Consider the following 72089-nt stretch of genomic DNA (forward strand, 5'->3'; position numbering starts at 1 on the left):
AGAGACTAAAATCAAAGAGAGTAATTAAAAAGGTTGAATTAAAAAGGGGAGATGAAGATGAAGTGTTTAATGAAAGAGTTAAGAAAAATAGTATAATCAAAAATAAAAAATATAAAATGACATGTGGCACGTTGAGTTGAAGAAGAAGATAGGGAAGTGTAATAAAATGATGACACATGTTTTTTTTGGTTTGCTTTTTTAAATACTAAGTATAGATAGGATCCATATATGAATAAATAGTTGTTAATTTATAGATTTTTTTGACATTTGCTACCACTAAAAACGCCTCTCTTTAGATTCGGTATCAATTTTAAAATATTTTTTACTTTGCAACCACCTAAATCAGAGTTTGTTAAAAATCACTACAACAGATTCTGTTAATTTTATTAAAAAAAATAAAAAAAGTTAAAAATAATTAATTAAAAAAGTAAAAAGTAAAAGTAAAAAAAATAAAAATCATCCACCTAAAAAACCCTAGCCCTCCCCATCAGCCACCCTCCTCCCTCCCCATGCCGGCGGCCAGCGCCCAAAAGCTGCAGCCATTGCCGGCGATTTGGGTCGGAATCGAACCCCTCCTCTTCCCTACCCAAAACCGACAACCCTAACCCTAAACCCCTTGCCCAAAACCACCCTAAGCGAGTTTTAAGGTTTCGCTTAGGGTGGTTTTGGGTGGCAGGGAATTCCTTCGCCGCGGCCAGAAAAGGGAACGGGGGACGAGGAGGGGCTGGATCGGGTTTCGAGGGGAGAGGGGCTGGGTCGGGTTTGGAGGGGAGAGAGGGGCTGAGATCGTGGCTGATCGGGTTTTCGAGGGGAGAGAGGGGCTGAGATCGTGGCTGATCGGGTTTTCGAGGGGGCTGGGAATGCGACGCCGGCGCCGACAAGCTGGGTGGTCGGAGTCGCGGGCAGCAGGGGATTGGGCTCAAGCGACTATGGCGGTGGCTTGGTGGCTGTGGAAGGACTGGTGGCTGGACGATGAGTGGTGGTTGCGGCGGAATGGTAGCTGGTGGGTGGGAAGGAGTGGTGGCTGGACGGTGGTTGGGTGGTGGTAAAGGAAATACTAACGGTGTAAGATAATTGGTAGTAATTTTTAACAAACTCTGTTTTGGCTGGTAGCAAAGTAAAAAAAAAATTTAAAATTGGTACCGAATATGAAGATAGACGTTTTTAGTGGTAGCAAATGTCAAAAAATTCTTAATTTATTTACATTTTTACCATTTTGTCTAATTATCATGGCATTTTGGTAAATAAATCAAAAATTGTGCAAAAGTTTTTACATGCCCCCGGTTTACATTAACTTTAATGTAAATCCGATTTTGGCCCATGTGAACAGTAAAGATAAGTTAAAAAATTCGAACAGACCACAAAGCTGAGGAAAGAGAGGGCTCGAAACCCAGCAACAGTTGAGGAGAATATGGAAAAATCCACCATTATTGATAGAGGAAAACAAATTATGATCTACGAGTTTCAATCAACCATGGCGAAAAAAATTACAAATTATCAAACAACAAGCGTGCGTACGATTTCTCGAATTGTAAAAAATCGATACAACGATTTTTACATTGGCAAGTGGCAACGACATATTCAATCTCCAATATTGGGAAATCAATTGAAAAATGGAGTGGAAATCGATTTAAACAATGCAATTGAAGAAGATTGCTACGAATTGGAGGATTGATGATAAAGACAGAAATTCGAGTTCACAATTTGGGTGAAATCAAAACCTAGGTAATATACTCTTCATTTTTTGTTTATGATTGAATTTCTTATGCTAATTTGTTAATCTAGGTAATTTATTTTTCATATTTTGTTTACTAAGGTGTCGTTTGGTTGCTATGGGAATTTACTTCCCATAGGAATTTGTATTTCATGGGAATTAAATTCCTACATCAAAATCATGGGAATTGTATAAAGTTGTTTGGTTGGCATGAGAGAAGTTGCAAATTATGGGAAATTTGACTTACCTAGGGGGGGTTAGGTAATTAACTTCCCATGTTTTGTGGGAAGTCACAAATCCCATGAATTTGCAATTGCCTCATTTACAAATTCCCATGATTTTCCACTTCCCTCATTTTCTTTGTGTAACCAAACAACCCCTAACATTCAAAATGATTATTCCTCTTGCAACTGAAGAAATACAAGAGAAAACAAGTAATTCAAGTACATCAATAGGTAACTTTTTCATAATCAATCTTTTGATAAAATGAAACTAGTAATGTATTTGATGTAATATGTGTGTAGAAGTACCTAAATTCAGGAGTTTGAGAATCTGAAATTAATGAATATACCATTATTAACATAGTGCCATAATGGTTAGGTGTTAATTGTGACTCTTTATTAACTATAATCTACTACGTATATGAAATTGTGAGCTCATAATTGAAGGCTTGCTTAAAGGATTGTTTGTATATGGCTGGTTGAATAAATTAGCAACTAGTGTCTTTGAACAGGGGTGGGATTGAAGTGACCCTAACCAAGGACAAAAGTTACACTAACAAGAACAAAAGTGACGTTAAGGGTGAAAGTGACTCTAATTAAGGCAAAAGTGATCCTAACTTAGAACAAAAATTACCCTAACAAATATAAAAGTGATCTTAAGGGCAAAAGTGACCCTGATAAGAACAGAAGAGACCTTACTTAATTGTGAAAATGACCCTAACTAAGGCAAAATTGACCCTAACTGTAGACACCTAAAAATGTCTCCCCAAAATCAAACCCAATAATGAACAACCTTTTACCGCCATTATTGGTCGGGTTGAGAATTTAATCTTTGGAGTACTTAAGTCCATGTTCCATTCAATACATTTCATAAACAAACCCAATTCATAGCCCACTTTCCCAAACCATAGCTTATTTTCCTCTTTTCGTGCCTTTAAACCCAAAATAATTCATTTCGTGTCCATTATTAAAATCATTCATTTCGTGTCCTTTTTATAAAACGTTTAGATCAGTTTATTTTGGTCCATAATATGGGTCCAATTATTGATTATTTGGATGGGGCTTGAAAAAAGATTTCCAACGGTATATTATAAGCCCAAATCCGAGCTATAACGAATAATTATAAGTTATGGCCCAATTAGTATTACATGCACCATGGTGCACCTAGCTCTAGGTGCACCAGGCCCAATCTGCTGCCCAGCCCAATTAAATTCACACCTAGTAGAAATAAGCCCGCGTCCAACAGATTGAAGCCCAACCTTTTTTTTTTGTCTTCACCATTGAATTTTGATATTCTCCTTTTTTTCTACCTCTAATTTCTTTGAAAACCTAAATTAAAATTTTCAACAACCATTTTCGATTTTTCTCTCTCCTCTTTTTTTTTTTTTTTTTTTTTTTAAAGATTATTTTTTTCCCTCATTGTTTTAATTTTGATTCTCCTTTAGTAGAAGCTCAATAGAGAAAAATCTACTTTTGTATTTACTTTAACATAAAGTTTCTTGTATTTTGTTAGAAAAATATGGAGATTTGCTGATTTTTTTTTTTTGAGCTTTTTGATCAAATTTGGTGGATTGTGCAATAAAATTAGCAAATTTGATGTTAATTGTTCCATATCCATTACATTCATTTTTTTGTTCATAAATTTCCTGTTTGATATCCATGTATGTTGTCTTTGATGTCCATATATATGTGATGTATGAAATAATAATTTGTGTATAACTTTTATCAAGGATTTTGGTATGAAATAACAATTTATTTGGATGTTGTGTATTTCCTTCTTTTGTTGCTTAATATTTAATTATAGACCAACTAATGAACATTTCTAAACATCCTATAGAAACTTCTGATAAGAAACCAGAAGCAACACAAAAGCCCCCATAAACGTATAATAAGCCCCTAGAATTTTCTAATAATCCACTAGAAGACACTGAACCACCTCAAAAACTTTTGACCCCCCTATAAAAACTTCTGAACCCCAATTACAAATCACTGAACACCCTTCGAAAACATTTTAACCACCTTCAAAAACCACTGAACCCCAACCACAAACTATATTGAACACCTTACCAAAACTTATGAACCCCGTACAAAAACATCTGAACCCCGTACAAAAACTTCTGAACCCCAACCACAAACCACTGAAACCCTATAAAAACTTCCGAACCCCAACCATTGAACCACTGAACACCCAACCAAAACTTATGAACCCTCTACAAAAACTTTTGAACACTAATCACAAACCACTGAACATCCTACAAAAACTCTGAAACCCCTACAAAAATTTTTGAAGCCCAACCACTGAACACCTTACATAAACGTCTGAACCCCAACCACAAACCACTAAACACCCTTCAAATATTCTTGACCCGAAGACACTGCTCGAAATGCTGCTCAGCCTTCAGACTTTCCTTATAAGCAACTTCATACGTTCTAACTGCAATAAACAAACACAGTTCATAATAATCATTACTGGAGTTCAAAAATATAACAACAAAGTTCAAATACTGGAAAAAAATGTTCATAATTACTTTAACAATTATTTTCTAAAAAGCATATATAAATACTCAGAGAATTAAGTAAAACGGAAAGATTCATGAAAGTAACCTAAATGTTCATAAAAATAGAAACAATGTTCATAATATGATACTACTAATAAAATTTTTGATAATAAATACAATGAAAAGTGCTTACTCAAATTATATGAACAAAATATTCAAATATATGATATAAACAAGTTATATTCATAAATAACAAATTAAAGCATCATTCAACAATTAAATTATAATGAAAGTAAAAATCATCAAAAAAAAAAAAAATAGCAATTAAAATCAAAAATAAAATTCAACACACTTTCAACAGCTTAAATAACATTAAATATATGAATATCTTTCAAATAATCAATCTAAGTCTATTGTTCATAAAAAGAAACATATACATGTTCAAATATATAACATAATAGGTTCATAATTACAAAACATATAAAGGTTTTAAAAATTCATAATCCAATAAAACAAAATAAATTTTCATATGCAAAGAATCAAATGTTCAATTATATAAATTATAAAGTATAGAATACAAATTTTTTTTTAAAACGATTACAAAATAAATAGATCTAAAAAAAAGTTCATAAGAAATGTATCACAGGTTCAAAATTATAATTAGATGTTCATAAATCCAAAAATATATGTCAGTAAAAATACATATTTATAGGAAACGTATCATATGTTCATACTTTTAACTTAAAATGTTCAAAATAACAAAATATAACAAAAAACAGATATGTTAATAATAGAATACACAAATATTACTAACAAAAAAAAAATCAAAATAATATGAAAGCTACCTATTTCGAAATTCAAACCTAGCCATAGGGATTTAGACAATGGAATCTCATTGGAAAATAATCATCTCCGTCGCCTTAAACACCTTCTCCTCGTCAAATCCGCCATTTTAAACTTCACTTCTTTGCAAAAACTCCATTAACAAAGCTTCAAATTGAAGGTTGAAGAAAACGAATTTTAAAATTAATATATGGTGATGAAGGAATTAAATCAACAACAATGAATGAATTTAAGAAAAAGAAAAATAGAGGTGAGAGAAATTAGCTAGAAATTATGAATTGTAAGATGAAGAGATGAAGGATCTTGATCTATGGTGATGAAAAATAGTGATGAAGAAATTAAATCCAAAAAAATAATGAATGAATTTAGGAGAGAGAAAAACAGAGGAGAGAGAAGATAGAGGAGTGAGAAATCAGAAATTAAGAAAGTGTGAGGGAAGAGAAGAGAGGAGAGAGAAAATACCGAGAGATAAATGTTGGTAGTGATGAGTTGATGACAAATTGTAAAATACGTGGCATCTTATTACTGGTGGTGCACACAGTTTAACATGCACCATGGTGCATGTTATAATTTGCGGTTATGGCCAAAATACTAAACTGAGTCCAAATCGAACCTAAGCCCAACTTACCTACGACCCAATGATCATGTGGAGGGTCCAAAGGCTTTAATCCCACTCTTAATCCAATTAGAATTAATTGGAAGCTTCTATAAGTTTCTAAAATATCTTAATTATCCTTTTTAAAAAGACAAGATTAAAGAGTTTGAAATTGAATAAAACTTTTCTTATTGAAAGTCCTAATTCTATTCGAATTGAAAGACGTTCAAAGATGGTCAGATATTATTTTCGTGATACATAGTTTTTATCTAAATCATACATGGTTGGATAGCCCTTAAAATTATCTTTCCAATGATATATTATAATATTAATTCCGAGCTATAACGAAAAAGATATAAAAGAAATACCAAGCTCTATCCAAAACTGACACCGTCTCTCTATTTCGGTCATATCTTTTATTCTAAAAATATTTTAATCTGATTTTAATTGGGTTAGAAAGTAGAATTCAAGAGATTTCCAACTACATATCATTTATCTTATTCCAATTTCTAGACCAAAAGATATGATAAAAACAAAAACCGCAAAAACTGCTATCTATCGCAAGAGTTTTTCCGATTCGAACTCGATCTTTTCTTTATTCTTCGACCCTTTTTTATCCCTATAAATAGAGGTCATATCACCCCTTTTTCAATCATCAACAAGCTTGATCACCAAAACAAAAAAATCATTCTCTCTCTCCGTACACCAAAAATCATTCTCTTCTCCCTCTTTAGCCTAAATTCTAGCCACCCTATTTTCTCCATAATACTTCCCTTAAGCACTCCAAGGAGTCCATACTTAACCCGAGGTTCCGTCCTTAAACCAAGGTGTGAAAGGTACAAATAACTGAGGGTTTGGACCAAATCAACTCTATTTTTTTTATTTAATATAATTTCCATTTGATTTATATTTTTATTGAAGCTACTAACAATTTATTCATGATGTAGCAATTTAAAGAAACGTGCGGAATGTGAGTAAGTAATTAATTTAATTACTTACTATTAATTCTTATTACTAATATCATGATTAGGATTATTAGTTGATTTGACTAACAATTTATTGTTAAATTGCTTCCAATATTATTGTTGATTCTATTAATATTTATGATCACCATATTGCATGTTAAAGGGAATATGTAATTGAATATCACGCCGAATAAGATAATTTGGACAACCAGTTTAGGTTCCTTTTTAATCTTGTTATTAAATCGAAGTGATCACAATATTATAGAATTATGTGTTGCATTAATATTCAACCAATTTAGCATAATAATAGTTTGGAGCGAATTGAATATTATTTGTATGCCTTTAAGATTACAGGAATACTTTTCACCATAAGAATCGAGTAGAGGCCAATACGGGCGAATGTGACTCCATGACTCACTTCGTACCATCATCCCCGATCCTCTTTTCGTAAAACCATATGAAATTATTAATCTCATGGATTATGAATGGATTATGAATGGGGTGTAACCTTCACGGGTCAATCGTTGTCCCTTAATCGTGGTTGTCTTTTATGATTCGTGAATGGTTTACAAGTTCCTTCAAAACTTGTTGGCGGCTCCCTACTTTCCTTGTCCCCCAATCGTATTATGTCAATTCCCACTTCCTATGAGTACCAAGCATATTCACAACATGCTTTTAACGTAGGCGCACTTCGAACGACGCCTACACTAACCAAGGATAAAAGTTACCCTAACGAGAACAAAAATGACCTTACTTAAGTCTAAAAGTGACCATAATTAAGGACCAAAGTTACCCTATTATGAACCGAAGTGACCCTAAGGATGAAAGTGGAGTTTGGTAGCTTCCTATGCTTGAAGGAATCCACCGGATGACGTGACGTTGAGATACCTTCCATGCCTAAGGAAAGTCAACTGATGAGTTTGGTAGCTTTCTATGCTTGTAGAAATCTACCGAATGATACTTTCCATGCTTGAGGAAAGTCGACGTATGAATTTGGCGGGTTTCTATGCTTGAAGAAATCCACCGGATGATACTTTCCATGCTTGAGGAAAGATTTGTCGGATGATGAGATTGCAAGTCTCTGTGTATCGAGAACCTTGCGCCGGGAAATGATGGTGGTTCGATTGTCCCCGAACGTGGGCTGTAGATGGTCCGCTTATCCCTGGACGTGGGCTGTAGATGGTCCGCTTGTCCTCGAACGTCGAACGTGGGCTGTAGTTGGTCCGCTTGTCCCCGAACGTGGGCTGTAGTTAGTCCGCTTGTCCCCGAACGTGGGCTGTAGATGGTCCGCTTGTCCCCGAACGTGAGCTGTAGATGGTCCGCTTGTCCCCGAACGTGGGCTATAGATGGTCCGCTTGTCCCCGGACGTGGGATATATATGGTCAGCTTGTCCCCGGACGTGGGCTGTAGATGGTCCGCTTGTCCCCGGATGTGGGCTGCAGATGGTCCGCTTGTCCCCGGACGTGGGCTGTAGATGGTCCGCTTGTCCCCGGATGTAGGCTGTAATTAAGACCTGCAAAATTGAAAGGAATGGTGTCCTTCGAACAAGTGTATTATTCTGATAGCGGGTTCATAATTATTAGAAAGCTAATATTTTCAGCAAGGTCAAGTGATCGGAATGCCTGGGTGGAGGCCGCTTCCGATCAGTAATATTAATATAATTAATATTACAGCTTAATCTTGACTGAACCCTTCGGGTCACACCCAAGCAAAATATACGAACCAACTCGACGAATTAAATCGAAAGAAATTAATTCGTCGCCCGAGTGTTAAATATTTAGACGTCGATAATTCGAGCTTAAAGCGTCGAAACCGAGCGTCGGAAGTCGAGTCGAAAAATAGTGAAAGACGAGACGAGAAATAGTAATAAATCAACAAAAGACCAAAATACCCTAGCATCGGAATGCCCAAGCAAACCGAGTGCTAAGGGTGTATGGCCTAGCATGGTGGCTAGCATGCGCACCAAGCCGAGCCTAGGCTGGCTGGTGCGTGCTAGCGCACCCATGCTAGCATCGCAAGGCTAGGCGCTGCCTAGTGCGTGCTAGCATGCTAGGCACAGCCTTGTGCGCGCAATGGCTAGCAAGCCATGCCGCAATAAGCTGCAGCAGCTAGCACGCTAGGCGCGCCAGCTCGCAACAGCTAGCAGCAGCATGGGTAGGCCATTGCTTGCTGCCTAGCAGCGCTGGCCAAGGCACAAAGCCACAGCAGCCCGCACAAGCATGCTGGGCTTGCTGGCCAGCAGCGCCTGGCAGCCCGCATGCGAGTGCTGGGCCTGCTGGGCTTGCTGGGCGTGGCTGCCGCGGACAGTAGCACATGGCAGCCCACCTTGGCTGCCTTGGTGTCCAAGGGTGGGTGCCATGTGGCTTGTGGTCCTTGAGTGTGTGTGTAGTGAGGTGGACGGTTATGGGAGAGGGAGTGGGGAGCAAGTTTGGTCCCCCCTTCTCCAAGTGGTCCTCACCTAACCACTCACATGAGCTTGCCACTTGTTGATTTATTACTAGCTTGATTATTAATTTTATTTTAGCTTTAAAATAAAATGGAAAAATCATACTATCCCACATTGATGGGAGAGTAAATGATACTCCCATCATTTTCTATAAATACCCAAGTATGGGCATTGGGAATGATGCTTGAGTGGGAGTTAGAAAGAGCATTCTATAATTTTGGGAAAACTCTTAAACTCATATAACACTCGGGATTTGGTCGGACCTTGCTAACTCCAAGGTAGCGGACCTTAAAGTTGTGTTCGCCTTTTTGTGGGTGGATACCGTCGGAGGCACGGCGCTTGACGTGCTCGTGGCTTTCAAGTAAGAGCCCCGGTTTTTGGGCGAAGCTCGCTTTGAGGGTAAGATTCGTTCTCCTTTCCTTGTGATTATTTATTTATGCTTTATGATTTTATTAATTGCGAGTGGTTCCTCGGGTCGGGGTTGTTTCCGCGGTGAGTCGGACTCACCAAACCCCAACAAAAATAAAATTTGCCAAGGGACTCGTATAGACTATGATTGACTCGACCAACTGACTTGACCAAGTTTGACTTGACACGACATGACATGACATGTGTATGACTTGTGATTGTGTGTGTATAAGTATGAGCAAACACAAGCAATCAACAATGCAAAAAGCAAAACTTTTTCGTCATTTTTGTCATGAGACGAGTGGAGGGTACCGACTTTCTCCCGAAAAAGAAAGACGTGGAAAAAGAAATTTTATTTTCGAACTTCCCTCAATAAAAAAATTTGAAAAAGTTTTTGAATTTCCCCAAAAGAAAAGTTATGAAAAAGGGAAAAAGTTTTGAACTTCTTCGTTGAGCAAGACGGAATGAATCGCATGGATTAAATTACTTGTCTTGAAAATAGTGTATGCATGATGCATGTTCTTAGGCCAGGAGGCTAAGGACAATTACATCATGTGACATGATAGATGAATGAACTTAGGTCACGGAGCTAAGCATCATATATATGGTATAAAGAAGCGATCTTGAGCGTTACTTAGGTCTAGAAGCTAAGCACGTATATAGATGAAGTGATTATTGCATAATGAACGTTGCTTAGGTCAAGGAGCTAAGCACGATATGCTTTGTATGATTAAAAATCATTGACATATAAATGTTACTCAGCACATTATGCGATGCGTGAAACAATGAACATTGCTCAGGCCAGGAAGCTAGGCAAGTATACAATGTTTCTTCTAATAAATGTTGTCTTGAAAGATGATGACATGCACAGTGTTGAAATAAGATTTCATGATAAAGGGTTCTTAAAGGGAAGGATGATATGGCTATGTATGTGTGAGTGAAGTGTGTGAAAGTGATACTAAGGTTGGCTCCAAAGGTTGTGGTGATGGAAATAAATGTGAGAAGAGTCAAAGATGATGACTCTTGTTGGGCTGGGTAAGCTAAGTGATGTGGGTTCAAGCCCCCAAGTCTAGCTCTAAATGGGTAGGGGTAAGTATTGGATATTCTTTGACTCGATCATGCATGGATATGAATATGAATGTGGCCGCACCTTGATGTGAGGTTGCCTACGTATCCATTAGGAATCAGGCCGAACGTAGCTCTAACCGAACTTTGCACAAGTGTATGTACACCTCAAAGAGGTCTTTCAAGGGTTATAACGTGGTTAAGTTGGTGGTTTAAAGAAGAAAAGGGTAAAAGGCTCAAGACCCAAGGAATCCCTAAGATGTGTAATTGTGAATTTGAAAATCTTGAATTTTTTTTTTTTTGTTTAGAATTTCTTTTTTTCTTCTTTGTTTTTCATTCTTTTGAATCAATGTAGGCAATCTCAGATCATGCGGTCCATCACTCACTTAGCATTCATGTTTCTCAGGCACGGTACCAAGCACTTGATGAGAGACGCAATTTAAGACGTGTACATATCGAAGACATTGGAACACTTGCCTTTAGACATTGTTTTTATTTACCTTTTTCCTTTATTATTTTTTTTCGTTTTATTTGAACTTGCTTTCTTAATGTTACACAAATTGCACACCTTCCCATCCCAGGGTTAAGTGAATGTGGGTTGAATAAATAAGGTCAATCGTTAGACGAGGCTCAAAGTGGTTCACGAAGAAATGGAATGAGTGTTTGAAAATGGTTTAAAGGGAATGAATGGGGTTCAAAGGTGCCTCAAATCATTGGTTTACCTTGTGTTTAGTTCGGCAATTTATTTTTATTTTTTGTTTTTTTGAATGAAAATTGCTATGATCGAGATATAAAGGAATAATGCTCATATTATTGATGGAAATGGTGAATAAGCTAACAAAATTATCAAATAACATGAAAAGGAAATCTAAATACTAAACATAGGAAGGGAAATCTATGTTAGACTTAAAAGGGGAAAGGGAAAAAAAGATCATGAAATCTTGCACGAAGATCTCGCTGCACGCCTTGTCTTCACTGCTGCTTGTCACTTTACCAACTGGAGGGACTGGAATATTGTTGGCATCAACAAGATCCTGAATAGCATCCTTCAAATTCCAGCATTGTTCGGTAGAGTGACCCCTTCCTTGATGGAACTTGCAATGGGCGTTAGGGTTCCACCTGGCGCTCCTTTCTTCAGGTTTAGGCTCTGGAAATGGCCCAATAGGTGTGATCAAGTCTTGACCGTAAAGGCGATCAAAGGCCGCATTATAAGTCATTCCTAAAGGAGTGTAAGTTCTCCTTTTTTTTAGGCAATGGAGCATCAAGAGCTAACACTTCATTGAGATCAACTTGGCTTATATTGTTGGTAGTATTTTCGTGCTTAGAAGACGAAGAAGAAGGATGGTCGTTCTTCTTGTTTTTCCAAGTGTTATTATTGTTACTACCAGCAGTCTTTATTAGCTCATCCTCGATATTGATGTCGATGTCGTATATAGCTTTGAAAGTGTTCAGTGGAAGAAATTTGAGATGTTGCTTGTACTTGTGAGTCAAATTTTGGATGAAGAGGTGAATCATCTCTTTTTCTTTAGGAGGATCTACCAAGAGTGCAGCTGTTTCCCTCCACCTATTCAAATAAGCAGTGAAGCCTTCATTCTCTTTCTGTTTGAGAATGGAGAGTTCACGTTAAGAAGTTTTACTTTGAATGTTACACTTGTAATGGTTCATGAAACTGTCGGTGACATCTTGCCAAGTCGCAGTACGCTTGACATCTAGGGAATAAAATCATTGTTGGCAAGCATGTTCTAAGGAGAGAGGGAACACCGTAGGGAAGAGTGTTACGTCCAATCCCTTAAGAGCCATGGTTGCATAGAACGCCTTCAAATGGAATATTGGATTGTCAGTAGGCTTGAACTTTGGAATATCAGCAGTGGAGAACTTTTCAGGGAGTTTGTCCTTCACATCCAAAGGAGTGGGAGGCCGTTCCACATAGGTGAAATCCTCAGAAATCTTGCTCATTTGCTCTTTCATCTTGTCCATTGCAGCCGCGGTAACATTGTTTTGCTCTGCTGTGTTGACTCTGGTAGTGAGTGCTTGTAACATGTTAGACATTGTCTCAATGGACTTGCTAATGCTCTCAATATCTTCCTTATTGGCCATTGGGACAAATTGAAAGTAGTTTGAAGGTGATGAGTGATGTAGAGATGGTGAAGTTCTCTTTAAAGTCTAAGAGGTTGATGCAGTAATGACTCGTACCATACCAATCTACCCATGCTCCTTGACCAAGTACTGTGAAATGAAATAAATTCACTTAATTGTTTGACTCATTGCTCAAGATAGGAAAGGAAGGAAAAAAAAAAGACATTTGAAAACAGGTGAGAAAACTCCATTCATTTTTTTATATTATGACGAAAATGGGGGTGCATGAACCTAGTATACGATCATAAACGACATGGTGCACGACTCAAGTCGGAACATAAAGAAAGTGTGTGGACTATTCTTGACTCGTGAGTGATTAAGTGATGTCATAAGACTCGTGGTATGATCGTATGGCTAGACATGTGAACAGTAACCAAAATGACTGACGCGAGGACCAAATTAACACGGAAGACTAAAAGAAAACCGACTGGACTTATTTCCTAGGCACCGTGACACGGCAAACCGTACCATGTCACGGCACAAGCTACCGTGACGCGGTGACCATTTCCAAGTTTTTTTTTTTGCTGGAAATCCACCGTGCCACAGTGAACTCTGCCGTGACCCGGTGAGCTTTCCCGTGGCGCGGTGGAAGCTGACGTGGTACGACAAATTTTTTTTTTATTTGACCCGTGATGGTTACACCCCATTCATAATCCATGAGATTACTAACTCCATATGGTTCGGAACGACGAAAGGAGGATCGGGGATGATGGTACGATGTGAGTCATGGAGTCACGTTCACCCGTATTGGCCTCTACTCGATTCTTATTGTGAAAAGTATTCCTATGATCTCAAAGGCATGCAAACAAAATATTCAATTCGCTCCAAACTATTATTATGCTAAATTGGTTGAATATTAATGCAACATATCTATATCTATACTTAGTATTTAAAAACTCAAACCAAAAAGACATGTGTCCTCATCCTATTACACTTCTCCATCTTCTTTTTCAAGCCAATGTGCCACATGTCATCTTATATGTTTAATTTTTTTTTATTACAATATCTTTCTTCACTCTTTCATTAAACCCTTCATCTTCATCTCCCCTCTTCAATTCAACCTTTTCCTTTTCTTATTTAATTTTAGTTCCCTTCACCTTCTTTTTTACAAAGCTTCATTTTGAATCAAAGTCTAAAAAGATAAATTTCTTTAATCATGGTTTTTGTTACACATTACACCCATACTAATTTATTGATATTTCCTCACTCATCTCTCAATACAATTATCTATGAACAACCCGTGCATTGCACGGGACAGAAGGCTAGTTATTCTAAAATACTTGTGACCACTTGATTAAATGACAAGATTAAAAAAGGAACTAAACCAGTTGTCCAAATTATCTTATTAGTCGTGATTTTCAATTACATATTCCCTTTAAACATGCGGTATGGTGATCATAAATAATAATAATAATAGAATAAACATTTATATTGGAAGCAATATAGCAATAAATCCAACAATATAAAATCATTAGAAAAATAATATAAATAAAAGGAGCACAATTCCTTACTTTAATTTTGTTTGCTTGCTACTATAAAAACAATAAACGCGTTAGTAACTTCAAGGAAAATTAATAAAACAATAATTAAAATGAAATGAAATTAAATTAAATAGAATTGATTTGGGGCCAAACCCTCAAACAGTTCTACCTTTCACACCGTGGTTTAAGGACAGAACCTCAGCTCAGGTAAAGTACGGACTCCTTGGAGTGCTTAAGGAAGGTATTTTGAGAGAATAAGGTAAGCTAGTGTTTAGGCTAGAGCATAGAAGAGAGAATGAGAGAGTTAATTGATGCCCCGTACGTTAGAAATGAGGGGGTATTTATAGTGCTGAGGGAACACACGGAACCCTAAAAAGATAAAAACCCTAAAAATATACATCGCGACACGGTAGAGGGCATCGTGTCACGGGGAATCCCACTGTCAGACGGGACATGTTACCGTGACACGGTGGACCAGTGAGTGACGCGGGAGATATTTAGGGTACGGGGGAAGAAAACGCGTGAAGGGTTTACGCGGAAAGGACACAGAATTGCCCCGTGTCACAGCAGGGGCACCGTGTCACGGGGAATCCCACCGTCAGACGGGGAAAGTGTAGGAGATTATAATGCGGAAATAACATGAATCATATTCACATAGCACCAAACCAAGGATCTCATGCATAACACATAAAGAAGTAAGAATTATACCTTTGAAGCGTGATTCCACGGTGATCGAGCAAGAACAATGGGGAGATAAAGAACCTCAAACGTGATTCCTCTACTTGGTCCACGGGCACAGATTAAGACCTCCACTAATGCTAGTTAGTTGCGAAAGAACCCTTCTATCGACCTTCTACGGAGATGAACGAACGATCAACTAGCCAAGAACCACCGCGCAACACCACGTGGGCCACTAGGGGTGGCCGGCCGTGGGTGAGAGGGGAGAGTGAGGGGCGTGCGTGTGAGAGAGAGAGGGTGAGGGCCTTTTCGGATGTTGGTTGCTTAGATTCACAATTCATTGTATGTTAATTGTGACTTAATCATCAACCCTAGGCATAACTATTATTTATAGATCATATCTCTAAATAATAGTCCAAGTCCAAATCCAAGCCCAATTCCTAATCCCACTCAAACTACACTTAGCCCAATCATACTTATGACTAATTAATTGCTCATGAGGCCCATTAATGGGCCTCTAACTTGCTTAACCCATTACCCTTGTGTGTGACCAATATAGGATCCATTCTAAAGGGCTTTGGACCATTTGACTAGCCCAAAGATCATCTCTCATAGTCTAGCAACAGAGGATGACGCCCCAATAGAATGAACTTATTATCTCCATAATAGTGATCCTTGATATATCTAGTAATTGCACTTATCGAAGACACAATTCCTTCAGAAAGTTCCCGTGACACGGTGGACAAATCCCGTGACGCGGGATTCTGTAATCCAATTTTCCGTCTAAATTCACTTTTAACCCTAATTTCGATCAGCATTTTTAGTGTCGATTGATAATTTCGGGCCATTTCTGATTTATTATTATTAATTGGGCTAAAATAATAAATGAAATAAATATAATAAAAAGGTTTGGGCCAAAATAAAAAGAAATTATGCTTTGACTAAACATCAAGACTGATCCGTGGGTTATTTTATGAACTGAACTTGATCGAATATGAATTTTAAGCACTCCCAGAATTAAATACTCAACCCGACCAACGAATGGCGGTGAAAGGTTGTTCATCATCGGGTTTGGTTTTGGGGAGACATTTTTAGGTGTCTACACCTTCGCCTTTCAATGACCCTGTGATGATCCAATTATTACACTTGTATTATTGAGGAGCAGTATCGCACAGGTTAGCTTGATGATGTGAAGTTCGGGATTTGACATACGCATTGTTAAGGGATTGGTGTGATTGAGAGTATTCGACTCTGGTGTTGGTCTTATTTATACTTCACTATTCATTTATGTTTTGGATTTTGATTATTGGGTTGGTTTTGAATAAGGGCCTTTATGGTTACAATTTGTAAGCTTTGACTTATTTGTTTTCTAAACTATGTTATTTTAAAGACTTATGTTTGGTTTTCCCGTTGTGATACTTTGATAAAGCCTTAACGTTTTAACATGTGGTGGTAACATGCCAATGGTTTTCCACTATTTTATTTAAATCAAGTGGTTTGAGAAAGGGAGAGTTATTAGGGTGTTACAATGGATAACTAGGAATGGTCGAGTTGTTAGAGGGGAAGATCGTGATTCATCATATGGGTAAGGCTAGGGAGGAGCTAGGAATCTTCACATATAAGTAAAGTATGCATTCCCAGAGTACAAGTTCAGATAAGGAGGGAGTGGATGCTAGGCCTTCGGGGTTCCTTTAAGCTTCTTTGGGGATAGATGCTTATATGCCAAAACATACTCTTGTAGCAACATAGGGAGTTATGGTGTTGTTTGATGGAAATCATACATGCAATGCGAGTTTGGGATGGGCTTTCTCTATAGATAGTGGCGATTTTCAGGAAAAAGGTGGTCATTTTTGCAAGGTTGTTTCGACGATCCCCGCAAAGCCTCTTGCCTGTTTAATGATAGTTAGATGGGCAATCTCTAAAGGCTTTCATACGGTCTTTTTGTTTACATACTCTACTAATCTGGTTCAAATACTTGGTAATCGTCAAGCAACGGACATGAGTATACTTTGGACTATGTAGGACAATCATAGATCGATTGCTACTTTTAAGACTTGTGTTATTTGGAAAGTAAGTAGAGAACAAGTTGGACAAGCTCACATTCTGGAAAATTCGTGTAGGACTATTTTCTCTAGCTTTGTCACTTGACTTTATTTGTTTTTCTGTTTTAAAAAAAAAGTAAAAATAATAAAGCTTAATGGCGAAATTAAATAAACTTCATTGCCTAATTTAGTTTGGTCCTCGACTTACTTATATAGTCACTCCCACTATCATTTTCTAATAATGCATTTTGACCTTTTCAATAGCTCAAACCCTTTTGTTAAGCCCAAAATCCGTAAACCTTAACCTGATTTACATTTCTCATAATTGCATAATCGAGCTAATCTTGTTTCATATACTCATAATCCTTATGCAAATCCTACATGGATGGATAGCCTTGAAAAAATCTTTCAAATGAATGATATATCATAAGCCCAATCCCGATTTAAAGCGAATAAGATAAGAGCAAAATGGTAAACTCAATCCAAAACTCAGCGACACCGACGACCCTCTAATATTTTATGCTCTTCGAAACTCTTAATTAATAAAAATAAATCCTTCATACCTTTTTGGCTTGAATCTTGTTAAAGTTATTCCTACTTGATTAATTCAAAACGTTATCAAAAAGTATTGACCTTAATTTTTGTGACAAGGCAGTAATCAATTGCTTCTTTCGTTTGGAAACTTTATGTAATTGGTTGTTTTAATTTGATCTCTTGTAAAGTAGATTTTTCCCCCTCTAGTTTTGTTTCATTTTGACAGAATTTTGAGGCGTGTTTTTGAAGCCTTCTAATTTCTTTAAAATCCAAACTTGAAAAGTAGCTTGATCTGGTAAAATTCTACGTCATTTGTACAACTATTGACATCTGTTACTTGAAATTGGTAGTGACCAGTACATGTTACTTGAACTCAATTCCAAAAATTGTGGATATTTAGTAAAAGAAAATAAAATTAATTACTTCACATTTGAAAGAAAGAAATTACATTTATTTATTTTGTCATGTGATATGATTATATGATTAAATTGCATGTTAATTTCTTTCCAAAAATAAATTTGCAATTTCATTTTAGCATTCATACTAGTATGAAGAGAATTAATAACTTATAGTGACAATGTTCGCGAAGTGTAGAGTTACCACCAACAATAACAAGCAAAGGCAAGTGCTCTAAGATATGTAATCTAATCTTCTAATATTATTTTCATAGATTTGGTTTTAGTAATCCTCTCGAAAATACATTTGAAGTCACTAAGAATCCAAATTAAAACTCCTAACACTACCCCCTCCCCCGAATTTGACATAGTGCCTTCCTTGTTAGGTTTATAATAAGGATGCAGTGCTCCCCAATTTCAGTGATAAACCAATAATCCAGCTTAATTTATACATAATACAAACATCATATACATAAATTACAATGAATTATATTCATAAGCACCGACCCCAGCTTCATGTTAAAGGATAAATTATTTTATAGTAACCATAAGAAAAAATTGAGAATATATCAACATGAAAAATATTCCATATATCTCTACGGGAGAAGTTTGTCATTTTCAATCAATAAGTTGGATTAGTCGTGTAATTTTGTCTAATAAATCAATAAATATAAGTCAAAATAGAACAACTTCAATTAAAAACAAAAGAACTTCCATGGAGAAATCAAACATGGCATGGAGTTCTAATGGAGAAGGATGATACCCCCAACTCTTTGAGTTAAATTTCGCGATTCACAGTCAACTTTACTGAACCAGATTAACGTTAGGTTTAAATATGACCGGAAAACAAAATGAATCGATCCTCAATTGTGAATAACAATGTGAATTCCTCATTCCTTGGAGTGAGTCTGGGCGCATAGCACCTATGGGCGAGCTATGTAAATAGGAGGGTAAGGAAGTAATTTTCGCTGATTCAATTTTTGCTTCTAGAATTAGCTGACTCTCTAGTGGTACATTATAATGTACCATTATGCATGTATAATGTACCACTAAAATATAATTTGTTTGAATAGTATGTTTTGTGGACTATTTTGATAGTAGTGGTACTTTTTATCGTCCTAAAAGTTTCAACTTCTGAAAAAAGATGACTCTCTAATGGTACATAAAGTACCATTATGCATGTATAATGTACTACTAAAGTATAATTATTTAAATAGTACTTTTTAATTTGTAAAATTGTCATCCTATATGCGCTGAAATCAATAAATGCTATGCGCCAAGACTTAACCCATTCCTTGACAACAAATCCTTAACGGCTAGTACTATTGATAATAGTTGACCAAATCCAGCAAAACTGACACTCGCAAATATAGCAAGTGAAGTATTCTCTCTCCTTTTCTCCCTCCTACTCATACTAGTCATACATCAACTTTCATCACTCCAAAAAAAACCCTTTCTTCTACTCTTCTTCCTTGCTACAAATACAAACAAATAAATTATCCCCAAAACCTCTTTTTCCTCAAACCTAGCCCCACCACCTCACCGTCTCCGGTCACCGGACCACCGCCTACTCGTCGGCTCCTTCTTTCTCGACTTCCGGCGTCGGTGGTTCGGTTTGTCGGCTCCGACCGACGCTCAACGACTACGCCGTCGAGCCGACAAAGGTCGATATCTTTACCTTTTTCTGTGTGCTTATTGTTTTAGACCTTGAAAATTGATTTGAATTGGTTTAATTAAGCTGGATTTCAGTAGAATATGTTAATGTTGTTGTGTTTTGTTGTCTAATTGACTATTTCAGTATTCCTGGATATTGTGTTTGACCGATTTGAAATGGTCAACTTTCCGCTCCATTTGGTTGGTCGAAACGTATTTGTAAATTAGTTTTTGTTTGTTCGGAAATTTGAATTTAGTTTTTGTTAGTGATATTTGAATTGTTGTTGTTAGTTTTTGTTTGTTCGGAAATTTGAATTTAGTGTTTGTTGGACTTTGAGTATGATTAATGTTTGGCTTTAAAAGACCTTTCAGATGGGTATTTGGGGACTTGGGGTTAACCTATACATACCACTTACAACTTTTTAATTAGCCAAGGTACTCGAAACCGTGATTTGAAAGTTTCAAATTGATTATGGTGGAGGACTTCCATGACTATATGAAGAACTATGCCCTTATTATGAGTGTCATGAGGCTGTGAGTCTACTGGCCAGCTGATATTTAGGTTGTTCATATACAATTTATCGACCACAAGACTGTTTTGTTATATGAAAAAGAAAAAGAAAAGAAATTAGTGAGCACCTCAACCTTTGGATGGTTTTGGTTAGATGTTAAATTTCTTATACTCCGTACATGTTTTCTACTTCCTTCTTTTAGATACATAATTTTTTAATTCATGGACACCTAAACAATTTTCGGAGTAGAGAGAGATGTAGAGAATCTATTAATTAAAAGGAAAGTGATGCATCTAAATTGAAACTTCCATTTAAAAAGTGGTACATTTAAAAAATTAAAAGGAAATATTAAAATTTCTACTAAGACCCCATATTCAAAATCCGGGATCTTTCCCTCGATAATCTTAGTTTAAGCTGAAATTACTTTTAAGGATTGAATTTTAAATAGTCATTAATCGTTTGCTTCGATTGTTGAAATGTTACTAAAATTAGCTGCAGAAGTTTTGATGCGAGCTTTTTTAATTGCTTAGATTACTTTTTGGGGTGAACTTCTCTAAGGATCTTTTAAATTTTTACTTTGGCAGCTAATTTTCATCTATAGTGTTTTTCTCCTTTATTATTAAAGATAGGAAAATTTGTCAGAAAAAACCATTTATAACAACTATTTTGTCGGAAAAAACCTTATAAAAATTTTTTGGCAAAAAGAAACCAGATTGTAAAATATTTTTGTTTTGTTGAAGACAACCTGAGATCTCTAATCACTTAATTAAAAACTAATTTCCCCTTAATTTTTCTAATTACTCATAAATCTCATTAACCATTTAATAATTAAGTTGATTTATAAAATTAAAAAAAAAAAAACAAAAACCACCCTCACCAGTCACCACCACCAATCATCCACCCTCTCCTTCTCCCCCTCCCATGGCAGCAACTAAGCAGCCTCCTCCTCCTCCCCCATCTCCAGCCGGCGGCTGGATCCCCTCACCCCCTAACCAACCTCCACCACCGAAACCCCTCCCATTTCCCTTTTTCGAAAAACCACCCACCAACCTTCTCCAGAAAACCACCCAAAACCCCAACCAAAACGCTTCATACGCAACCACCCCTCCTCGACCTTCACCAATCCCTCCTTAAATGCCGCAATCTCTCTCATCCCATCTAATTTTAACTTTGAAATCCACAAATCCGTCCACAAATACAAAGAAGATCTAGTGTTGGTGGTTTCTTTTGGTAGAATTTTTGGGTTAGGGTTTAGGAGGGTGGTTGCGGTGAGTGTAAATGGGAAAGTGAAGGGGTCGGTTCGGCGGTGGAGGTTGATCGGTGGGGGTAAGGGGAGGGGGGAGGGGGCTGCTGCCATGGGAGGGGGAGAAGGAGAGGGTGGATGACCGGTGGTGGTGAGGGTGGGGTTTTTTTCTTTTTTTTTTTTTAATTTATAAATCAACTTAATTATTAAATATTTAGTGAGAGTTATGGGTAATTAGATGAATTAAGGGGCAATTAGTAGTTAATTGAGTGATTAGAAATCCTAGGTTGTCTTCAACAAAAATATTTTACAATTTGGTTTCTCCTTGCCAAAAAAATTTTATAAGGTTTTTTCCGACAAAATAGTTGTTATAAATGGTTTTTTTTGACAAATTTTCCTTAAAGATAATGGCTAAACAAGACTTTATATTTTTATATCTTCAGTGTTTTGAAATCCTGATAATCAAATTATAATTTAATTTTTTTATTAATATTTGTGGCAGGGGTTGTGTGATTTTTACTCTTACAGTAGGGTGAATTAGTGCTGTTCCCATTTTTTGAAATAAAGGCAGATGGAAAAGTTACATGCTAATGAGAATGGTGTAGTTTCATCAAATCACCTTGATTATTGCAGTGATGGGTCTTGCCAATCAGAAACATGCAATATTTGCGAAAGCAAGACTTTGGGTGATGATATCATTGATGATTTGGATTCTTATATGGAGGACATAAATGACCGTCTAACCATCTCAAGAATGGTAAGTGATTCAATTATCAGAGGCATGATTAATGCCGTATCACAAGAGGCTGCTGAGGTCGTCGGTGTTAAAGAATTAGAAGTAGCTAGGATGAAGGAAGTGCTCTGTCGAATTGGCTACAGTGAAATTGATGCATCCATTACCCTGAGTAAGCATGATGATATAGAGTTGCAGGAACGTGGTATAGAGTCTCTTGGCATGCTTAATCTGTCTATTAAAGAACAACTGGAAAGGCTTGGACAATGTATCGCAAAGGCTGGAAATTTTGAAAAGAGCTTAATAATGAAAAATGATATGGATGAAGCATTTTATTGTCTTAAAGCTACACTAAAAGCTTTGTGTCAACGTGTGAATGAAATTGTTTATCCACCAGAATCTTCTGTAGAAGAGTGGAAGGTGGAGTTGGATATCTGCCAAAAAGTAGAGGCAATGGTGTTCAGCTCTGTTGTTCAAGGTTTACAATGCGAATATGAAAAACAGATTTGGGATGTTAGTAATAATTTAGTGTTGAATGATAGGTTCAATGTAATTTCAAGCCTACGTCATGAACTAGACTCTATCCAAAAGTATTTTGTTGGTCCTGAAGTTGGGAACCTTAGCTCACAGGGGTCTGCTGAGATGGATCATTTTCATCGTAAGGTTTCAAGCAATCATGGTTTACCTTCTGCTCAGCTTTCGAATGGAAATGGTAAAGGTGAGGAGTCTAAAGTTTTTCTTCCCGAGAATTTTGAGACTTCTCCACTGAAACACATGACTAAACAAGATCTCTATCAGCACTTTAGGACCGTGATAACTGAGATGAAACGGGGACATGAGTCTACTGTACAACAAATGACAGATGTAAATTTTTCTTTGAGGCGTGAGCTTTTGAAAGAGCGGGAACTCATGAAGGAAAAAGGACCTTTTGCGGCATTTAAGAAGGATAAGGATTTCGAAAATTTAAAGAAAAAGATTCCAGAGGTTATTGCAAAGTTGGATGACATTGTTAGGGAGAATGAAAAATTTTCTGAGTTTTGTAATCATTCCAAGGACACAATGGATAGCTTGCTTACTGAAAATTTTCACCTCAAGAACTTACTCCGTGGGCAGATAATAGAACATTCTAGGGCTGAGGAGAATATTCAGAGAGATCTGAAGTCTGCTATTTCTGATGAACATATCAAAGCATCTATTAGTGAAGAGGTCTACAAATGCATAATTAGGGAGATGGCTGGACTGATCAACTGTACCTCTGAAGATGGTGATGTGAAGTCTAGAATCACACAAGATGTTTGTGGGACTCATGGAGTTCCTGTTGTAATTGCTAGTGAATCAGACTATGAAGAGTTTTCATGTTTGCAGTCTTCTATTATACAACAGATTAACGGAATAATTTACCAAGAAGCGTTAGAAGATATGTCAATGGAACTCACTGGGTTAAAGGACAGATGTCTAACAGACAGCAAAACTTTGGATTTTCTTCAAAGTAAAGTCTCAGAAATCGAGAACGAATTGGCAGTGAAGGTTGAAGAAAATAAAGATTTGAAGCATCAGATTCTTGTGCTTGAAAGTTCAGTCAAAGAAAAAGAGAAGTCATTGCTTGAAATTACAGCACTCCTTGAGAAAGATAAGATGCAGTTTACAGCAGAGCTTGATAAGTTATTACACTTGAGAGCAGAACAAGAGGCTCTTATATCTGACAAAAATGAAGAGTTAGTTTTGCTGAAGGGCAAAATGGAAGACTATCTGAAGCAAATAGACTCTTATACACTTGAAGTGGACAATTTGAATCAAGGGCTTAAATTGTCTGAAGAAAAGTTGAGGATCTCTGATGAAGAGAAGACCAACTTAATTTCAGTCTTAGAACTGAAGCAAATTGACATGGAATCAATGAAGGAGAAAGACAATGTACACATTAAGCATCTGCAATCTCTATGCCATGTTATCCAGTGTTTATCTAAGTCAGTTGGTGATTTTGAACTCAGAATAAAAGAAAGTATTGGCTGGCACAATGTGAGGTACACATGTTCTTCTTTCTTGTATTTCATATCTTGTATATCTATGTGTGTAATATGTATATATGTACTGTTGTAATTACTTGTACTACTAGAAATTTATTACCTAGTTAATAGGCTTATTCTTAATTTGATTAAGATTAGAATTGAATAATAGTGACTCTGAATTTTTGCATAAATCTTAGGGGTTGTTTAATCTTAAGGAGGTAGATGCAATCAATGAAATTTGATTCGATCACTATGATAGTTTGATTGACAATATATTTTGCTACTTTATGTGGAGGTCAATTTGATAGTTACTGATGTGTCTATCTTCTGATTCTTTTCATCTTTATCTGTCATGGCAATCCATGTGTTCCAATTTTGTACTACTTTGTTGTGTGATGGTATGATGAATTGCTTCAATTCCAAAAAAAATTCAAACCATCTTGAATTCCAAAAAGTATTAATGTGTAAAGATACTTTGTGAACAAGAAAGAAATCTTCTATCTTTAAATAACATATAAGAAGTATAATACTACTCATGACTTTCGAAAAATAATTGTCATTTTGTCCCATTGATCAAATTTAAGAAATTACCATGATTTTACCAAAACATGCAAAGATACTTGAACACAATACAACTAGTTTTGAACATATCAAAATAGTTTATGCCACTATTTCTCGAACATAGATATACTAATGCCCTCCCCCCCCCCCCCCCCCCCTTCCTTTTTTCCCTATCTTTTGACCATTTTTAGCTTACTTTATTCTTTTGGAAGGAAGATAGTGTACAATGGTTATTTTGGAAATTAATGGGAGCTTTTAGATGTTATTGTAGGTGTTGAGACATGATTATGTAATTCCTACTTTAATTTTGCATATTTTCAAATGTTTCTTTGGAGTTAGTTATCTCTAAAAAATAATGAATAATTTAATCTTTGTGTAGGCTGGAGAATTCAGCCTTTCAGTTACAATCTCTGATTCCCAAGGTTAATGTGCTCCGAAGGACGGGGTTCTTATACAAAGAAAGGCTGGAAAAGAAGTGTTCTGATCTTCAGAAAGCTGAATCTGAGGTATGTCCTACATTTTTTTTTCGCAATCTATTGTGACGGAGGTTAAAAGAGACCATGCATTCCCCATACTTTGCTATCCTCCTACATCTACTCCCTTGGGTTCTACATAACCATCACTTGTTTATGCACAAAGTTTTAGGTAAGTGATTCAAAGTGAGTATTTTAATATGCAACATGCAAGTGAGTGTATTAAACTGAGTATTAGGTAAGTGATTAAAGGTGAGTGGAAGAATATTTTATTCACGTAAAGGGAGTGCGTATGCATGAAGATCATGAAAAGAGAAATAAGAAATAAAAGATAGCAAGTGGGGTTACTGGGATGAGAAAGAAATAATAAAATAGATTGATATTTCCATTTAAGGATGTGATGCACTTATTTAGGGGGCGTTTGGTTCGCGGATTATAGGTATAAGGTATGGGTTTAGAACGACCAAAACCCATACCATATGTTTGGTTGTCAAAAATTTGATTTTTAAACCCATACCTCAAACCCATGAGGTATGGGGTTTGGAAACCTTGGGGGGGGGGGAGGTGGGTTTGGCTCATTCCATTCCCTTAGGTATCAAATACATGAAATTAAGGGGATGATATTTCATTCCAGAATTGAACCAAACACATGGTATTAAGTATCAAGTTCCAACCCGATACCACCTTAACCCTATTCTTGATTCTAAACCTATACCACTGTGCGAACCAAACGCCCCCTTAGTAATGACCAAATAAAGCAAGTGATGTACTTATTTAGAAACAAAGGGAGTGACACATAGCTCCATGCAAGTTTAAATTTTTCATTTTTTTTTTAAAAAAAAAGATGAATAATTTAGGAAATTCTTATGCTCTTCATATATGGAGATATAAGGATGCATTAACTGTCAAAGTCCTGATATAAGCGAATATTGGGAAATATGAGTCTAGGGAATGTGTGTAGTGCCAGAAAGTACTGCTGTAGATTATATTATGGAGTAGCTGATATTGGGAAATTTAGGTGTTATATTATCATTATTGCACTTTGACCAGAAAAGAGGAAGGTAGAGTGATGGTGGGGAAATATTGAATTAACTATGAGTTATATGTTTTGTTATAGCCTAAACCTTCACATGGGGTTCTCATAATTTTTTTGACCCGTTGTGTTCTAAAAGTCAGTCTCCCTTGTTGGAAATTTTATAGTCTATTAAGGCACACCTTTGCTCCTTAATATCTTTTAAGAGCTGCATAGAAAGATATAAAAGTGTGTATATTAAGTATGAATCGCATTAATAACAAAAATCCATGTATATATTGTCATACAATCTCAAATTAAAAAACGGAGGAAGTATAACTGTAAGGAACTATATGTAATGCTTAAATCATCCCTTATCAGTTATCACAATCATATCTTTCTTGCTATATTAATAAGTTTTATACAATTTGTTGTTTTGAAAAATCACATTGGAAAAAAAAGTAACAATATCCTACATGATAAAGGAGTAACCCCCCTCTCTCTTTCTCTCACATATAACTCCATAATAAGTAAAAAGGTCAATGTTAAATTATAACTGTTCAACTAGCTATTGGCCCAGGCGATGCCCCGGGTCATTATAAAATTTATTACTGTAATCAAAATATATATTTTTTGGCTTGTTTGTCACTAAGAGTTTAAGTGGTTTATAATTATTTTTTTTAAAAAAAAGGTGATAGTTTAAGTAATTTTTTGTTTGTATGAGCTGATTTGACTATAAAAACAATTTTTTTGCATTAATAAATATAGGGTAAATGATAAATCAATTAATTTGTTGTTAAAAAAATTGATAAATCAAATCTATAAATTTGATGTCAATATATACACTACGTACTTAGTAATGCACAAAAAAATATTACTCAATAATCACAATTGTAATATTTCTTTTTTTTAAAAAAAAAAATAATCACAATTGTAATATATGTATATATAAATCAACTCGTTTATTCTATAATTACAATTTTATTAATTAATGCACAAAAAATGGAATAATTTTTAATTTCTTACAATTTTTATTATTGTGCAATTATTTAGGAGTTACATTCAAAGGGAAATTTAAATAGGGTGTTATGCACATAAAGAGTTTTTCAATTAAACTAAACATTAATACTATTAATGCCTGGAGTTTTACAATCATTTATGGGCTCATATGATGTGGCGCCAAATGGCAAAATCGGTGACACATGGCAAAATAGCATGTTTTGCCATGAGTTTTAATATATATATATTGATTTCTTGCAGAACAAATTGACGAAAAAATCATGATTCAATTTAGGTCCTCTTTAACTTTTGGTTTATTTTCCATTTTATTTGTGATTTGGATGTAGGTGGATCTTTTAGGGGACGAGGTGGATGCTCTATTGAGCCTTCTTGAGAAGATATATGTAGCACTTGATCATTACTCCCCAATATTGCAACATTATCCCGGGGTAAGTTCTGCGCTTATTTTCTCTTGCTTGCCCATGCTTCTGAAATATTTAGTGTGGATCCCACCGTGATGCACCCTTGCCTTACTTCAAGAATATGTAACAAGTAAAAAAGACTGTTTTTGATATAACCCAAAAGGATTTTATATTGTAAAAAAAGTTAATTGTCTAAGGCAGCCATTTCTTTGGTATAGTTGAAATAATTGCTATAAACAAAGATTCTGTATGTATTAGTCCAGTACTATTATTAAAATTATAACTTTAATACCATAAAGAGGGTGTGCATATCAAACTCTGTAAAGGCTAGTAGAAGAGTTAGACAAACATTATTTTAGATATAAACAAGCGAAGGAGGAATAAGGTGGTTGGCTTGGCTTGGTCTTGTGGAAAATATTTGTTCTTGTAACCTAAGGTTATGGGATCATTTCTGTTATATCTTGAGATGTCCAAGGTCCTACAGGAAAAGGAAAGGTATATTAAGATTTATGTCTCTCCTAATTTTAGAAGCTTGAGCAAACTTTGTTGGTCATGGATTATTAACTTGAGGACGTATTTCATGATCTTATTCTTCCATCAGGAGTTGCTTTGTTTTTTTTTTTACTAGGCATCGGAGGACTAGGTTGTAACATTCGTCTATTCCCTTGATTTTCAATGTTCACACAATTTGATTTCTACTAACCCAACACCCAACTTTGACCATTAATATTTATTTAAATTTATACTAGTAAAAACTATTAGAAAGTTGAAATTGTCGAAGTATACATCAAACAAGTCTAACAAGATCTCACGTGAGTTGGAATTTCCAACTTTATATGTCACAAAAAAAAAAAGTCAAAGGGGATTACATGAATAATGTAAAAGTACATAGTGAATAAATTAGAAGATGGAGGAGTATTAACATTTCTAATATTTTTTTTTTTTAGCCATTTAGGAGCTAGGAAGTTTCTTATATATCAAGTTTTTTTTTATTATTAGTTTTAGCTTATAAATAGGGTCTGATTTTTATGCTTTCTGTCAATTGTATGTTATGGATTATTACGTAATTGAATTTTGTGGGAGATTCTTAACTCAATCTGAGGACTTACACTCCCCACCTAAAACCTAGACTAATAGGATAAAATTAGGCTTTTATTTGCGGTCAGCTAGATGGATCCTAGACTAAATGGATATAATTAGGCTTTTGTTTGCTGTCAGCTAGATGGATCATAGAGCACCAGATGCTATCTAGAGGGATTATACTGCCTAACTTATTAGTGTGTATGGTGTATGAACCCATTTTCTTTCTACTTTCCATAAAATTTCATCCTCATGAATTTGAAAAATTCTTATATAGCGCCTTATCCCTACTCCAGGCATTTCTATCTTTTTTATCTCTTCTTTTTATTTAACCTTTTTTTTTTTGGTAGTAAACTTTTCCCTTAACCTTGTCAACAACTGCATCCCATTTGTAACCTTTACTCCTCTGAAATGGGATTCCTGCTATGTCCTCAATCTTGTATTTCTGAATCAGTATTTGAAATGTTATCCGTGAGAAGATATTTCCTATTTATAAATTTCTAAATATTTTTAAAACAAATTCTTAGTAAATTTATAGATATTAGATTGATAACATGCCAAAATTATTATTGTATTTTTCTTAAACACGTATATATGTAGGATCATATGAAATAAAATATCAGTCAAAGTATGACTTGGAAGTTAGAATAATGAAAATTTTCCAATCCTATGGGCTATAGTTATGGACAGAATAATTTTCATATTGATTTCATTATTTCAGATTGATCCCTATTGATTTTTCAGCAGAGTTCTTGTTAAACCCTTTTTTTTATTTTGTGATCATAACTATTTTTCCAAAATGTGCAGATCATTGAGATTCTAAAGCTAGTTAAAAGAGAACTAAGTGGAGAGGCAGTAAAGGCTTGTTGACTGCCACTTGCTTAGATATCTTCGAGATGTTTCCATTGCCTAATGCTTGATCGGTTGTGTTTATACTCAAGTTGTTATGTCTCAAAAGTAGATAGAGAGAGAGAGAGAGAGAGAGAGAGACTCTTCATGGAACAGTTTTGAAACTCTAGGCCACCCCATAAGCGCATCCCTTTCTTCTTCCCCTCTTCTACTTGTTTCTCGGTCTTTCTTGGCTCTCCATGGATCGAAGCTCACTTTTCATGCCTGGATCTTGTCCATTTGCTCAGTTCTTGCCCAATTGGATGCAAGCTTCATTGTACAGTGGTGTGCCTTGGTTGGCATGGCACTGGGTGTCCTTGGCCAACTGTGCACATGATGATCTGCTTGGTTAGTTCTCTCATCTTGTCCATATTGTGTATAGTTTTCGTTTAACTTGGATTCATTAGCAGAGCTCCAATTGCAAATTAGGTATGATTTGTAAATTTACATTTTTGCCTTTTTTAGCTGTCATCTTCTTTTGCCTGAGCAATGCACTTCTAATTTTCAGTAGGGTAAAAAGTGGTAGTTTGCTGTTATTTTTCTGCTGTATTCCTCTGGACTTTTTATTAAGATCTGGTTCTTTCCTTTGGTATATGAGCTTTTTGTAACCATTTAGGTCGCCGGTAACTTTGTATTTGTTCTACTTTGTTGTTTATTGATTCTGAACTAGTTTTTCCTGATTTGCTCTTCTTGATTGGGTGTCAAATTTTGGTGAAACGTGTTTTCGAGGACCCCTGCCTATTGGTTCTGATTCTCTTTTGCTTCAAATAACTAATATTTAATATTTGCTTGTCTTGTTCCTACTCTTGCTCGTATTCTGGGGAAAAAAAATCTATCATGCTTTGCTCAATTGGATGATCCGGTTGAGCTTTAATTTTTCAGCTCCAAATGTTCATAAGGTCGCCCATTTCTCTGATTTCCACCGAAACTTCGCTGCTGAACACATCCTCCCTAATCTGTAATTTGTGGAATTCTGGTTGTTACTATGGATAATTGATTCTCACTCGCTGATTTCAAATCTGTTTAGTTGCACACTTTACTGTTGTAGTTGGCATGTAGATTATAGTGTGTCAATTGGTTTTCGATTATTCTTAAGGTGTGGGCGACTAGGCGTGTAGCATTTATTTTGTGATGCCCACTATCAATTCCTGTGGATTAGCCAGCCCTAGGTAGAAGAAAGATTATTGATTCCATCCTACTTTCCTGCTGACTTACCTACTCCTAGAGCATCATCGGATGGAAAAAAGAAATTTTTGCCATCTGCCTTGTATTTGACAGGATACTCAATTCTGTGTACCTTGCAGGCTGTTGCTGGGTTGTGGCAATTGCTAATAATTATTAATTACTTTCAATTGCAATTTCTTATTGCACCTTTGGCAAGGGTTTTACTACGCGTATGCTACTACTTACTGTACTGTGATTACTACTCTGTCATATCTTATTTGGGCATGGCACTTTGCCTTTGTTTGCATTGTTCGACTAGACGTTATACACTTGTACTTCCTCCTTTCACTATTACTTGCATCAGTTTGATTAAAACTGTGAGCTTTTTGGTTAAATTGTTGCAACTAAAAGTGAACGATGGGCTATTTTAACTATGGCCGTGTGAAGTACTTGTACTTTGCTATCCTTTTTCCTTGTGTCTTCCAGTTTCTTTGTTCGTATATTTCAGATACACTCAAGGCTGTAAAGATCCAGGTATATTCATATTTCAATGAAGATTACCAACTAGAACATTCAAGGGGCCATAATTCCTAAGCTTTTGGTGAAATTTTGTTTCTAAGAAAGTAAAACACCTCTGCACATTTCAATAACAGATTAGAATGACGTTAGGTTTTGACTGCGTTTAGAAACAATCAACATTCAATGACGCAGTGAGGGAGATAATCAACTAGAACGCCACTAATTGGCGCAACTACTTAGTTGTGATAACTATACCTGTAACAAATTCGTGGTTTCAAAGCCTGTTCGGATTTTGACAAACCCGTTCATTCGCAATAAACAGGTAGCCGAGGTAGGTACTATCCCACCAATCTAAATGCCAAAATTTTTAGTCCTTTGTTGCAAGTAACTTACGCGCAATGGATAGTTCTTTGTGTGAAGAACATTTTGAACCGTGTTCTCAGAATGAGTGCCTAAATTATTTCCCTTAGATAGGAGGTAGTGTTACTTATTATGAAAAAAGGTCATTATTAGTATTACCCAGAAAACTGGAACTGATGATTTGATGGTAATGACTAATGACATTGGATCCCCACTTGAGAGAAGACATGGACAAGGACATATTTTTTTTTTTTTTGGTGGCCTTTAAAGTGGCCCCTTAAATTGTTAGTCCATAAGACGAGGAAGTAATGTAATAAAGCTTAAATACTGAAATTATTTAATCGAACTGTTATTACTTGAATTATACTGCTTCGTTGATGATGGCTGATTGATATAAGTTTTAATCGGTAAAAATAATTTAAACTTAGTTAAAATAATTTACGTGCATAATTACTCTAATAATAAAAATAACACCACAAAAAAGTCACAATTTTGATTATAACACCACAAAAAATAAAACTTTTATTATAACACCTCACAAAAACACAAAATTTTGATTTCACCACCACTTAACAGATTCCATCCAAGAAATCGTTAGTGGGGCCCATAACAGACACATGTCGCTAACCTATTGGTTTAACAAAAATAAATAAATAATTAAAAAAAGAAAAATTAAAAAAAAAAAAGAAAAAAACCTAAACTACCAAACAGAGACCAATTCCACCACCGCCACCACCTGTGCCCCACCCCCGACAACCTAATCCAAGTCGCCGGGACCCCTGCCCACCAAAACCAGCGTAACCCTCCCTTTCCCCTCCCCGAAAACCACCCCAGCTCTGCCTTGCCGACAACCTAAACCCAATTCGCACCGAGCAACCCCCGCATCCACCACCGCCACTACAGACACCGAACTCCCACCCCTTCGAACCCCTTTCGACACCTCTCCAGCCACCGAAACCCTCTTCCAAAACAACCCCAGCCACCGAAAACCTCCTTCGACACACCCAAGCCACCGAAACGCTCCTCCTTTCCCCACTCAAAACCGACAGCCACCACCACATTTCTTCCACTCTAAAACAAATTTAGCTACTCGCGGTTGAGATCGGCCAATTTAGGGTCAAATTTGACCACTCAAGCCCTAAATCGGCCAATTTCAATCGTTTGTGGCTAGTTTTGGTGGTGGCTAGGGTTTGGGGGGTTGCGGGCTGGGGTCAATCGCGGCATCTGGGGGTCGATAGGGTTTGTTAAGGAGGGTGGGGGTGACCTGATGAACGTTGGTGTTGCTTGGCGAGTTGGCGGCAGTGGAGGGTCATGCCGGCGGTGAGATGTCGGTGCTGCTGGTGGTGTGGTTGGTGGCTGACTTAGGATTTAGTTTTTTTTTTTTCTTTTTTTTTAAATTTTTTTTAACCAATATATAAATGACACGTGTACTTGGTGGGGTCCACAAACGGTTTTTTGGACGGCATCCACTAGGTGGTGGTGAAATCAAATTTCTCGGTTTTTTGGTGGTGTTATAATCAAAGTTTTTTTTTTAGTGGTGTTATAATCAAAATCGTGACTTTTTTGTGGTGTTATTTTCTAAAAAATCCTAAAAATAATATAAGTTCAGTAAAATTGAAAAGTAGAGAGAATAAGGCTTTAAGCCTTTATCTAATTTCACTTTCACTTAACAAACACAAGAAGAAGATAGAGGGAAAGAGAGCTGTATAATAAGAGCCTTGAGAGGGTACAGATGAGTATAGAATTAAGCTATGTTAAATCACCTTATTGATCAGACTTTATTGTTTTATATGCGATTTTCTATTATTGTATATCATTAACATATGATGAAAGAATTATAAAAGTTACATATTTGAAAAATTATGGATGAAGTATATATAAGATTGATTTTAATATAATCAGATGTTCGATTAGATCAGAAAAAATAGACTTAAATCTAGTGTATGTTTCGGGTGGGATTACAAAGGTTAGGGATATGGCCATATGGGTAAAACACTCTCTTATCCCATAGGAAAGAGATGGTATAAAGGGGAAAAAACTATTCTTACATCAAGTTTACAGAATGAAAAGGAATGAGACATGAGACTATGAGAGAGCGAGAATTTTAGTAATTTTTCAGTCATTCTATTCTTATTATTAATTCGTACTAACAAAAGGTAAAACTATTTTATATTTAACATACTCTTTAATCTTTATCATTTATATAAAACGTCGTGTAAATTTCTTTTATCAAATCGTTTATCCTTATCCCTTTCTCCTTGTCTCCCATAAACAAACACCCGTAAGTGTTTATAAGATAGGTGTACAATGCAATTTAAAATTTTATGATTGGCTATCTCGATAATCTAAATTATTTAGCACATATCATGTTCAATCATCCTCATTTTAAGGGATGCTCTTTTTTGAGAATAGTCGCATAATAAACTAATATGAGTAATTATATTACACCAAGTTGGTAATGGAATGATACTTAAGCCAAATTAAAATATCATATCCCTTAATTAATTGCAACTAAAGCATTGTTACGACATTGAAGAAGTATGGTAAGACAAGTCTCTAGGAATAAAAATAATAATAATATGGTATTTGAAAGTAGAAAAGCCAAAAACAAAACTAAAACGTCGTCGGATGACGTTATATTATGTACTTCCATTGATAATTGATAACGATGGAAGTGTAAATTAAGAACTCCACCTATAATATTATACTTTTATTACTCCATTCACACTCATCATTGCAAATATAAACAAATAGATTATGCCATTTTTATGGATAAGAAATTAATTAGTGGGCCACTTTGTACAAAAATCATCTGAGGTAGGTGTTAAAAGTGCTCAAATTTGATGGATATAGGCTTTTTCACTTCATCATATTTTTTTTTTTTGAAAGACACTTCATCATATTTTCGATGAACTAAAATTAATTTTATTAAATTGAAATTATTTTCTCTGAATTTAAATTACTCAAATTATTTTATACTGATTCTCTTTATTTTATTTTTTTCTTTATAATATTGAATTGACTGAACTAAACTTATTTTTATTGAACTGAAATTATTTTTACTGAACATGAGTTTTTATAAGGTGAACTGAATAGGAACTTATACTATATTAATCTTAACAACTACATAATAAAGACGATTATATTTTCCTCAAAAAAAAAAAAAAAAAAAAAAAAGACGATTATATTAACCTTGATATTGTACTATATCAAAAATGATACTCTCTGTTTTCATTATTTGTCATATTTGGCAAATGGAATTTATACTTTAACCTGATACTTCAAAACATAATTATGAGAATATCTTGTTAAATTTTGTCTTGATTTTTAATTTACAAATATGTAATTTTAATTACAGAAAATAGCTTGATTTTTATATACCTACATTAAAGTAGATTTTTTTTTCTTGGGAATTTTCCCTCCTAAACTTAACTTTATCTTTTTTTTTTTTTTTTTTTTTTCCCTTTTAGATTTTTGCAAAATTATTAATTTGCCTGAGAACTTTATTATTTCATTATTGATTGTTATGGTTGACTTTTGACTTACTTAATTCTAAAGATTTCTATATTTAAATTTCAATTACCGTTATTTTTAAAATCGAGCGTAGCTCGAGAATCATGTACTCGTAGTATTTAGGGCCTGTTTTCTTTAGCTTATTTTCAGCTCAGTTCAGCTCCAATAAGTTCAGTTCAGTTCTTATCATAATTTCCTTCTCTCATAAAATATTTAGTTCAGTTCAGTTCAGCTCGAATAAGTTCAGTTCAGTCAGCTCAGTTCAGTTCAGTTCTTAATTTCCTTCTCTCATAAAATATTCAATTTAGTTCAATTCAGCTTCAATAAGTTCAGCTCAGTTCAGTCAATTAGAACAGACCGTTACTATGATAATATTGCATTGAAAGCTATGCAAAAAGCAAGTATGTGGATTTAAAAAAAAATGTGATTAACAAATAAATGGAATGTTAACAATTTGGAAATCAATCCGCTTGTAAAAGAATAAAGTAACCCCTATAACATTGATCGAGTAACCTGGTAATAATGATCGAGTAACCCCTATATCATTGCAAAATAATCCTTGTAATATTGACCAAAAGTAACCCTTATAACACTAACGAAGTAACCCTCATGATGGTTGAACTACTCTCAATGGTTTGTGTAGCCAGAAATTCGATTATATTCATTGAGATCTGTTGACTTTGTATACCATTCCGTTGTAAATAAATGATTTTATCATAGATCCATTGTGGTCTTAAAATTATATAATAATGGAAACAGCAACCCTAGTCGCCATCTTTATATCTGGTTTACTTGTAAGTTTTACCGGGTATGCCTTATATACCGCTTTTGGGCAACCCTCTCAACAGCTAAGAGATCCTTTCGAGGAACACGGAGATTAGCCGAAGTAATGAGCCTTCCAATATTGAAATGATTTTTCATCATATATTTCATATTTTAGTTGAAATTTTAGGAAGTTCCCGAAAAAAAATAGCGAGGCCACACCATGTGACCAACCACATAAAAGAATTTGTGTTTGTAAATAATTTGCTTGTACCAATCGTGATTAACAAGTGTCCTCATGCATTAGTCGTGATCGTCCCAATTTCATAAAATTCAACTTCATCATAAGTTAAGTGAATTGAGGAATACATGTTATATATAAGCATCTTACAATAGATACCATGTATAAGTATGGAGTAGTAGTATTGAGTATTATTTTTGGGTTCAGAGAGCCACAAGGGTAGTGATAAGAATCAATACTAGGATCACCAATAACAAGTAGGGAAACTCTAATAGACCTGGCAAACGGGTCGTTCAGGTCGAGTTTGAGTAGAGTCATTCAGGTTGGGGTGCTTTCAAGTCAGCATATATTCAAGTCGGGTTCGGGTCGACTTGGGTCAATTCAGGTCAACATTTTAGGTTGAGTCCTAGTCGGGTCAGTTCGGGTCGGGTGAATTTGGGTTGAGTCAATTTTCAGGATTAGTTTTTGGGTCAAGTTCGGATCGGGTTAGTTTGGTTCTGGTCAGTTCGAGTCAGGTCAAGTTCGGATCGAGCTGCCAAAAATAAATTCTTATAAAAAATTTGTAGGGAAATTCCTTCTTATTTTAATAATAAGAGTAGCTCTTATATAATAATTGGAAAGTGAATTTATGTAAAAAAAAAAAAAATAAATAAATAAATAAAATTAAAAAAAAAAAAAAAATGTGAGTACCTATTGGGTCACTTTGGGTCAGGTCGGGTCATTTCGAGTCAAGTCATTTCGGGTCGTTTTGGTTCAGGTCAATCAATTTGGGTCACTTCGGGTCGGGTCAACTTCAGGTTTCGGGTAAACTTTGGGTCGGGTCATTTCGGGCTTCAAGTCACATTTAGGTCAACTCCATTTCAAATCAGGTCAAGTTAGTTCGGGTTTGGTCAATTATTTCAGGTCAATTTTCGGGTTGTAGGTCGGGTCTTCGGGTTGGGTCAGGATTTTTAGGTCTAAGCTCTAACCACGTCTAAGTATGGAATCGTAGTATTGAGTGTTTGCTTGTTGAATTGGGTTAACTAGTAATGATCTTTTAGACAGGGACAGTGAACCATAAAGAAACATAAAGATTTTGTATCATTAACACCTTTTGGTTTGAGTTGGTACAGTTATTAAAAATCAAACAAACAAAAAAAAAGGTTAAATGTTTAACAAAAGAGTTGACAACGAAATCTAGGGGTTAATAAATCAACCTAATAATAGACGCCTTTTGGGTAGGACTTCTATTCTAAACTAAAGCGAATCCTTGCGAGCTAGACTTAGAAAGGACAATATTTATTAGTGGGTTATTCATGTTGACATGGGTGTTGAAATTGCACATAACTGAACCAACTCCTAAACCACAACACTTATAAACCGAATCAATTAGCTAAAAACGAGCAAATTATTGTATCATCGGAAGGACAATTGAGCTCAAAACTAAAAACTTCGAGAACGGGATCAATGATCTTTGGAGAAACGGTGTATGTCGAGAGTAGGGAGAAGAGGAGAAGGAAAAGCTTCAACGTCAAAACTCAATAATGTAAGAATCGTAGAGGAGGGAGAAAGAGAAGGCAGTTCAATTTAGGTTTCGAGCTTATCAATGGCGCAGTCGTTTCATGATGTCGAGGAAGAGGAGTTATAGTTGTTATCGACTTGCCGGAGAAGATGACCGATGGGGTGGGTTTTAGGTGAGGGTGAAATGATTTCGAGGTGGGTGAGGAGTAGTGTTGCGTTTGGTGGAGTGGTTTCAAGGTGTAGTTAGGGCGAGGTCAAGGCTAGTGAGGGGTGGTGTTAAGGTGGGTAGGGTACGGTGGTTTTCGAGTGGTTATGGTGGTGCTTTAGGTTAGTGAGGGATGATATTGGGTTGAGCGGGTGGTTTCCGAATAATTAATTAGGATGGTGTTTTAGGCTAGTGAGGGGTGATTTCAAGCTTGGCGGGTGGTTAGAGTGGGATTTTGGCAAGTATGGGATAGAAGTCAGGATATTCAAGTTGATTTAATTTGGGCATAGTAAGACAACGAAACTAGTGCATGTGACAATGGTATGGTGGTGTTAGGAAACTATCGTTGGTGACTTGGTGGTGTTGTGGGTGTGGTGGTGTAGGAGTGGTTCAAGGAAAGGAAATTGAATTTCGGAGGCGTTGGTGAATCAAAGTAGAGGTTTTGAGGGAATTACAATGGTAGAATTAAAGAAATGATTAAAATTAAATGACATTATAAATAACAACTTAAGGAACCAGTCCAATTAATTTACTTTCCCTTTGACAATTACCCCTTACCAAACGCCCCCTCATTGTACACTTATTGGTATTCGTAACAAACATAATATATAGTATTCCCTTCGTCCCAATTTATTTGCTTACTTTCTTTTACAGTTTGTTTGGATAGCAAAGTGTAAGGAAAAGAGAAGGGAGTGAAGAAGAAGGAAGGGGAAGGAAAGGAAGGGGAGGGGAGGGAGAAGATAAAGCTATATTTTCCATACAAATCTTTCTAACAATGAAAGGATTTGGTTTATTAAAGGGGGGGGGGGGGAAATGAATCCTTCCATTTCTTTCTCTCCCTTCCAACCATATGGTATCCAATTTCCTTCCAATTCTCTCAATTTATAACAAAGTGTTAACGTAGATTTAAAATAATTTTTTCTATTTTAATCATTAACATAGCCCCGCACACTTTAACAATTATTTTTCCCCTCCACCCTTGGTCCACCACTTATTATTTTTTTTTCCTTGTACTTCAAATAATATGTAGCCCCATTAGAGCTCTCTTATTGGTGTGGTTTTCTTCCCTTAGGGAAACACATATTACAATTGTGAATAATCACCAAAAAATTAATAAACATTTGTAAAAAAAAAAAATGAAAAATTTATGTTTGTGAAGTTTCTCAACAAAAAAATCCCCACATTCTTTAACATTTATTTTAATAATTATGTAAGATAGTGAAATGTAGTATGTGAGGGATATGTGATTAATTTTTTTGGTTTATTTCATTTGTGGGATGTAAAATACATTATAATTAAAAATCTGAAGTAGAGGAGAGAGAATTGTAGAAAGAAAGAGCGATGAGAGAATTATTTCTTTTCTTTCATCATTGATAACGCTCTTATGCACCTTCCATTAATTTTTTTTTATTTAAATGTTCTTTGATATCTACCTATGCATACTAAAAATTCTCTTAAAACTACATACTCTAATAAGAAGACAAACTAAATTAATGACATGGAAAGTAGCTTTCGATCAAAGACATTAACCACATTGAACTTTAACTCTCAAACTCTTTTGGAAACCTAAATTATTTTGCATTTTGCTCCAATAATGCAATATTCATCTCTTCAAATACAGTTACTTATAACCTAAAAACAATCATCGACAATACCAAATAAAAAAATAATTAAAACAACTAAAAAAGTCGGTACTCAAACCACAAATATGTCAACAAATATAACATAAATAAATATAAGAGAATATAAGAAAAGTAAATAAAGTTATTGAAATATAATGTATAGAGAAGAAATTTCTAATTTATATTATACTTACACTATATGTATATATAATTTGTATGTACTTTCATAAAATTCTTCATTATACTTCGTATAAGGCCCTGCTCACTTTAGCTTAGAAAATAATGTTCAGTTAAATTAATTTCAGTTTAGTAAAGGTAATTTCAGTTCAACGTGATAAAAATAATTTCAATTCAATAAAAATAAGTTTAATTCAATAAAAATAATTTAAGTTTAGTAAAAATCAGTAACTTAAAGAAGAAATGTAACAAATATTCAGTAAAAATAATTTCAATTGAATAATTTGATTTAAATTTTGTAAAAATAATTTTAGTTTAGCAAAAATAAGGTGAAATGAATTGGGCCTAATTCAATCTACGTAATACTAAACATTTGTGGTTGTTCTTTATACTTTCTAATTTTAAAAAAGGTAATGTACAAAAAATAGTTTTGTAATTTTTTCTATATATCTTACAGAGTATTTTGAGTAGAGTTGCATTGCCTAGTTACACCAATGTTTCCACTCTAATAGTAAGCTACATGCTTGCAATCTTAATAAATTTACAAGTAAGTCCCTTTTGTATAACATTAGCTAGAGATGCTCTTAATACCTTTAATAATCTATTTTTATTCATTATGAAAAGCTTATACTCCATCTATAAACCTCTACTAAAGGCGAAACCTGGAATGACACTTGTCATATCTTAGGTAAAAATTTCCTGCCTTTTTTCTTTCCTATTTTCTTAAATTGCCATATTTTCATGACATTCATTTTATAACCTACCATGATAGTAATTTCCATTTTAACAACATATTTAATCCGATTATACTAATTTTTTTTACATATATTTTATTAACTAGGAAATTTTAGCTACAAAGATATTAACATAGATTAAAAAAAAGGTATTGTGGTTTCAAAAAAAAAAAAAAAAAGGTATTGTAATATATTATTTACCAAGATTATTATAATATTATCAATATTAATATCAATTTTTTTCTTCAACTTTCATCCTTTGACATTAAAATTGATTTTAATTAAAAAAGAAAAATCATTTTGGTAGCATACTTTGTATAAATCTTGATATTACATAACGTTTATAAGAACAAAATCATTCTGCTATAGTATACAGTAGGTCATGCCCCGTGCAATAGATCGATGCACAGTTGTTAAATAATTATATTGAAAATCAAATTACAATTAAAAAAGGTATAAAAGTATAAGGACTCAAAACATCAATTATTCAAGTATGAAGTATATAACCACTATAATAGTTATAATAAACAATGTAATGTTTTAGAAAGTTTAGGTTAGATTTTATATATTTACATCAATTGTCATTATTTAGATACAATCCTCCGTTATGGTAAGAATACTTTATTTCAAGGAAATACTTTTGGAGGAAATTTTTTTAATATGACGCTGTCAAGTGTCACTTTTATTTACCTTTAGTAATATGTAATAGATAACATATATTGAAAATTCTAATTACTCTAAATATTCATGTGATTATTTAAAAAATAAAAACCCCTACTACTCACTAAAAACATATTAAAAATTGATTACGAAATACTAATTATTCCAAAGAAAAATGAAATCAACTAAATATTCATATTATGCCGGTCGTCAAAGTGTGTCAACAATTTAAGGATAAATGTATATGAGTTCGTATATGGGTACTAATGTAAGCTAATATATTAATTTTCTTATGTAAAACCTTATAGCTTCTAGATTTCAAATATTATATATTTTTTTTCATACAATCCAATTCAATAATCTTTATGTATTTGGTATTGATATAAACTAAAATTCAAGTTATTTTGTTACAAATAATTTTTTTAGATAAATTAATGTTGAATTTACACCGTTATTTATAATTTACTTGTTGTAAAAATTAATTATAATCGTGCATGACACGGGACTTAACCTAGTTTGTTACTAACATTCATTAAGATGTATTCAAAAACATCTTATATACTTGTACTATTTTAATTTTATTTTACACATTAGTGAAAATTATGGTCAAATTGATGCATGTATTATGTGAATAATGCAAAAAAGTTATCAAGTTCATTCACTTCAAAGACTTTAGCCACTTCAAGGCAGAAATCCCTTATTCTTTCCCTCTAACTTGTAAAGTGCCTATGCATGATTCTGACTTAGTAAATCAATCCTCTTACCTTTTTTTTTGACGAGAATCAATCCTCTTACCTTAAAAGAAACAAACTCGCATAGTATACATGATCTAAACATGAAATTAGATTATCCTTATCCAAACTTATTAATTTTTTATAAAATTATCTAAACTTAATTTTGAAAAAAAAAATTAATCAATTTGTCAACAATTTTATTTATTTAATTTTTTTTTAAAATTTAAGGGTAGTAGTAGAGTATTGGTATTAAATAAGTGTCCAATATGGTCCAAAAACGGACTCCAAACCCAAAATTCAATAGAGTTAATAAACCCACCACACATTCACACAAACACTATTTCTCCTTCCTTTCTCTCTCCTTTCATCAATCATTTTTCTCACTCTTAAACTCCTCTCTCTTTGTCTTCCTCCAATCATACATCACAACACTTTGAAATTTTTTCAATAACACCAACAATTCTACTCTAACAAGCAATCAATCTTTTATTTTCTATCAATTTTTATTTATTCTTAGAGTAATCCCCAATTTCACCCTTTAATTCCCTCATTATTTTTATATAATTCCCATCAAATTCTCTTTCTTCACGTCTCTTTTTCTTCTCCCTTTTTTTGAAAGATCAGTTTTTTTTTTTTTTTTTTTTGATGAATTAATTTCTTATATAAATATATAGATGCATGTAATTGCTTTTGCAACTATCTTTCTTTCTTCGTCTCCGTTGTCGTCGCCGTTTTCGTTGCCGTGGTTTCTTACTGAGTTCACAAGCTCCGACTCCGTTGACCCTTTTCAGGGTAATTTTCTATTAAATTTTCTTTTCTGAAAAAAATTTATGGGTGTTTCTGAATTTGTCATCTATAATGTGAATTTGCAGTTTTGGATTCTGGGTATTATTTACTTTCCCCAATTTCTGGGTTTTACTTGAGTTTAATTGGGACTGAAAAATTTAGGTATAGTGATATTTATGCTTTTTTGGTGTTAATTTTTGTGCATTATTTATTTATTTTTATAATTTTTTTTTCACATATTTAGTTAAAAAATAAATTTTTAATTTTTTGGCCCTAAAAGGGTATGTGTATGATGATGATGATCCTGGTGTGATTGTGATAAATAATTAAATATTATTTGAAAATTGATCAAGGGTTTTGAAAATTGTATGGAGTAAAAACAAAAAATGGAAGTATGAGGTTAGTTGAGAATTGTAGCCACCTGTCCTTTCTTAGAACTGAAATACTTGTTTTGCTGGGAGATTTTGAGTTAAGTTAACTTGTTTGACTTTACAAATTAATGGTTTTCTTGCTCAACTGATACTTCACATGTTGTATATTGCTTCAAGTTTTAGTTTTGCTGATTTTATTATCTGGGGTTGTAATGTGTTCAATCACAATTGAGAAATCATTTAAGTTTTGTGCTGGCAATTTATCTGGTCATTGATTGATTGTTGACTTCGTTGGAAGTTGGAACTTGAAGGTTGTTTAGTAATTTTATGGATGTCTCGTTGACTTGTATGATCGCGGTGTTTCTGTGCCTAGAACTAGTGGTTATCAATTATGTTGATTGTTTATTGGTGTTGGCTGCAAAGTGCGTATCCTGTACTTTTTTCTATTGCATAAATTGGATGATGTATGCCTTTTCTTATCTGTACCGAAGTTCACCCTTAATGCATGGTGTAGGAAGTGATATCATATACTTTTTGCTATCGGATGAATTAGATGATATATGCCTTTTCTTATCTACGCCGAAGTTCATTTTGAATGCATGTTGATCTGAAGCTTCAAGCTTTGTAGATATTTGGTTTTATCCACCACCCCTCCCTACCCACTTGTGTTCAGGAGCTTTGTCAGTTTGTGAGAATTGTAGGAATTTTAGTTCTGATTCATATCTTTTGTATGTATATTATGATATCCTAACTTGTTATGCCCTTCAATATGTTTGAGTTATTTGTATCCTTTTGATGCTGCTATTCTAACGTAGTGTTCTAAATTGGCAGAGAGTAATTAGATGGGTCAACGTGCTGAAGATTCTGTTTTAGGTAAATTGTGAGATCATTTTTCTTTGCTGAAACATTTTGAAGATTGCTCATTGAGTAACAGTTGCAATATATCTATATCTTTATGCTAGGCTCTTGGAATATTCCTTTAGCGGGTAAACCCAAAGAAATGGGAACTGGTGCGTGGAATATTCGGCGTAGCCCTATGTATCATACTTCAAGTGACGCTTCTTTATTTTCCAGCTCATTACCTGTTCTTCCTCATGAGAAATGTAAGTTTTAAAGACAACCACTTTTGCCACTTAATATACTCTATGGAGTTCTGACCTAACTGCTTTGCTCATATGCAGTAAGCATAAATGATTCTGCGAATGGTCGGCAAGCTGTTGATGATGGTGCAGCAAACTTGGATAAAGTGGAGCAAGACGTTGAAGGAGTTGATTCACTTGATGATGATATTGTTAATCATACAATTGATTTTGTCCTACCTGGTGAAGATGCTCTCTTTGCTGATCTTGCAAATGATTATGATTTTACTGGACTGGCGAGCCAGGTGGATGATATGGAGGAGGGTGATTTTTTTGGTAACTTGGGAGGAATGGAGTTGGAAAATGATATGCAGGATACCTTAAGCTTAGATATGTCCAAGTTTAGTCTCTCTGATGGCATAACTGGTAATGGAATGATTCAATATGGCCCTCCAAATGCTGGAGCAATTGCTGGAGAACATCCCTATGGGGAGCATCCATCTCGAACTTTGTTTGTTCGTAATATTAATAGCAACGTTGAGGATTCTGAATTAAGAAATCTTTTCGAGGTAATTTAGAGTTGGGTGCGATTAAGTACAGTACTTTTGCATCAATATTGATGTCCTAATCTGGTCTGCAAAGTTAGTGTAATCTACCAATCTCCAAGTATTACTAAGTTGCGTGACTTTTGTTGAACATGGATTTTATCTGCACCCATCTAATTATGCCTATTGTTTTCCTATTGGTTGACTTGTTTATTTTTTTTCCTTTGTGTATAACTCTTGGTAAAATACTCCTGCTATCTGGCCCTCTTTATTTATTTATATATTTTTTGGCGACATGTTGCAATGCAAGTCAATGAAACAAAAGGTCTAAAAATTTAAGTAACGGACATGTCGACATGCAACTATTGTTGGAATCTTATTTGCTTTTTGTTAATTTGTATGTGCTTTGTCTATTAGTTTCAGCCAGGATGCCATGTTTCATCAATCATTGCTTTTAATGTTTGTTTTTGCCTGTAAATTACATTAAACTCTGAAGAGCTTGTGATTGAATTTTGATGAATGTTGGCTGATTTTCTTTTTGTAATGATTGTGATCTTCTGGCAACAGTATATTTTTCTTTTGAGTATTAATTAAACTGTATTAATGCTGAGGTTTGGATTTTTTTTATTTGTTTTTTTGTTATGTTGTTCAACAGCAATATGGTGATATCCGGACCTTGTACACAGCATGCAAACATAGAGGCTTTGTGATGATATCATATTATGACATCCGTGATGCACGATCAGCCATGCGAGCCTTACAAAATAAGCCATTGCGTCGGAGAAAACTTGACATACACTTTTCAATTCCCAAGGTTCCAGAATTTTTTTTTCTTAAATACTTTTCTTGTTTTTGCTTTTGGTAACCTTTCACGATCTCAAGTTACGTTTTTGTTGATCATTTCAGGACAATCCATCTGAGAAGGATATTAATCAGGGGACATTAGTAGTCTTTAATCTGGATCCGTCAGTTTCAAATGAGGAACTGCGTCTAATATTTGGGGCTTATGGAGAGGTCAAAGAGGTGATGGATTTTCCCTTTTACATATGCTTTGAGTTTGTTAGTTTTCATGTTTTGGTAGCTGACATTATTCTTACTTGTTTACCTTGTAACAGATAAGGGAGACACCACATAAGAAGCACCATAAATTCATTGAGTTTTATGATGTCAGAGCTGCAGAAGCAGCACTCAGGGCATTGAATAGAAGTGACATAGCTGGCAAGCGCATAAAGCTTGAACCCAGTCGTCCTGGTGGGACACGTCGGAAGTGCGTAGTTTTCCACTCTTCTACCCTTTTAAGACTGACTTCACATCCAGTTTATATGCCAATTTTTCTAATAGCCTTTATCATTACAATTTTCCCTATCTATATATGAAATTGTGAAATTCATCTATTTTTTTTCTATACTTGTTTACACGATATATTGATTTTCGTTTATTAACTGTACCCTGCATATTGTTCATGTAAAATGAGTGATGTTACCATGCAATAATGATCATAATTGTCTTGCAGCATCCCATCATTCCGTGAATGCCTTGATATATAGCTTTTGGCAAATTTATCCTTCTGCTATTTGTATTTAGAACTAAGGCTTCCTTCTCCTGATGCATATGCTCCTTACCTGTTGCCATTCCATTTTTGGGTGTTAATCGCTTTGCTAAATTGCTATATGGCAGTGAAAGGCTATTTGCATTTGATGTTCTTCCTCAGTACCTTATGATACAGTTAAGGGTAGTCTGGTTATAGCCACTAGGGTATATGTGTGTGTATGTCTACCCTTTTATTAGAGTAAATCAGTATATGTATAAATGGTTGTGCTTTTTTGAATCCACTTTTAATTTTCAATAAATCCAATGGATGGATTTATTCTAGGTCGTTGGATGTACTTCCTTCGTTTTTTTAGTTGCATCACTTTCCTAAGAAGTTTCAAATTAGTTACATCATTTTCCTTTTTGGTTAACAAACTCTCTCTATCTCTCTACTTTCACACGGGCCCTTTTTTTTTTTCTCTATCTCTCTCATCTCCAAAAATTGCCTAGGAGTCCGCAATTTGCAAAGTGATGCAACTTAAAAAAACAGAGGAAGTATAATATTTGTTTCAACATACAGATATCTTGATTAGTTTACTAAGATATTTGTATTTTAAACTGGTTTAGATATCATATTGACACGTGAAAAGTGTGCTGTGCAAAGATTCTTTCTATAGGACTGTTGTCATAAGGGATATTAGAACATATACTGTCTCGTTATGATATGGTGACCCTGTTGCGTATTAACCTGCATTTATATAATTTGATGAGATTGTTCTACTGGAAGAGTGAGGCTTCATCGTATGATGAAGCTCCTACTGTTTAACATTTTGTTCTTGAATAAAGCTGACTGTATATGTATTAGCAGCTTGATGTTGCAATTGAATCAAGAGCTTGACCATGAGGAGTCTCGATTTCGGCATCATGTTGGCTCCCCGATAACTAACTCCCCGCCTGGTAATGTTATGATATTGGTGTCTTCTGATATGGTAATAGGTTGCATATTAATATTTTATTTACCGTATGTGTCATGGAGCTAATATTGTCCCATTTACATGACAGGAGGTTGGTTGCAGCAGCTAAGCAGTCCTGTTAACCATAATGCTGTGCATGCTTTTAGCAGATCCCCTAGTTATAGAACAATGAGCCCTACTACCAATAACCATCTTCCTGGATTGGCATCAATTCTGCATTCTCAAGCTTCTGGCTCTCCAAAGCTCGCACCAATTGGCAAGGACTTTGGTAGGGGAAGCCATGTTGAGCAAATGTTTGCCAATAGTTCTGAGCAGAGAGCCAATTTACACACTCCCCATTCATTTCCAGAGCTGAAGCTGGGTAGCCAATTATCTGGCTCCATGTCATCATTTGGTGCGTCAACTTCAAATGGATCTGCTATAGAAACACTGTCTGGGCCCCAGTTTCTTTGGGGAAGTCCCACCACTTTTTCAGAGAATGCTAAGTCAACTGCCTGGTCCGCTCACTCAGGAAATCCCCTAATATCTAATGGACATCGGCAGGGGTATCCGTATTCTAGTCGACATGGCCCGTATCTCAGTTCAGTCCAGCATCACCAGCAGCATGTTGGCTCTGCTCCTTCTGGTATTCATCATCTTGAAAGGCACTTTGGCTTTTTTCCTGAATCACCTGAGACATCATATGTGAACCCTGGTGGTTTTGGGGGCATTAATCGAGCTCCTAGCAATGGTAATTACATAATGAATGTTGGTCCTCGATCTGCAATGCATGCTGGTATTGCAGGAAACATGTCTGAAAGTAATTCCCCTAGTTATAGAATGATGTCCTCACCAAGGCTTAGTCCTGTATTCCTTGGTAATGGTCCTTACACAGGGCAAGCAGTTGGAATTGAATCTGAGCGCACCCGCACTCGACGGGTTGAGAGCAACACAAATCAGGTTGATTGCAAAAAGCAATTTCAATTAGATTTGGAAAAGATTGCCATTGGTGAAGATGGTAGAACAACCCTTATGATAAAAAATATCCCTAACAAGTATGGTGTTTCTGCACTTTATTAGTAGCTATATTGAATTTCTTATTCCTATCTTTTGACTGATTAGTTTCTTTGTCTTGCGTCTAGGTATACCTCAAAGATGCTGCTAGCTGCTATTGATGAAAATCACAAAGGCACTTATGATTTCATTTATTTGCCAATAGATTTTAAGGTATCTTTGTAGTTGACTGGAAGTGAACAATTATTCTTAAAATTCAATTTCCATGCAAATTTTGAATCTTTCTGTAGCTGACTGTTCTCTGGGGTTGATTTTGTATGTGCAGAACAAGTGCAATGTGGGTTACGCATTTATCAACATGTTGTCTCCATTACATATCATCCCGTTTTATAAGGTTCCTTTTTTATGTTTGATTTTTGATTTTAATGCCTCCTCACCATCCTGCTACCCGTAATCCCGTATGCTATATGCTCTTAAGCAGGGAAATAACTTTTGGCATTTAATCGTATTGCTGATATGTTTCTTGAGGAATGTAGCATTGTCTATGATCAGGACTTTGAATCTGCTTCCATTTAACCTAAATATGTTAAATGAGACTTGCATCCATCCTCATCAGTCATCACTAGCAAATTTCACCCATCCTCATTGTTTCTCAGAAGTTGCTAGTTTCTCTTCCAATTTCTTTTAGTTCTGTGTCTGTCAGATCATATGTGAAAGAAGTATTATGATCCTTTTGTATTGAATTTTTTTGTTTTTTGTTTCGTGTGATTTAGGCATTCAATGGGAAGAAATGGGAAAAGTTCAATAGTGAGAAAGTTGCGTCCTTGGCATATGCTCGCATTCAAGGAAGGACAGCCCTTATTGCCCACTTTCAGAATTCCAGCTTGATGAATGAAGATAAGCGTTGTCGACCAATCTTATTCCATTCAGAGGGTGACGAAGCTGGTGAGCAGGTATTTTTTACCGTCTGAGCTTAATTTTCTATTTTTTCTTTAAAGTTCCCTTACCCTTGGAGTCCTTGTTTTGTTTACTCCTTCCCTAGAACCCTTGTATTGTTTCTCCAGCTATTTGTTATTTCCATATCATATTTATGAAATTATCTGATACACCTTTCTTGTAGATCATCCAGGAGCATTTGCCTTCAACTAGTTTTAACATCCAGATGCGTCAGCCAAATGGGTCAGAGTCAGGCGAATTCTCAGGAAACAATGGAAATGATGATGTTGAAGAGAAATCAGATGAGCTTTTGTAGTAGAAGGGCTCGGCGTAACTATACTGCAGGCTGGCTAATCTGTGCTAACTTTCTCGTATATATGATGGTGAAGTGTACAAATTAGGAAGAGGTCGACAAAAAAAAAAAAAGGTTCTATAAAATATTGGACTTGGGAGTTGTCAGTATTTGTGTTTTGGATCCGGACTCCTGTTTTTGCTTGAAAGCTCTAGAACCACCATGAGCAGCTACGATATGCCATGGTTGGCAGATGATTTAGGTGACCGAAGGCTGAAGAGCTGGAAGTAATTTTTCATTTTTCTGGAAAAAAAACTTGGCTCAGCCATCGAGTGCCCTGAAGTTGTGAATAGTTTTCCCCCTACTCTGTTTTTTCACGTTGGGGTCCTCTAAATTTTTTGCGATTTCTGAGTCGGATCAAATTGTGCATAATTGGTATCCGTGACTCGGTTATGTTATGGCTCTAAGTGTAATATTTTGAGAATTGTGTTAGCAATGCTATATTGCTATTTACAAGCCTTGTACAGTGTGGGAAATGGCCATTGTCATGGAACTCGGAGACTAATATATATATATTTACATTTAATTATGATGTCTGCTCTCTGTTTTTTGTTTTTTCACAGCTTTCGTAAATTCTTATACATCGATAGTGGTGTTTTGTTCGTTGCTGTAGTTACACGAAAGTCCGGACTTGTTATAGGAAAGTTTGAAGTGCGGGATGTGGTTCCTCTTTTGGTTAAATTTTACTGCTGCTCTGCTAGTGCTTGGCTGTGCTCAGGTGGTGTCTACGCGTGACATCTGGTTCTGTTATTTGAATTCAGAAATAGTTAATGTCTAATGTCTGAGTTTAAGTGTTAGTGGTTAGGGGTGAAAGATCTGTTGTAGGATTGGAACTAGTATTTAGCCTGTGCCGGTTTGTGTTTCGGACACAGGTACGGTACCTTACAGACATGGCAAACCGGAGAATCGTAAAATAAGGGAAACGTGTACGGCAAATTTTACAAAGCATAGACAATAAATTTTATTTTATTTTATTTTATTTTATTTTTTTGGTGAAGGAGAGAGGCAAGCCCCAAGGAAACAAAGCAGCAAAACTAAAACAAAAGCAACAAACAAAACAGAAAACAAATAAAAAGGCAACAAAAAAAAAAAAACAAAGAGCTAAACTAGACTAAGTCTAATCTAATTCTTTGGCACCATTCTCGACCAAGCCACGCCACTGAGGTCCTCCAATAAAATAGCACGAAGATCCTTCGGGATCGCCTCAAAAGTGGTAACTTTCTCAGACGCCTTCACCCCATAGTTAGCTAGCCAATCTGCAGCACGGTTAGTCTCTCTATAGCAATGATTGATGGTAACCTCCCACTCCCTTTGAGAGATGAGAGCTTTGGATCGGCGAATGATGTGAATAAAAGGAGAGTTGGTAGGGGGATCCTCCACCAACAAACGAACACTAACCTCAGAGTCAACCGAAAGCTGAATTTTTCGATGACCCCCATCCCAAGAAATCCCAAGGCCACGCAGCACCCCAACCAATTCAGCTCTGGTACACGTACATCTTCCACAATTAATCGCAAATACCTCAAAGACCTCACCCCTATGACCACGAATAAAACCCCCAGCACCAGATTCACCTGGGTTACCCTTCGATGCTCCATCAGTCGAACCCAGCCTTCTCTTGGATATTGCCATTTTACAAGTCTTTCAATTCGAATTTTTTTTCCATCCCCATTCTGGATTAAGTCTTTTGTCATAGCTCTCTTGATTTCACCAAGGCGAGCAAGCACAAAACCCACCTGATCAATAGGGATATTCGGATTTTCATGGAAGGTCTTGGCATTTCGCCACTTCCACAACCACCAACAGCTAATAGCAAAGATCTTTGGCCATTCGCTTCCCATATCAGCTTTACTAGCATCAAGATTCAGCAGCATCCACTCTTCCAAAGACAAATTTTCTTGCATATTACTCGCTTTTATCCCCAGTTTGATCCATAAGTCTCTAGCAGCAGGGCAATAACGAAGGATATGGAACACATTTTCCTCAGCTGCTCCACAGAACACACATCTGGGATCGTTGGTTAAGGTTCTAATAAACCTCGCAACATTGGTCATCAAACGATCTTGGATAGCCATCCAAACAAAGAATTGAATTCTTTGTGAAATATTAATTTTCCAAATCTCAGCCCAACCATCTTTTTTTTCATCGTTTAACCCAAATCTAAGGGCCTGTTTTCTTTAGCTTAATTCCAGTTCAACTCCAATCATTTTAGTTCCTAATTTCCTTATCTTATAAAAATATTCATTTCAACTTTATTTAGCTCATTTCAATAAATATGAACATGCCCTAATTTTGTACTCCGTAAGAAATAAGAGAAAATAAGATAAACACGTTTAGGGCCTGTTCACATTTACTGAAATGAGCTGAACTGAACTGAATGGAGCTGAATTGAACTGAACTGAACTGATTGGAGCTGAACTGAACTGAACTGATTGGAGCTGAACTGAACTGAACTGAACTGAATTGAGCTGAAATGAATATTTTATGAGAGAGGGAAATTAAGAGCTGAACTGAACTGAACTGGTTGGAGCTGAACTGAACTGAACTGAACTGAAGTGAACTAAAATTAAGTAATTGTAAATAGTCCTTTAGTTGCCAAAACACCAACAACACCACAAGCCACGCGCGAGAGTAAGCGCGCGATACACAACCCCAGCCGCGTTCTATAATTTTCTCTCTCTTCCTCTCATTCCGCGAAACAGCACGTGTCAACAAACAACCAATAACCTGTAAAAACATTCCACGCGTCAAAATACTAGAGGATATTCCTCATTACCAAAAAGATTAAATCCTGACCGTCCATCAAAGTCAGCCCACCTTCACCACCTGACTTCGGAAGAAGTTAACCCCTTCAAGTCTCCTTTTCTTTCACTCTTCCTTCCTTTTTTTTTCTGGAGAGAGAAACTCAACTTTCTAGAGAGAGAAACTCTAGAACAATTTCAACCCTTAAGGTAATTATTACTTGATTAATTTTACTTAATCACAATTATTATTATTTTATATTTTAATTATTATTTGATTAATTTGTTTAATCATTAGTTAAACTGTTTGTTTTTGTAATTTTGATTAATTCTGTTCTTTGGTTGACTTGTAAATTTGCTTTTTTTTTTTTTTTTTTTTTTTTTTTTTTTTTTTTTGCTGAAATTTAATACTGTATTGTTTAAGCTCGTGAGGTTTATTTTGTTGATGATGTTGTTACTTGTTAGTATTTTGATGAGTTAATTAGTTCAAGTATATTGAATTCTTTTGATTTTTGTTTTAATGGGGTTTAGTTCTTGTTAATCGGATGTTAATTTTGGGTTTTCTTGTTGATTTTTGGTGTTTTAAGTAATTATTAAGAATCAATTTTTATTTTTATTAGTTAATTGGATATTAATTAAATTTGGTTTTTGTGGGTTTGGGGTTTTAGTTTTCGTCAACCGGATATTAATTTAAGGATTTTCTTTTTTTTTTTTTGCCATATTTGGTGTTTTAAGCTGTATTCCTGATTGAATCAACTCAAACAAGTGATTTTTTTTTGGTTATATATAGTTTGTTAAGCAAGAGAAGTTTAGTTTTATTTTGCTGCTTTTTAAATATTTTTTTCTTTCGAATTTGGGATTGGGTTACCTTGATTTTTACTCGAGCGTTGTTCAATTTTGATTTTAACTTTTTGATCTGAATTCTTATGCTTTTTAAAGAATTTTTTTTGTTGTTCGTTTCCGGTTGTGTGAGGGTTAAAGTGTGTGGTTTAGGCGCCTTCTTGATGTATGAGTGTGGCTTGTATGATTGCCTCACTTATTATTCTCAATCTGATTGAGGATTACTTGGAGTAACTCGAGTTGTCCTTCTGCTCATCATTCCTTTTCTGTCCAAGAAATTGATTGGGTGGGCTAGTAGATATATGAGCTGAGGAGTTTGTATATGTGTTGTTCATAGACTCATTTGTATGAATATATACTATGGAATCTAGTTTGAGTTAAGTAACTTTGCTGAAATAGGTGTAAACACTTATTACAATATCAATACATTATCAAGTGAAGTGGTGGGAGTTAAGCTCATTTTAAGCATCTGAAAGTTATGATCCCGTGCAAATGCTTAGCGTTTGGGTGTACGTAAATTAGTAACTGTTCTTCCATGCAGGCATCAAGTTGGGAGACATCTTTTTTTTTTTTTTAACATACTTGGTCACTGTGCACAGCTGTACTCTGTCTCTTCTAGTTTCTCCTCTCTACATACCCTGCATGTCTTTACTCTGTGTCCGTGAGACCGTGAGCTGTAGTCTTCTAGCTTTCTTAGCAGTTTTTGTTGCTTCTTTTCCCTTGCTCGTGAACCTTAAGTTGATGATTAGCTACTCTTTAAAAGTCAAACGGTTGAGTTCTTTTGCTCATGTTACTGTCTTGAACTCTTGAATTGGTTCAAATTTGAAGCTTTAAGCTTGCTCAGTGAACTAAGAAAAAGGAGCTGCCTACATTATTCAGATTCTGTAACATGTTGTAACATCCCCTTGAACTCCATTATCTCTCCTATCAACTTAGACTATCTACGGTTGACTTGTATCCTTAATTGCTTATACTTCCATTAATGGTCTCTTTGCAGCTTGTTGCTGCTAGTTGAATCTATTCTGGGGTGCATCGTCCCCATTGATGTTTCTGGGTAAAGATTGCCAACTTTTCAAGCATAGAGCAAATGCCATCACTAAGGATGAAGATGAAGTCAAGTGTGTGTTGTGTGAAAGAGAAAAACTGTCTACGTGTTAGTCAAAAGTCAAGTACAATATCCAAAAGGTCTCATGTCAAGACTTCTCAGATGGCAGATGATGCTGACACTTGCTGTCAGAGCTGCCACGAAGGTAAGCGTCCTTTGAGTCCGATTGTGTAGACATTTCTTTTTTAATGAGCAAGTAATCAGAAATTCATCGAAATGCTCCAAGGCCAACCCATATATAATCGTAAACTTTGGCAGAAAGTGTCATACTTATTACCTTTTTTTTTTTTTTTTTTTTTTTAGTTTGATGTAACCTTATATCATTATTGTTTGAAGACATATCCCCTAGAGCTGGTTTACCATTGCAGCATGATTGATGAATAATTCAACTGAATGAAATTTTGAGGTTTGTAGGAGTTATTCTTTTATTAAGATGGGAATTTGAAGGAGAATAAGTTGAAGTATGATGAAGCAGTTACTGCTGTTGATTGGTATTCTGTCATTTAGGAGTGAAGCAATGACTTTAGGATGGGAGTTATATATTATATTGTTGGAATGTTTAAACTGGTGTGCCTATCATAGTCTTGAAGAGATACTTAACTGACATGGCAGCTCTGTTTGACACCTCAAGAAAATATATATTTGTGCAGCTCATGTAGGAAACTTTAGCTTTACACATTGAAATCTTAGCTTGTAACCCATATATGATGTGTGGCACAATATGCCCTTTGAGTTGAATGAATTATTTGTCGATAAACTCTGATATGTTTACACAATGACAAGGATGGGTTAGTTTTTGCGTGAGGTGAAGAGAGTTTTACGGGGAGGGGGAGAGGCGGCGAGGGTCGTCGGAGAGGTGGCGAAGCAATGGGTAGTGCGGTGGTTGGGTTTCTCGGTGGTGTGTGGAGGTAGGAAGGTGGTGATGTGGCGGTGTGGTGGTGGCTAGGGAGTGGGAATGGAAAAGTCTTGGGGGGGGGGGGTGGGGAATGAACTTAGAGGGATTTTGGGGTAATGAAGAGGGGAAAGGGAATGAAAGAAAATGCTAAACAAACATCAACAAAGGGAATCGGGCCAGTTAATTCCCATTTCCTTTCCTGATTACCCCCAACCAAACGGCCCCTAAAGGTCATGTGGATTGTTAATTGCTCTTGTTGATTATGTCAGCCAAATGCCCCTTGCACTCTTTCTCTCTTCTACCCTAGAAAATGTGCAGTTTCTGTGGTTGCTATTCAATAAATAACAGAAGTATAAACATTCATATGAAATGACATTTTAGTCTCTAAGTTTTACATGATATATTGAAAATATTAAACTTCTTAAGGTAATTTCTTCAAGTTTATATATCTTATATGTAGAACTTAGAATCGGATGTTTATTCTAGTAAATAAAAAAATTTGGTAGCATTTAGGATGAGCTTAAGTAGTTGATTGCTTTACCGCTAATTTTTTTTTTAACCGTGGAGATATGAAGCTAAACCTAGCTTGTAGCTTTGCTAGTATTACTAGTAAACTGAAGTTCATATAATTCATTATCAAAATTGGATGTAAAGTTGTGATATATCACTCAACCATTGCGGGTTTGCGGTGCTTTATTGATCCCAAATATACTACCACCGATAGCAATATTCATAAACAAGGGGTATTGAGTATTGTTTGCAAAAGACTAAGGAGATAATTGTAAAAGGAAAACAGATGTCTATTGTAAGATAGGACTGAAATTATAATTGCAGTAAATTCTCTATAATGAGCACAGCAGAACCAAATTAGAACAAAAGATGTTTTATCTAGTCTGTAGGCCAGGAGTCTTTATTTATTGGTGAAGTGAAAGAAGGTCTAAGTAGGGCTGGCATAAGATATTTGTGCTGGTCTGACTTGAATGTAAATACATGTATACTTTTGATTGAGTAGGAACTTTTATACATCAATATGTTTTCAATTCTCCAATCAGAAGTCTAGCTAATGATTTTGTGATGGCAAGTGAAATAGTGATAAATAGTAATATGTGCAATTGTTGAAACTTGCCATCCAACTCCGAGCTTTTATATGATATTGGTATCTATTTGCAATATTTTAGTAGCTTGTTTATCTGTCTTTAAAACCATTTTTAGAAATTACTTCATATTTTAGGAAGATGGATAACGTATCTATCAGCTTCTGTTCTCCTAGAAACACCCTTAATTTTTAAATGTATTCCAAAATATTCGTGGTCACATGGTCATCTATGTTTTATTTGTACAGTATCTCCAAGCAGTGAATCAAATAATCGAGACACTGGAGCTACCAACTCCGATGAATGGCAAAGCTGTGAAGACATCTTCAAACAGTTAGCTACCTCTTTCAGTGATTCTGCAGTGACTGAGGGAGTGGTAAGTCATAGGAAATCTAATATACTAATCTGATCTTTTCTTGAAATAGTGCAATTAAGTCAGTGGTGGATCCAGGAAAATTTTGTCAAACCTTGAAATATTTTTAAATATATTTAAGTCTAGATATACAATAAAATCCAAATATTTTGGTCCAAAATCCCTATTACAACCAAATAATTTGGGTTTGCAGGGTAATTTATAATGTTCATTAAGACATTAAGCAGTATTGATTCTTGTAAAATGGAGGTCAGGGGAACTTAGGATATCAACAAGATAAGGGTGAAATTTTCAAAAAAATAATACTAGGAAATTAAAGTACAATTGCTGGGGCAGATGGCTTGAACGCGTGACCAAGGAGAGAGTTTAGCAAAGCAATTTGCGCTGAGCTTTTCGACCACTGATCCATTTCTTTGTAATCACATCATTTATGCACACATTTCCTTATAACTGTTTCAATTATTTTCTTTTAGTTATTTGCGATTTTTTCTCTTAGTATGGGTTCAGCTGAACCCATACTGGATCTGTCCCTGAATTAAGTGCGTTGCTGTAGATGTTGAAATATATAAATGCCGCTTACACTAATTGGGCATGGAGTATTTGAGCTTGGTTTGTGAGTAGAGGTTTTCTATTTGTTTGTTTCAATTTCGGCTCTATTCAGCTAAACAACGTCAATAAGAATATGAAAATGCGGTACCAAGCTTTGCTATATCAGAAAGCATAGCTTTCTTTGTGACCTTGGTAGATTGTTATAGACTGATTTTCTGGTTTGTATATTTTAATGAATAAGAGGAAATTATAAGATGATAGCTTGGAAATCTGATTGATAATGGCAAAAGAAGTTGCAAAATGATAAAGTTAATAGCTTGAGGGTATTACTCTTGATAACTTTAGGTTATCACTCTTAAAAGCTTGAGGTTACCATTCTCTCTCATTCCACTTACAAATCTCATACCCTCTACTGCTATACTACTACTCCTTATATAATCAAGTAAGCTACACTAGAAACAAGACATCTCCAATGGTGAGACTCAACTTTGAGTATAAAAATATAAAATGAGTTGTTTTTCACACCCAATGGTGATATCCAATTCACTTCTCAATATAGCAACTCATGTGATATATAATTTTCCAATGGTGAGCTCTTAAGTATACTAATGTCATTTTCTAATATGGCCCACTGCATCCAATCAAATAAACAATTTTCTAATGTTAAATAACTTTGTCACTATTCTACAGAGTAGCAAACCAGCAGGCTTTTGTTACTCTTCTTAGTGTTTCATTAATGAGTTTTGTCCAATAGGGCTTTGCGTTTCACTGCATCCCATTTCACTTAGGTGGCAGCCCCATTGAGTCTATCACATAGATTCTTCAATTACTTTCTATGATCTATAGGCTGGATTCAATTTTAAGCTGGGAGAAGCATGCTTAGATCAAAAGACTGTGGTCGATGTCGATTAAATTTGTGGACCTTGTTGAATGGAAGTTTATGCAAGAGATACTTTACCATACATGTGGGGTAGAATTATACTCTATTATAAAGATGTACTTTAAAAAATATAGATTCTGCCCTGGTGGCTGGTGCAATGATTAAATTCTAATTGCCCTTATCTTTTGGAAATCGTGGGTCAATGCTTGGAAATAGCTTTTTAAAGTGGCTGAAATTTTTTGTATGTTTGACTTCCAATGGATGTTGGTGACTTGGTGTAACTTGTATGCCTTTTAACTTTGATTACCCTCTTTCACAACTTGTAAGATTTGGCATAAATCTCTTCTGTATTGATGTCCAAACATTCATTTTTGGCTAATAGATTATGTAATTTGATCTCCATACCATTAGGTTTATAATTTTACATGTAGGAAGACTAGGAACTGTTGGATCAACACTTCAGTTAGATATCCATATCTTAGATGAAACCATTGTACTAACAGTGATTCAGAATGCTTATTAAACCAGATTACTGCGATATGAATTGAGAAAGCAACATTGTGATGTATTTTACATTTACAAGGCTAAACCTTGTTAATCTTTGTTTGACCCTTTTTTAAGTCCTTGTTACTTTCATTTGTTGTGCGTTTAGCGTATCTGGGACATCATTTTTAATATATGCTAGTGTATTGTGTATACGTGATTCTAATAGCATGGTTCCCTTAAATGTAATTTCCTTGCTTTTGATATGGTCTTGTTGTATATGTTGAATACATGATTTTCCATGCAGGAATTACCCCCAGTCTCATGCTCCACAAATTTTGGAACAATTTTCTCGCCCACTTTCTATCAATTTGATGTTCGGGATATACCTAATTCTTACTATAACGCAGGTACAATTTTTTATTATGATGCAAGCTGCTGAAATGAGATTCCCTTTTGCCATTTGTTTTCTACTCCTTACTTCCACTCATCTGATCAATTCTTTATATATGACAGTTGTAGGAGCAATATGACTCAATTACTGATCTAGTTTACAAAACACAGAAAAGGGTTTTTTTTTTTTAATTTTAATTTTTTTTATTTAAAAAAAAAAAAAATATAGAACTAACAATTATCGGACTGTTTTCTGCTAAACCCATTCACTGGATAGGAGAATGACCAGTGAAGCGTAAAGGCTAACTGAGTAGCTAGGATTTTTTTTTTAAAATCGTTTGTCTTTGTGCAACCATAGTTATGCTTTTGTCTGCGGCTCAAAGAATTAGATTTTGTTAGTTATTGAAGTTAGTCAGCTAGATAGGTGACCTCTGCACGATCATCTTAATATTTTGCTCTAGAATCTATAGTTGTTGAATGCTCAAGGTCTACTGTTCTTTTGTACAGGAGTCAATATTGATTCAGATCCATTTCAATTTAGCGTGGCAGAGGAAAGTGATGGTAATAGTGGAAGTTCATCTGACTATCGAACTTGCAACATTTCAGATTTCTACATTTCAGACATGATTCTTGCAGGTTCAACATTTGATGGAAGTTTCATGTGTGATAACATTGCTGAGAAGCTCACAATTCCTGCGCATGAGGTTGCAGACTCTAATGTCTTCTTTGATGGTACTGAACAACACATGACTTTGCCCTTACTTAGTGATTCTGCAGAATTGAGCGAAATTCTCCATTCACGATCATCTGAAGAAGCAAAAATGGACTCTGATGATTCAAGCTTTTTGTTAGCTATTCATCAGATTCGTCCCGGTGAACAAGAAGCAGATCATAGATCTTGTGATGATTCCGAAGAGGCACAGTATTTTGATCCTCATTCATTCATTAGAAACTTGCCTGACCTATCAGAGGTTGTACCAAGTACTCGGCCAACAATTTTGCCAAAAGAATCACGGGAAAAAAAGCCTGTTACTTTGGTTCTTGATTTAGATGGTGAGTTTCTTTGTTTTCAATTTGTCAAATTCTTGTAATTCATAATACATGTACATGAATTTATTTTTCCTGTTATATTCTGAAATATTTGATTAGTTAGAAGTGGCTATAATCATGGAAATGAGTGGGGAAATTGTTTAATTTTCGAGCTTAGCTGAATTTGGTTATCTGGCTTTGCAAAATAAATGGACTGTAGACTTGGTAAAGGAAGTAGTTTGCTCGTGGATCTAAGCTGAACTTGGTTTTTTGGCTTTGCAAGATAAATGGACTGTAAACTTTTTATTTAATCCTGAGTTCCTGACACGTATACATATATGACTAATAAGTGTAAGGTAGACCTCCCCAGATCCCTGCCGCAGTGGAATTAATCATATCTCTTCTTGTGCCAATGAGCGCGTCCCTCCTGTTTAGAGTAATTTCGATTCAAATAACACTGTTTCTAAACTTTAAAGTTCACTTCAGTAAATTGTTAATAATGACTTCCATTTTTGCAGAAACCCTTGTCCATAGTACATTGGATCATTGTGAGGATGCAGATTTTACATTTACAGTTTTCTTCAACATGAAAGCTCATACTGTGTATGTGAAAGAAAGGCCTCAACTTCGGCCTTTCTTGAAGAAAGTTGCAGAGATGTTTGAAATTATTGTTTTCACTGCTAGTCAAAGTATATATGCAGAACAACTTTTGGATATATTGGATCCTGATGGGAATCTCATCTCTGGTCGGGTTTATCGGGAATCATGCATTTTCTCCGAAGGAAGCTATACTAAAGACTTGACAGTGTTAGGTCTTGACCTTGCTAAGGTTATGATTGTAGATAACTCTCCTCAGGTATTTTATGGACCAAATTCTCCTATCAGTTCTGTTGTGTGAGACCATATCCTGCTGTCCTGCCCCTTATTTCTCCATTAATCTTTGCTGTTTTTGCTTGATTTTTGTCTCTTCTTCCAGATCAGATTTGTATTGCTTAAATCCTGTATGGTGGGAATTTATCTGGAAGTCATACTGTAGTTTTATTCTATCTTTTATTTATTTATATTTTTGTGTGGGGAAAAAGAGGGGGGGGGGGGGGGGGGGGTTAACCATTGTATTGAATGGCTGTGCTGTTTATCAAGCTTCACGACCTAGATTTGAAGTAGCCTCTCACCTTTAATAAGTTAAGGCGTCAACTTGTATTTTTGAAAGAGTAGACTGGGGCTAATTTAAAATTGGTTTATGCTGAAGAATGAGAAACCAGTAACTTGGTCAAGTAGCTTGATCGTAACCAAGTAATGTTTTTGTTTTGATACTATCTCTGTTGTGCTGTCAGGTTTTCAGGTTACAAGTAAATAATGGAATTCCAATAAAGAGCTGGTTTGATGACCCATCAGACAACGAGCTGATGTCATTAGTTCCTTTCCTGGAGACCTTGGCTGACGTCAATGATGTGCGCCCTCTTATTGCAAAGAGATTCGGTAACAAGGAATAAAATCCCCTTGTTCTCTCTTTATATTTGAGTTCATCGCTGATTAACTCTTTCATCAACCATTTTTGCAAAAGCAAGCACCAGTCAGATGCTCCATTTTTATATCTTTCTTGCTATAATTTTCATAAAGTAATTAGGTTTATGCTTGAGGTAGGTTTACTGTCTGTCATTCCTTTCTTCTCCTGGCTAACAACCTGTGTTATATGATTGATTCCCAAGGTAGTTCCAGGAACTCTTTTTAATTATGTTCTTGTATAGATAAAGATGCTATTATTTTGCTTGGATTTGTAAATAATTTGGAAGTATTCTTTAGTCCTTTATGAACCATTAAAAATCATTGATAGACATGCCTAAAGATGATTTTTTTTGGGTATGATAGAATTTAAATCAAACATGGATATCATTTTGATTTAGAAAAGTTATGAAATAGTGGCTCAAATAGTCATATGTAATTGTTTTAATTTCAATAATAAGGCAGCACAATATATTGAAGTGGTTTTTGCTTGGAAAATAATTTGAACATAGCTTCCTTCTATTAACCTTTGGGGTGCAGTTTTGTTTATGTACATGCCCATTCCCATTGTCCACTAGTCTTGGAAGAAAAAAATAAATAATAAAGGGGGACAGGGGGGCGATGAAGAAATGAAAGTAAAATGTAGGCTAAAGATACATGGAAGAACATAGAAAAAGGACAACATTAGTCTTGCCAAAAAAAGAAAAAAGAAAAAAGAAAAAAAAAAAAGAAAAAAAAAAAGAAAAAAAAAGGAAGAAAAAAAGAATAAGGGAAAAAAGAAGAGAGGGAGATGAAATAATGAAAGTAAATTGGAGGTTAAAAAAATTTGGAAGAACATAGAGAAAGCATAAAGATGGGAAACTATATTTAGCTTATCACGTTGTTCCGATGAATTTTGAGTTTCCATCTTTCTATTTGCTAACTTTTGTCTTGTGCTTTTTTTATTATGAATCACTCCCCTTTGGAGGGGGGGGGGGGGGGTGTTGGTGAAGTGTTCTCTTATGCACAATAAGCAAGGGTAATCTGCAACTGTAAATACAGATTTTTTGACATACAACTGTATAAGAGCACCAGTTTGGATTTTGTTTATTGACTTAATATTAGCGCGCATAGACATAAAACAAGTGTCAAGAAATCATTCATTGACAAGTTAACCCCTTTATGAATTTGTGATTTGACAAGTGACAAAATTTATTCTTAGAGTAGCTTCTTGTCTGTTATTGAAACATGATCATGATGGCATTATGGTGATAAAATTACCCGGGGTAAGGATAGAATCATGCAGTCAAGCTTTCTTGCTAGCTCGTGTGCATAGAGGAGGCACACTTCTTAATGTAAGTAGCCCTTTTAAGCCTTTAAGTCGCCATTTTTTTTGGTGGGCAAAGGTGGGGATGAAAACTCGTCCTTACTCAGACAATGGTATATGGATGAGGTTCAAGTTATTCTTTCTAATAGTAGTTCCTAGCGGTGATTGTCAGAGGCGTGGTGTCCCTATACCAATATGTTTCCTTATACAGTCGGGAGGTGGCTCTTGTTTACGAATCTAATCCCTTACGGAGACTTAAGATTTTGCTCTTGTTTGATTGTGCTCTTTATACTGCTCAAATCCACGCCTTATGCCATGAAAGTACTGCTTGAACTGTGTCCTCAATTAGGCCCTATGTAGTTGTGTTGATATGTGGTGGCTTACTCTTTGTTAGGTGTTAATGTTAGAGAAATGGTGGGAATCATCGTGAGAATAATTAGATAATAGATGTAAAGTTGAGGTTTCTGTCCACAAATCCCTTGTCAGCACCTCTTTTTTAGGTGTACAAGAATTTTGATTGGTACAGCACCACACAGCTGTTGAAAGGCTCTGGATTTTCCGAGAAAAACGAGATGTACCTGCTACTGATGTAAGATTTCTTGTTATTGTTACACTGTCTATATGATTTATGGTCATTCTTTTCTATGTGATCTGATGACTGCATCCTTCCTTTATCTGTACTATTGTCTTTACTAAGTGTAGGATCAGAGGCCTAATGGCCGTGCAGTTATAGTAATATTAATACACTGGTGAGTTTACAAGTTCAGCCTTAGGCTAACAAAAGTTGGCAAGTACAACATTGAAATCATTTGAGATGCTATCTTAAATATTTATAACTGTAGTGTGAGTTTACCAACCCTGTGCTTGCTTTCCTAGCTTAAGAGTGTGTATGTTTGGTCTCTAACTCTCTATATTCCCTTTTTTTTTTTTTTTTTTTTAATCAACTTCAGGACTTGTATCTGACTCGATTTTTCCTGGTTTACTTTTTGTGCTTGCTACTAAGCCTTTCTATTTCCTTGAGAAGTTTCTTTTAATGCTGTGATTGTGATCACTAGGTTCAATGAGGTAAATTTGGCCTGCCCAGTAGACCTTGATGGTTGGAGTTGTCTTTATATATGCCCAGTCATGATGATATATAACTTGGGACATGTTGAAGAGTAAAGGGCTGAAAGAAGAATTCTAGAGAGTAACTTTTCTGGATAGTGCTATATTAGGATAATATGGCGTGTCATAGAATGTGGTTATCTTGGAATAGATCCTTAGAAATTGAATTTCCGAGACCCATTTCTTATAGTTTTTATGTAAAAATGTGGAACAATTTAATATATGTATCAGCCTATCAGGTGAGGAATTCCATACCCCTGTTGGATTTATGAGTGTTTAACACAGTTACAAAGTCAAAGTACAGAATTAATACATGCACATTGAGGGAGTGCTCACTAAATGTTTTATGAAAGCTTGTTGTTTGGAGTTCAGCCCTGATTATTCTCTTCAGAGGGAGGGAGGGAGGGGGGAGAGAGAGAGAGAGAATACATGACGAAGGCTATGGAGAGAGAGAGAGAGAGAGCAATACATGACGCAGGCTTTGGATTTGGGTGATTACATGTCGAGGACATAAGTTGCTTGTGCAATGGTATGTTTCCTGATGCTCCATTCAACTATAGAAGCTTTTTGGTAAGTGGTGTGGAGCTATATGGCATAATGTAAATGGGGATTATCATTGTAATATCTGCTGATTAAGGGTGATAGCCTTTTGCTGTTGAAGAAGAGTTGAAAGTTACTGGAAATCATTGTCATATCTACTGATTGCAGTGCTTTCCTGAGTAGAGTAGAGTGTTTTATAATGTGTATGGACTGTATTAATGACTAGAATGCTGTTATATGAACCAATATTAGGTCAGTTACACCACCAAGTCCCATGTCTCTAATAAATTTATCTTAGGTTCTCAACTTGTTGTGATCCGACTGACATTTTTACTGGTCTTCTTTTCTTGATGAAGATTCATGAGAGACAGGCCTGTTCTTAGTAGCAGAAGCCAACTGATCTGTAAGTTTAAAAAATTTGACAGAACCTAAATTTCATAGTTTACTAGCTTGCCTTATTGCAGGTTTATATAGGGATGTTAATGGACTGGCTGCTTATGCAAATACTACCTTACTAGGTACGCCAAGTTCAAATTTCCTGTCATTTCTGCTGAATCCTCATAATGCTGATGGTTGTTAGCATTTTGTTATGCTTCCCTGCTATTAAGTCTTGTTTTACTTTTAATATTGCTCAATTCCAGAAAGAAACCTTGAGATGCTACAAAGTCTTTACAACCTTTCGTCTTTATTGCGATTGCCCAATTTTGGGCTGCAATTCCTGCGGCCAACAGGATATTGTAATGTAGATTACAGAAGTTACTACAATCTTTTTCTGATGGGAAATTCTTTAAAATTATGGTTATATCAGTGTTTTTATTCAGTTATGTAATTTGATTTGTGGACATAAGGCTTATTCACAAGCTTCTCATCTTGGTTAGTTGATCTAAATTATTTTCTGTATTTTTATGCTCTAGCCAAATGTATAATTTGCTTGGCTTAGTTATTTTACACGCAGGTGGTTCTTTCCATATTTTTATTATCATTTTTATTATGTGCGTGGTCGAGAATTGTTGATCATGTGAGACTATATTATTCGGTTCTGTAACGACTCTTATTTAGCCATTTTAGGTATGTGGCAAACTCAAAACAACAAGCCCTGAAGTTGGCCAAAGTTGTGGATAAAGTATCGAACTTAACAAAGTTGCAAATAAGTAATCAAGCCAAACTACCTGTTCCAATCAGTTAACCAAGCCAAATAAAATAAAAATAAATAAATAAATAAAAAGAGGAAGATTAAAATCATGACATATTAATGTAGGGTACTGAATTTTGCATCTTTATTGTTAATGGAGTTAACATAAAAGTTGGGTACTAAACTCTTCCTCTCTATCCTCCATTGAAGTGTACTCTGACTCCATTAAAGTAGCTTGAAAACTCTCACTCCATTGAAGCAGTTTCCTAGTAAAGATCTAAACATAATTAATGATCGAATAAGAATGATTAGCAACTTATGAAAACCAGCTTGTATGATTCAAGTAGGAAGAGAATTCAGTATAATTTGATGAAACTGCAAGAATCACTATGGGATAGAGATCATGCATAAGGGACATGGGAATAAATTTAAATATGTCCCCCAATAATTAGGAGATGGAAAAATTGTCAGGAACTACACGCTTAATAGGGGTATTTAGAAACAACTATCCACTAAAAAATTTTATCAAAAAAACTACCCCTAAATTTAAAAAGTTAGAGTAGCACTACTCATTTGCATTTTCCGGCGAGAAAGTCCAGCGCGTGGGCCCACTTTTTCAATTTTTCTCTGAAAAGACACGACGCAATGACAAAATGGATCTTAATTCGTAACTCAAGGTTAACCAATTTAAATTAAAAGCAACAAATTCAACCAATTTCAAATTATCCCCAATTTCTAAGAACCCTAATTTTTCTAATCTTTACACCCTAACATCAAAATTCATAATTAATGGATTCAAAGAGAAGAATTACCTATGAATTGCATACCCTACTTGTTTTCACTTCTTTAATTCGGGATTTTTAGAAGAAAAATTGAAAAAGTGGGCCCCATATGCCGGACTTTCTTGCCGGAAAATGCAAATGGGTAGTGCTACTCTAACTTTTTAAATTTAGAGGGTAGTTTTTTTGATAAAATTTTTTAGTGGGTAGTTGTTTTCAAATACCCCTATTAAGCGTGTAATTACTGACAATTTTTCCTTAGGCGATTACTAAAAGGGGGAAAACTTAAGCCTCATACAAATCCACTACACCCCAATCAACAAGATCTAAACATAATTGCTATGTTAGAGCGGGTGTTGAGGTTGTATATCGGTGACACTTGGAAAGACGAGAGTATTTCCCTATGTATGGCATGTAGTGAGGAGTGGAGGGATGGTTAGTCCCTCCGTCCCTCCATCTCCCCAAGGTGTGACTTGGGTCTGACTCATCCCCCTCCTGTAATAAGAAGGGGATCCCCTCGTACCTTATCGTTTATTTTTTAAAAAAACAAAAATTTAGATGAGACATGAATCTAATTAACAAGAAAATCACGAAGGGCCTATTTTTGCAAATTTAAAAAAGAGACAATACATATTGTAACGTCCAACAAAGTCATCCCAATGTTTATAGCAGTGGTAGCAAGGTCACACTTTAACTCAGGAGGGGAACGCATACATGGTGAGATAATAAGTCATTTTTTCATTCTTGTACACACGAGAACCAAATAGGAATTCAAAGGATCGCAAGAAAGGACACCAAGAACTTTGAATAAGTGAATAAGAAGGTGGCAAGGGGAGACATTAATTCATCAAATTATTCCAAAAATCAATGATAAATGGCCTAGTAATGACCCTAAAACAACTTTCATTAACAAGACAACATAAGGACACACATTATACAAGATGACTTTCATCTTATTATAACGGTCACCAAATAGGCAAATAGTCTAATCTTAATATGCATATTAGTTTTTGTATTTTTCAAGAGTATACAGTCATTAATGCATAAGAAAATGTTTAAATATGTGGATGAAATGTTGGAGGTAGTTAATGAGGCTTTATATGAACTTGATCCTAAGACATTGAACAAACGGCAAGAATGATTATGACATTCCTCATGTAAACTTGAAAAGGTTGGAAGCAATAGAAAGTTTTCCAATTCAAGTTAGGCACCAAAGTTGGCTATCTAGGAGAGTTGGGCTTGGAACATAAAATATATGCAGCAACAAATCATGAGGATTGAGACACGATGGAAGTAAAATAGGATATTAACACATATGATGTATTTGGAGACTTGACTACATACAAGTGCCTATGAGCACTCAATGCCACAATCGCTTTGGAACTTGGAAGGGAAGAACATACATCACAAGAGTATTCAATACCACACCTTTTTTGGGGAGAGAGCATCAAGTGCGTTTTAGGACCAATACAAGCAAAGTAATGGTTGATAATGATGAACTTGAATTTGTTTTTTGAAAAATTTGTCTTGAAAGGATAGATATGCTCACTATTTTGTCTGGAAGGACCACCTTTTTCTTGAAAATTGCCACCATCTATAGAGAAAGCCCATCCCAAGGCCGCATTAACTGTATGCTTTACATCAAACAACACCATAACTCCCTATGTTGCTACAAGAGTATGCTTTGGCGTATAAGCATTTGTCCTCAAAGAAGCTTGAAGGAACCCAGAGGCCTAGTATCCACCCCTCCTTATTTGAACCTGTACTCTGGGAACACATATTTTGTTTATATGTGAAGATTTCTAGCTCCTCCCTAGCCTTACCCATATGATGAATCCGAACCACCGAATCACCATCTTCCCCTCTAAAAACCCGGTCATTCCTAGTTATCCATAAGCACCATAGTGTCACTATAAGACTATAAGAGTAGTGATTCTATTGTTATGAATACCACCCTCACTGTAAAAAAGCATGATATTACTCTGAATCCATTGTCGCAAAGAAATAGATTCAACAAGATTCAAATTAAAAACAAGAGAATTGTTATCCCAAGCAAAATGTGCCACGTGCACCGTGCACCCCTTGAACAGGTGTTGTAAGTCCTCTTCATCATCCCCACATACATCGCATTCCAAATGTATATATTGGTATACCCCTATGATGTAAGTTAGCCTTAACCGCCTGCCCACATAACAGTAGCTTCCATAGAAAAAGGCCAGGCTCCATTTAGGAGGTGTATCAACCGCCACAAAATTTTCCAAAAATTCAAATCCCAAACCTCGGAGAAAAGCAAACCTGGTTTTAATTAGTCGTATTCCTAATTTATGGTAAGGTTAGTACAATAAATCCTCATTCTTCGAAAGCTCCATACTTAAAATTTTTGTAGTGCTTTCTCAATCAAACGTTTTCTCACAAGGGGAATATCCCATCTTTTGGGGCTATTAAGCAGAAAGTTACTCGCCAAGCCTTCCATGCAATTTCTTGGTTCATATTTATTGTGATGAATTATTCATAATTTTTATTTATCAATTTTTGTTTAATCATTTAACCTTTGCCAATTGAACAAATAAGACAATTCCCTTTGAATGTGCATTCATAAACGTGATGCTCCTAGTTATATGTATCCTTCCATATGAATAAAAATACATACTAAGATCAAACATCTTATCTAATAATGACTCCATCTTAATGAGCTGAGCTTGAATATATGGGTCAAAATTTATATTTGTGCTCGTACTTTCTAATCAATTTATCGTTTAAGACTTTTTGCGTATTTGTAAATTTCGTGACAACAATTTAATAAATTATCATTTCTTTTCAACATCATTTCCAAGTTAATGGAGGTAAAAATTTAAGTAATTAATATGTTACTATACCATCAAATAATCAAGTACTTAAACATATGAAGCTTTTTAAAAGATACTCGTACTCGATCTAAAATTTGAAACCATATAAGAAAATAGGTACCGCTTTTCCTTAAAACCAAAAAGTATGTTTAAGCAAGTAGTAAAATTGTGCGAGAAAGAGAAACCAAAGTAATTGTTTTAATTAAAAATTGTATAACAATATTTTTGGTAGACTTCTTCCCATTCTCTCTCCTGTCTCTCCTCCTTTCTCTCTCCAAAACCCTAGCATCCATTGTTGAATTTTGAAGGGGCTTCCATCGATTTTAATCGGTGGAAAGCGCCAATCCCTGTTTCTTTATTTTTTTTAGGTTTATAATAATGCTTCCTCCTTTTGGGAGGAACTTTTCTCCCTCGGAAAAAGGGGTTCTGATCTCCTTCGAAAGACAAGGGTTTTTCGACCTCCTTCGAAAGACAAGGTTTATCTCCTCTTTTCGAGGGAGAAATTTCTTAGTTTTGAATCCATGCTAGCAGATCTAATGGATTGTCGTGAAATTATTTCGTTAGTGAAAAAGTTATCAAGTTTTCGAATACGGACAGATGAATCAGAAGGAATACATCCTCACGGCTACAAAGGATCGTTAGATTGTCTCTCCAACAAGGCTGTAAATTTCAGCGATATAAGCGGGGATGCTCCGCAGTGCAAGATCTACTCGACGATCGTAGTTTTTATGAAGGAAAATTCTATTTGATTCAATATCTTATATATTTGTTAACGTCGAATCTCTATTGTAGATAGGAATGGTAACAGATCGGATTCAGGTCGGATGGAGCATCACCCGCATTCGCCATCCGCTCCACCCGATCCACCCGTCACCTGCAAAACCCATTACCCGCATCCGATCCATCCGTCATCCGCGGGTGAAATGGGTGGATCGGGTCCTTAACGGGTGATGATTATAATTATGAGTTTTATAAATACATCAAAAATTCAAAATTATCACTATTAAATAAGTTGGCTAATTTACTGAATGCATGAACAACAAATTTATCAAAACAGTTTAATTAAGTTCTTACCAAAAATTTGTCAAAAAAAAAAAACCAAAAAAAAAAAGTAAACGACACTGCTAGAAATTAAAACCCAGTACCACAAATTTAGAGGCAAACTACAAGACATTCATGATTTCATAGTATTCATTCTATTTATAAAAATAGAAAAATAGCTAATATAGCTTTGATAATCAGATCTACTCATCTAGAAAATCAAAAACAAAACAAGAAATTGAACAAAGTTAGGACCTATTACATGCTTAGTAATTACATATAACTAGGAAGATTAATTAGACTTAATAACCAGACAATTTCCTTAGATGAAATTGTTGATAACGAGCAGGAGGTGACTAGGTGAGGAGACAGAGAAGTGCCACAACGCTGCGCTACCGTCGATGACAGTGAGGAAATCGCTGAGAGTACCGTCGAGCAGGCTCGCAGCCCACAAGCGAGGAGCGCCGGTGAGGAATTGAGCAGATACCGAGTTAGATGAGAGGGAGTGAGAGGCAAGAGTGAATGAGAGTGAGAATGAATGAGAGTGAGAGGCTTTCAACTAAGGAGTTAGGGTTCTGAATTAGAGTGAACAGAAATATAAATTCAAGAAAAATACAGTATAAAAATTATTTTTCTAAAAAATACATATAAAGTATACGGGTGGATGACGGATCGGATGATAAACGGGTGACGGATCGGGTGATGGATGAAACGGAGCCCCACCCGAATCCGACCCGATCCGTCACCCGCCCTTCATCCATTTAACGCGGATTTTCATCCATTTAATTATATCGGGTGGATCGGGTTGGCGGATATCCGTTTACGATTGCCATCCCTAATTGTAGATGTCGTATGACTTTTAATTAATGAAATTTTTTTGCTATTAAAAAAAAGAAATTGCTTTAATTTTTCAACCTAACGCATATGAAACTTTTGTGCTACAAGTATCCATGTATGCTGGATCTCATAGTTCATAACCTCAACCCAAATCTATTCTAATTTCACTTTGTTAAAACTAAGTAAACCCTTATGAATTACTCCATCATCTCAAAATCTCTCGCTTCAACTAATCTTCTTCCAGCACCTTGGAACCCACCTACAATCAATAAACATTAAAAAAGAAATTAAATAAACTAACTATTTACCTTTTCTTTTGATCGCATTTGAGTTCTTCCAATCTAATGGTTGGAACTCCTTTTTCCAATTTTGTTTTATCATCATTTATTAGAAGTATTACATTTAAAAATGGTCTTGGACAATTCGTTTTCATTTTATTTTTCACTCTATACGTTGCTTAAGCGACCGAACCGGCTAAGCAATTTCCTTCTCAAGGAAGGTATATAATCTCCCAAGAATCGAATTCTCGCAAATACTTCAACATTTCTCTATTTTTAAAAAGTATTATAAATAAATAATAGGAAGTTTTGTATGTTAACACCAAAAAAAGACTGAAAATGATTTTTAGCACCTCCAAAAAAAAAATTGGATTTTTACCACCACTTACCGTTTTTCGTCCAAAAAATCCATTAAGTAGGGTCTAAGTGACATGTGTCACCATTTTCATTGATTTGAAAAAAAATAAGGAAAAATTGCTTATAAAAATCCCAACTTTCTCTATTTTGCTTTTAATGATCCCAACTACCAATTATTATCTATGTACTGGTGACCGGTTGATAAGGTAAGGAAATTAATTTCTCACCCAAAAGTAAATGTTGACTTAAAGTAAAACAAATTTAATTTCCCACCCACTGTCACCTTTCTCTATTCTTTCTCCCCGCCATTACTGCAATTCAAAGGACCTCAATTCTTCATCCAAATTTGGCAATTTGCAAGCTTTTTTTTTCTTTTAAAAAATTTCACAAGCCTTTTATGGTAAAAGTTGAAGAACTTGCATACAAGTTGAAGGATTACCTCATGCTCGATTTCCACGAAGAACCAGTAAGCCTTAATTCCCTATGCAATTAAACTAGGTTTTAGTGTTAATTGTCGGAATAAGCCTATTTGAATTGATTAATTTATTGAAATTTCTTAATTAAGGAACTTTAATATGGCTACATGATGTTAATTTTTCGGCTTTGATTGTTGATTGTATAATT

The 72089-nt window shown here is 35.3% G+C and overlaps 3 protein-coding genes across 6 annotated transcripts; all 3 read left to right on the forward strand.

Annotated features, from left to right (window-relative positions):
* The first annotated feature begins 19551 nt into the window (after positions 1-19551).
* LOC145612191 (WPP domain-associated protein-like) lies at positions 19552-30283 on the forward strand. Its single transcript, XM_081667569.1, has 5 exons — positions 19552-19685; positions 21932-24183; positions 25109-25235; positions 27561-27662; positions 29523-30283. The coding sequence occupies exons 2-5, from the start codon at positions 22001-22003 to the stop codon at positions 29583-29585; spliced, it is 2475 nt and encodes an 824-aa protein (XP_081523695.1). The 5' UTR covers positions 19552-19685; positions 21932-22000; the 3' UTR covers positions 29586-30283.
* An 11822-nt stretch (positions 30284-42105) lies between these two features.
* On the forward strand, positions 42106-49889 carry LOC145610251 (protein MEI2-like 5). 3 transcript variants are annotated; one of them, XM_081665558.1, is made up of 13 exons: positions 42106-42586; positions 43783-43824; positions 43914-44054; positions 44133-44599; positions 45231-45389; positions 45482-45598; positions 45691-45842; positions 46971-47062; positions 47168-48113; positions 48201-48285; positions 48398-48466; positions 48846-49025; positions 49202-49889. In XM_081665558.1, exons 2-13 carry the CDS (start codon positions 43794-43796, stop codon positions 49322-49324), a joined length of 2562 nt encoding a protein of 853 aa, XP_081521684.1. In that variant the 5' UTR covers positions 42106-42586; positions 43783-43793; the 3' UTR covers positions 49325-49889. The 3 variants fall into 3 exon arrangements, with proteins under 3 accessions (XP_081521684.1, XP_081521682.1, XP_081521683.1); XM_081665556.1 differs by having other exon boundaries at positions 42107-42586; positions 49193-49889; XM_081665557.1 differs by having other exon boundaries at positions 42108-42586; positions 46974-47062; positions 49193-49889.
* A 2312-nt stretch (positions 49890-52201) lies between these two features.
* LOC145610346 (uncharacterized) lies at positions 52202-62014 on the forward strand. 2 transcript variants are annotated; one of them, XM_081665678.1, is made up of 8 exons: positions 52202-52311; positions 53939-54191; positions 56284-56411; positions 58628-58730; positions 59221-59274; positions 59350-59766; positions 60261-60598; positions 61077-62014. In XM_081665678.1, exons 2-8 carry the CDS (start codon positions 54029-54031, stop codon positions 61233-61235), a joined length of 1362 nt encoding a protein of 453 aa, XP_081521804.1. In that variant the 5' UTR covers positions 52202-52311; positions 53939-54028; the 3' UTR covers positions 61236-62014. The 2 variants fall into 2 exon arrangements, with proteins under 2 accessions (XP_081521804.1, XP_081521803.1); XM_081665677.1 differs by having other exon boundaries at positions 59221-59766.
* Positions 62015-72089: the final 10075 nt, after the last annotated feature.

The sequence above is a fragment of the Chenopodium album genome, chromosome 24 (assembly GCF_948465745.1).
Source record: "Chenopodium album chromosome 24, dcCheAlbu1.1, whole genome shotgun sequence".
Taxonomy (NCBI): domain Eukaryota; kingdom Viridiplantae; phylum Streptophyta; class Magnoliopsida; order Caryophyllales; family Amaranthaceae; genus Chenopodium; species Chenopodium album.

Excerpts from the sequence above, each read along its gene's own strand:
- LOC145612191 (XM_081667569.1), top strand. The coding sequence starts at position 22,001 with ATGGAAAAGTTACATGCTAATGAGAATGGTGTAGTTTCATCAAATCAC. Across the intron at positions 25,236-27,560 it reads TTCAGAAAGCTGAATCTGAG|GTGGATCTTTTAGGGGACGA; the intron begins GTATGTCCTACA and ends ATTTGGATGTAG. Across the intron at positions 27,663-29,522 it reads TATTGCAACATTATCCCGGG|ATCATTGAGATTCTAAAGCT; the intron begins GTAAGTTCTGCG and ends CAAAATGTGCAG.
- LOC145610251 (XM_081665556.1), top strand. The coding sequence starts at position 43,794 with ATGGGTCAACGTGCTGAAGATTCTGTTTTAG. Across the intron at positions 45,599-45,690 it reads CTTATGGAGAGGTCAAAGAG|ATAAGGGAGACACCACATAA; the intron begins GTGATGGATTTT and ends ACCTTGTAACAG. Across the intron at positions 48,286-48,397 it reads ATTTGCCAATAGATTTTAAG|AACAAGTGCAATGTGGGTTA; the intron begins GTATCTTTGTAG and ends TTGTATGTGCAG.
- LOC145610346 (XM_081665677.1), top strand. The coding sequence starts at position 54,029 with ATGCCATCACTAAGGATGAAGATGAAGTCAAGTGTGTGTTGTGTGAAA. Across the intron at positions 54,192-56,283 it reads CTGTCAGAGCTGCCACGAAG|TATCTCCAAGCAGTGAATCA; the intron begins GTAAGCGTCCTT and ends TTATTTGTACAG. Across the intron at positions 60,599-61,076 it reads TTGTAGATAACTCTCCTCAG|GTTTTCAGGTTACAAGTAAA; the intron begins GTATTTTATGGA and ends TTGTGCTGTCAG.